At 47.2% G+C, this 71,168-nt stretch overlaps 4 protein-coding genes and 1 pseudogene across 5 annotated transcripts; 3 read left to right on the top strand and 2 right to left on the bottom strand.

Moving 5' to 3' along the window:
• Nucleotides 1–10,658: 10,658 nt before the first annotated feature.
• Nucleotides 10,659–13,050, top strand: LOC136493948 (protein YABBY 5-like). The gene is made up of 7 exons (XM_066490075.1): nucleotides 10,659–10,971; nucleotides 11,121–11,294; nucleotides 11,400–11,607; nucleotides 12,120–12,168; nucleotides 12,269–12,344; nucleotides 12,451–12,525; nucleotides 12,627–13,050. The coding sequence occupies exons 1-7, from the start codon at nucleotides 10,846–10,848 to the stop codon at nucleotides 12,738–12,740; spliced, it is 822 nt and encodes a 273-aa protein (XP_066346172.1). The 5' UTR covers nucleotides 10,659–10,845; the 3' UTR covers nucleotides 12,741–13,050.
• Nucleotides 13,051–24,732: 11,682 nt separating this feature from the next.
• On the bottom strand, nucleotides 24,733–30,412 carry LOC136491214 (beta-fructofuranosidase 1-like). 2 transcript variants are annotated; one of them, XM_066487454.1, is made up of 7 exons: nucleotides 29,644–30,412; nucleotides 29,489–29,497; nucleotides 28,414–29,300; nucleotides 26,519–26,683; nucleotides 26,173–26,408; nucleotides 25,961–26,048; nucleotides 24,733–25,814 (listed from the first exon to the last, which is right to left on the bottom strand). In XM_066487454.1, the coding sequence occupies exons 1-7, from the start codon at nucleotides 30,074–30,076 to the stop codon at nucleotides 25,611–25,613; spliced, it is 2,022 nt and encodes a 673-aa protein (XP_066343551.1). In that variant the 5' UTR covers nucleotides 30,077–30,412; the 3' UTR covers nucleotides 24,733–25,610. The 2 variants fall into 2 exon arrangements, with proteins under 2 accessions (XP_066343551.1, XP_066343552.1); XM_066487455.1 differs by lacking the exon at nucleotides 29,489–29,497 and having other exon boundaries at nucleotides 29,644–30,411.
• Nucleotides 30,413–34,137: 3,725 nt separating this feature from the next.
• Nucleotides 34,138–55,978, bottom strand: LOC136492207 (uncharacterized; annotated as a pseudogene).
• A 1,863-nt stretch (nucleotides 55,979–57,841) lies between these two features.
• Nucleotides 57,842–61,501, top strand: LOC136492206 (bifunctional adenosine 5'-phosphosulfate phosphorylase/adenylylsulfatase HINT4-like). Its single transcript, XM_066488305.1, has 7 exons — nucleotides 57,842–57,869; nucleotides 58,851–59,044; nucleotides 59,145–59,191; nucleotides 60,657–60,733; nucleotides 60,857–60,923; nucleotides 61,030–61,107; nucleotides 61,182–61,501. Exons 1-7 carry the CDS (start codon nucleotides 57,842–57,844, stop codon nucleotides 61,282–61,284), a joined length of 594 nt encoding a protein of 197 aa, XP_066344402.1. The 3' UTR covers nucleotides 61,285–61,501.
• A 5,320-nt stretch (nucleotides 61,502–66,821) lies between these two features.
• LOC136494103 (probable aspartyl protease At4g16563) lies at nucleotides 66,822–68,728 on the top strand. The gene has a single exon (XM_066490248.1). It carries the CDS (start codon nucleotides 67,011–67,013, stop codon nucleotides 68,544–68,546), a length of 1,536 nt encoding a protein of 511 aa, XP_066346345.1. The 5' UTR covers nucleotides 66,822–67,010; the 3' UTR covers nucleotides 68,547–68,728.
• Nucleotides 68,729–71,168: the final 2,440 nt, after the last annotated feature.

Raw genomic sequence — 71,168 nt, 5'->3', positions numbered from 1 at the left:
GACGAACACAACGTGGGAAGTCAGAATTGGGTTCCTGTGACCTCGGGACCAGCGAACTGACCGAGTTCCGCCTCGCCCGAGACTCTCGATAGGGCCTCAGGCGAGCTGGCCATGCTCCGCCTCGTCCGAGGCTGGGCTCGTCCCGCAACCTCGTCGCCTCCGCCCCAAAAGTCGCTCTGGCAAGCTGTCGCATCCAATCAATGCGTCCAGCTGCACCCACTACGTAAGCCACGATCGGCAATGCACCACGACAGGAGCGACGGGACAACGGTCAAATCACCTTTTTACCATCCCTTGCTGACAATATAGGGTATCATATCCTGTAGACGCACGTTCCGCACTGATTTCGCCTAAATCAACTACGACGATGGCCGCCAAGACCCGGCATTGCCATCTGCAAAGGCCTCGGCACAGCGGGTCTCGGCCTCAGCATAGCAGGTCCCAGCACAACCGACCGCAGCAGTCCCCAGGCCTCGGCACTTCACCAAGTCAACAAATGTACAGGAGCGCAGCAGGTCGCCTGCCTGGAGACCATACCGACTAGACACCGACGAGAACTCCCACGACGCCGCGCTGCTCCGGGGAGCAGAACACGTCAGCAAATAGTAAACTTCTCATGTACTTCTGGCTTCCTCCTTGTAGCTATAAAAGGGGTAGCCGGTGCCATTTCTGGGGAACAAGGGAAAAAAGGACGAACACACCGATAGAACTACACACTTCCACGCTGCTTGGGAACAACGTCTCAAGCAGTCCGCACCACCCTCGCCGAGACCTGAGGCTAGCTCCCTCTCTCGCCTAGCTTGTAACCCCTACTACGAGCACTCAGGTGCAAGGAATACAAGATCGATCTCTCAGACTGGACGTAGGGCCTCGATTGCCTGAACCAGTATAAACCTTGTGTCTCTTTGCATCACCATCCGGGATCAGGGGCACGCAGCACAAATACACTCGTTGGTTGAGGAACCCCCGGTTCCAAAACAGCGACAGAGTTCATGTTGAGTATTTAATCTATAATAAGTCCTCATACACCGTCCGAAGTTAGAAAATTTTGACTTGGTATACAGTACTCCCTTTGTCCCATAAAGGTTGACGTTGTAGAATTGGACACGTAGATCAATGTGGAGGATAAATACCTGCATGGCTGCATCACCCCTATGCACCTGCTACATTTCTGATTTGACATGACTAAAGCACGGCGTGCAAGTCAGAAGCCGGCCTATGGAAGGCAAGATTTCCAAAGAAAGACAGGGAAATTGCGGATGCGTGGTGTTCCATTTTAGCTAAGGTAATGTGAATGTATTGCAAAATTGTATTTGAAATATTCGGCTTACATAGCCAAAATTAATATAATCTAGGTGGGGGATTCTCCAACCCTCCACCTCTGTCGACTTATAAAAAAACATGATTAAAGCACCACCACTCGTCTCTCTGTTTTTTCACTTCCTGGTGACGGAAAGAGTACAAGAGCATGTGATGAATGGATTGATGGGACATCAAGCTTAGACCAGCATACATGTAGAGTGGCTATAACGTCTTCCTTTATGAGACAAATTTTAAACGCTACAACGTCCACCATTCTGGGACGGATGGAGTATTTAAGTTTTCTTTGGCACGGCTCATCCAAAATGGCTTCACCGGTGAAGCCAAAGCCGGTGAAGCCAGAAAAAACTGGCTTTTTTCTGCTTCTAGTTCATTTTAACTCCGGCTTACAAAACGGCTTTACGCTACAGTGCCTCGATTTGCGCAAAATAGATGAAGCCGAAGCCGGCATAAGCTGTGCCAAAGAGGCCCTTAGTTTTGTGGATGCAAGTTTTTGCATGCAAAAGTGTCCTAAGTCCTTTTTCGAATGAAAAACACGAGGAAGCTAAGTTGACCTTGGTGCTGAGGATGAGCAGAGCCCAGACAAGTCAAAGTTGCGATTAGCCTAGCTGCGACGCTGGTACTGTGCAAAACTGTGAAACAGGCAGGGCAGCTAGCCCTGCATTCATCCATCAAGGCCCGTAGGCCAGGCCTCGATGGGAGCGGCTACTATACAACGTGCTTGCTTGTTCGCTTTCTCGCGAAACGTGAAAAAAGAACAGTAGCATGCAGAATGTGTACACGCTTTTACACGACAGAGAATTCCTGCCTACGTACGCTCGCTTCCTGCAGGATCCAGCAGCCTAGCGCAAAGGTCTTGTTTAGTTCCAAAATTTTTTCTCAAAAGGTGCTACAGTAGCCATCATATCGAATCTTGCGATACGTGCATAAAGCATTAAAGGTAGACGAAAAAAAACTAATTGCACAGTTTGGTTGAAAATCACGAGATGAACGTTTTGAGTCTAATTAGTCTATAATTGAATACTAATTGCTAAATAAAAATGAAAGTGCTACCGTAGCCAAATTCCTAAATTTCACCCGACTAAACCAGCCGTAAACGAGGAAAGAAACACGTGACGTGACGTGACGTGACGAGCTCATGTGTGAAGGTCTTTTTGATTGCTGTGCTCGGCGTACGTACGCCTTCGCCTGTTAGATCCATCCATAATAAATGAAGTTTTGTTAGAACAAAAAAAAAAAAGTGTTCCTGAAGTGTGCCCACTGCAACTTCCGCAAGAGTGAGCGCGGACACGACCAAAGACCAGGCCATGACGACGACGCGGCTGTTTGCAGCTTGGATCGCGATTCCACCGCGGTCCACCTCCTCGGTTGTGGACGTCGATCTAGCAGGCCACAGGGTAATGCATGCGGAGCTGTCTTTCGTTTGCAATGCAGACTTAGCCGGCGGCCCCGGTCGGCTGCCCAGCGCAGCGCACACAGGCGGCCCGGAATATTCCGGGATGGCGTGGCGTGGCGGCATGCACTGCACCGGAGGAGGCCGGAGCCAAGGCAGGCAGCCTTTCGTGCCGCGCCTGCCCGCGCCTCCCAAGCGGAAAGCGACGAAACGAAAGTGCACAGGCCGGCCGGTCCCAGCAGCGACTGTAATCGTCGTAGCTACCTCTGCCGCGCGCGCCTAACCTGCTTTTGTCTCCATTTAAGTCATTTTCCCCGGGCACCAATTACGGCACAGTTCCTATAGCTAGTTAAGGGGACCATGCTCCATGCACGCATGCATGCTGTGCTCGTTTTAGTCATATTCATCAGATCGGGATGTATAGTAGTAGAATAGGTGTTCGGGATTTACAGAGAGACAGAGAGAAAGGGGGTGATAGGTAGCAGACCATCAAAAGCCGTAGTGGTCGAAGCACCAGCCGGGGTCTCGTCGGCGGACGCCATCTGCGCGCCGGCAGCGACGTTCGGTGGAGAGGGAGGAGTCGGAGCTGTGGCGTCCTCGGCGGCGGCGTGTGCGTCGGGGTGGCGTTGCCGGCGCCGGTGGTGCTTCCCGTCGCTGGCAGCGCCCCTTCTCAAGATCGGGTTTAGGGTTAGGATGTCGGTGGGGTGACTGGCGGCGCGGTGAACCTCGTACTGCGAGCCCCGGCCCCCACCTTTTCTTTATAGCGCTGTGCGACGGGGGCCCACCAACCATTTAGGGTTGGGCGCCCCCGATCAGGGCGCGAGAACAAGGCCCAAAGGCCGTTGGGCCTAACTGGTGGGAGATCAAACCTAACATTCTCCCCCTTATCTCTCATCTATTCTTCGTTCTTTAATTTCATACTCAAAACTTTCAATTCATATTTTTCTTGCTTCCATCCTATTTCATCACAGATTAGTGCATAGAATTGTCCCATCGTCACATCAATTAGTGTCGTTAGACTAACAGCCACAATACACTTCTCCGTTTTGAAATGTAAATTTTCTTTGGGCCCTTCGTATGTTCGGGAATCATAGGCTTTCCCTTAAACCCATGCCGGCTACGTGTTCTCTGAACACGTTGGGTGGTAAGCCCTTTGTGAGCGGATCCGCGAGCATTTTCTCTGTACTTATATGCTCAAGATTTATTATATGATTCTGAACTTTATCTTTCACAACATAGTACTTTATGTCAATGTGTTTGGTAGCACCACTTGACCTATTGTTGTGAGCGTACTGTACCGCTGGATTGTTATCACAATACAATCTCAGTGGTTCATTTATATCATCAATCACTTTCAATCCGGGTATGAATTTCTTCAGCCAATTCACCTGCCCCGTTGCCTCATAGCATGCAACAAACTCGGCATACATTGTCGAGGATATAGTCACGGTTTGTTTGGAGCTTTTCCACGATATAGCCCCTCCTGCGAGAGTAAATACATATCCTGACGTGGATTTTCTTTCATCTCCCGCATAATCAGAATCTGAATACCCCTCTATCTGCGGGGAATCAGATCTTCTATATGTAAGCATGAGGCCTTTCGTACCCTGCAAATAACGCAGGACTTTCTTCACTAATTTCCAATGTTCAATTCCTGGATTCTTTTGATATCTGCCAAGTAACCCGGTAACAAAAGCTAAGTCAGGGCGTGTACACACTTGAGCATATTGTAAACTTCCAACAGCTGAAGCATACGGTACTACTTTCATTCGGTCAATTTCATATTGGTTCTTGGGACACTGATGTTCCCCAAACCTATCGCCCTTGACTATAGGAGCAGGTGAAGGACTGTACGCATGCATACTAAATTTTTTCAGGACCTTTTCTATGTATGCCTTTTGCGATAATCCTAGAACCCCTTTTCTCCTGTCTCGGTGAATCTCTATTCCCAAAACGAACGAGGCCTCACCGAGATCTTTCATATCAAAGTTTGAGGACAAGAATTCCTTCGTTTCCATTAGTAGATTGATATCACTACTAGCAAGCAAGATATCATCCACATACAAAATTAGGAATATGTACTTTCCATTCTTGAACTTTGCATAAACGCAATTGTCCTCAACATTTTCTTCAAACCCAAAACCTTTTATCGTTCTATCAAACTTCAAATACCACTGTCTTGAAGCTTGCTTCAATCCGTAGATTGATTTCTTCAGGCGGCATCCCATATTTTCCTTTCCTTTTACGACAAAACCTTTCGGTTGTGCCATATAGACATTTTCTTCCAAATCCCCGTTTAGGAAAGCCGTCTTTACAACCATTTGATGTAACTCCAAATCATAGTGGGCTACAAGTGTCATTATAATTCTGAAGGAATCTTTATATGAGACTGGAGAAAACGTCTCATTGTAATAAATCCCTTCTCTTTGCGTGAAGCCTTTCGCCACAAGTCGCGCTTTAAATCTTTCTATATTCCCTTGGGAGTCATATTTTGTTTTGTAGACCCATTTACAACCTACTATTTTGGCTCCTTTAGGAATATTTTCTAAGTCCCAAACTTTATTGGTACTCATTGATTTCAATTCATCTTCCATGGCCTTAAGCCACTTTGATGAGTGGTCGCTTCTCATGGCTTCTTCAAATGAGGTGGGATCATCCCCCATCTGACATTTTTTTGTTTCATAAACTTCATAGTCATCAGTAATAGCTGATCTTCTTATTCTTTGAGACCTTCTAGGTGCCTCCAGCACTTGTTCCACATTTGGCTGTTGTTGTTCTTCCTTATGTGCAACATTTGGTTCTATAGGTTCCTCAAGGATATGTTCCTCAAGGACATGTTTCTTATGTTCATTCATTGTCACCACGGGAGAACTTGCAACAGGTGTTGGCACTACAGTGTCCTGCATTGTCGGTGCAACAGCAGCAGGTAGCGTGAAGAATGGTTCTTCAACCATCGGAGTGGGTACATGTACCCGCTTCTCCTGTAGGCTGATTTCTCGTGCTACCATGCTCCCCCTGATCATGTTATCCTCCAAGAACACAGTGTGTCTTGTTTCTAAAATCTTCGTATGTCTGTCAGGACAATAGAAGCGATATCCTTTCGATCTTTCTGGATAGCCAATAAAATGGCAGCTGACTGTCTTGGAGTCTAACTTTCCTATGTTTGGGTTAAACACTTTTGCCTCAGCTGGACAGCCCCACACACGCAAATGGTTCCCTTCCTGTCCATAATTCATACGGTGTTTTAGGCACCGATTTACTTGGTACTCGATTAAGTATGTGAATGACAGTTTTCAGTGCCTCCATCCATAAACTAATCGGTAATGTGGAGTAACTCATCATGCTTCTTACCATATCTATTAAGGTACGGTTACGTCTTTCAGCCACTCCATTCTGCTGAGGCTCCCCCGGTGTGGAGTACTGAGCAACTATGCCATTTTCCTGTAGGAACCTTGCAAATGGTCCAGGAATTTGGCCATATGGGGTATGTCGCCCATAGTACTCTCCACCTCGGTCTGATCGTACTATCTTGATTTTCTTATTGTGCTGATTTTCAACTTCAGCTTTAAATATTTTGAATTTATCCAATGCTTCCAATCTTTCTTTAATTGGATAAATATTGCCATAACGAGAGTAGTCGTCTGTGAATGTTATAAACGAGTCATAACCATCCATACTTTTCACAGAAAAAGGACCACATATGTCTGTGTGGATTATTTATAAATTCATGTGCTTCGTTTGGCATCTTTCTTAATTTTCTTGACATACTTTCCTTTGATGCAATCAATACATTGTTCTAGATCTGAAAATTCTAAGTGCGGGAGAATTAATTCCTTAACCAATCGTTCAATTCTCCCCCTCGAAATATGGCGCAAGTGATAATGCCATAATTTCGAAGAGACAGTATCAATTCTCTTCCGCTTCTTAGTTACATCCGCAGATAGGGAATCATTCACATTCTCATCGCATACACTGTTCGCATTCTCAGTAAGAGATAATAAATAAATCTTGTCTTGTCAGAAGGCAAGACCAACACATTTATTATTAACCAGTATCTTACATTTGCCATCACCAAAATGGCAATTAATTCCATCATCATCAAGTTTCGAAACACTTATTAAATTTCTACGCAAAGAGGGAACATAAAGTACTTCTTTAAGTCTAAGTACAAAACCATTATTCAATTCTAAAGAAAAAAAACTCCAATGGCTTCAACATTGGCTTGCACTCCATTTGCAACTTTAATCGTTCTTTCTCCTCTTTGCAAGGTTCTCGTCCCACTTAACCCCTGTAAGGAATTTGCAACATGAGTAGTTGCTCCTGAATCTACCCACTAAGTGGATTTATCATAACATAACTATAGGGATTCATCTACAAATGTAATAAATTCATCACCTTTCTTTAGCAGAGATTTCAGAAAGTCTGGACAATCCCTCTTGTAGATGATTGGTTCCATTGAGTATCGGAATGTTGGCAATGTTCACAATGCATTTGCCTCCTGAAATCACACCAGAGTAAGTAAGAACATTTATACATAAAATTTCATGCTTTAACTCAACGTTGGTCAAATTAAAACTTATAATTCATCCATGCAAACATTTTACACCACCGTTGGGCAGAAGTAAAATTAATGCACAATTTCTCATGGATCAAAAATAATAATATTGTTATTAACAACGTTGGTCAGAAAATAACAATATCATAATCGCATCAAAATTATCAGAAATTCATTTCTCTTAAAATTAAATTATCCCGTTGGTTCAAATTTAATCAAAGAGAACAATAATTATCATGCACAGCGGAAAACATTAATAATCTTTTCATATTATTATTTTCCAGAAGCACTAAAAAAATTCACTGTTTTATGAGCAAAATATCGTTGGATAAAATTTGCACAGAAAATTGTATCAAAATCATTCAAATTCATCAAAAAATATGCATTAAAATTGCTCCTGGAAAATAATAAGAAAATTTTCTTCTTCTTTCATTTCAGCCCAGCGCGGTCCAGCTCGCCCAGCAGCGCGGCCCGGCCAGCAGCGCGCGCTGCAGCGGCCCAAGACGGCCCAGCGTCCGCGCGCTCGCGCTGTCCCGCGCGCTCCCCCGCGCCCAGGCCGCAACCTGGGCCTGGGCCGGACATTCGGCCTTGCCTGCTCTCCCGCCTGGGCCGCGACGCTGGCCCGCGCATCTGGCGCCATTCCTCCCCATCGGACGGTCGTCTGTTTCCATCGCTCGGATAAAAACCCCGACGCCGCGCGGGGCCTGAAACCCTAGCTCATTCGGCTCCTGCCCTTTCTCTCTCTTCGCTCTTTCTCTCTTCTCAGCCGCAGCGATGACAGCAGCCACCGAGCAGCCGCGAGCGAGGACGACAGAGCGGGCAGCCATGGCGAGCCTTGGCGCCATCGCCGGCCCCCTCGCCGGCGCGTGTGCTCCCCAACGGGTGAGCACGCCGCCATCGAGCGGCCTGGCCGCGGCGCTTCCTTGGCCGAGCCCGGCGAGCCAGCGCCCCCGGCTCGGCTTCTTCTCCCGCGCCGGCGAAGGTTCATCCGACGCACCCTAACCCTAACCCCACTTTCCCCTTTCTGATTTGAGTTGTTCTTTTCGGGTTTATCCGAATGGGAAACTAGGGTTAGGGTTAGGGTTCGTTCTTGCCGATTCGGTTTTCTTTGCTTTCGATTTCTTTCTTTTCGTTCATCCGAATGGAAAACTGGGGTTAGGGTTAGGGTTTCGACCCTTCTTTCTTTCTTCTTCCCCTTCTTCCCTCTTTCGGATTTGGGTCTAGGGTTTTCTCTTATCCGAAAGGATTTAGGTCTAGGGTTCGGAATCCGACCCTCCCCTTTTCCCTTCTCTGATTTGATTTTGGGGAATTAGGGTTAGGTCTTAGGGTTCGGCTTTCAATTTTCTTTCCCGATCCAGTTTCTTCTCGGAACCTAGCTCCGGTACCATTGTTGGATTTCGTTTTAGTCATATTCATCAGATCGGGATGTATAGTAGTAGAATAGATGTTCGGGATTTACAGAGAGACAGAGAGAAAGGGGTGATAGGTAGCAGACCATCAAAAGCCGTAGTGGTCGAAGCACCAGCCGGGGTCTCGTTGGCGGACGCCATCTGCGCGCCGGCAGCGACGTTCGGTGGAGAGGGAGGAGTCGGAGCTGTGGCGTCCTCGGCGGCGGCGTGTGCGTCGGGGTGGCGTTGCCGGCGTCGGTGGTGCTTCCCGTCGCTGGCAGCGCCCCTTCTCAAGATCGGGTTTAGGGTTAGGATGTCGGTGGGGTGACTGGCGGCGCGGTGAACCTCGTACTGCGAGCCCCGGCCCCCACCTTTCCTTTATAGCGCTGTGCGACGGGGGCCCACCAACCATGTAGGGTTGGGCGCCCCCGATCAGGGCGCGAGAACAAGACCCAAAAGACCGTTGGGCCTAACTGGTGGGAGATCAAACCTAACAGAGCTAAGTAGCCTAGGTGGTGTGTGCTAGCTGATGGGCCGCAGGGCACGCCGTGGCATCGACGCAGGGCTACGAGCTCTCGTAGGCGTACATGCATGCAGATGCAGCTTGCATTGCAGCCCAGGCGGCCAGGCAATGGCAAGGACGACGGGGCGGATTAGATTTCTGTATTAGTAGTAGTCGCGTTGGGGCAATCAATTCTCGCGCAGGCAGCTGCCTACCCCTGCAGATCCTGCTTTGGCATCCTGTAATCGCCTCGCCTGCCCGGCCGGCCGTCTGGCGCCGCGCGCGGCCGGTGGCCTCAGGCAGGCAGGTCCTCGATCGGCCGGCGTCGGCAGACGGCCGGGGCGAGTGGCAACAAACAGCAAAGCTGAACCTGACCGCTGAGGTACTAGTAGCTAAGCTACCTAGCTACCTCGCGTGGTACTCCCTATCAAGTATCAACAGGACCGACCCTGTCCTCTTCTGATATAGGGCCGCTTTGTGTGAGGCCGCATGGAACAGCATATATAGAGGAGCTTTGCTTTGTACAAATCATATATGCACGGCCAACGCACACCTGCTGGAACTGGATTGGAAGTAAGATGCATGCCCGAACTCGACTGTCCATATGACAGTTCGGTTGCTCGATATGACGGTGACTGCATCCATAGCCACAAGAAAATCTACTACGAGCGATAGAGGTTTACAGCGATGTGGCTGGGCAGTCAATAAATCGGTGCCCGAAAATACTCTACGTGGCACTGTGTAACTAACCACCCCTGCACCGAACGTGTCGAAATCGCGACCACACCGGGACAGGACCAGACGGCATCAGGCCGGCCGCGGCCGGTGATCGATCGGAGAGGCGGGCGGGCCGGGGCAGTGGCCCACTGGCGGCTCTGTCCCGCGCCACCGCCTGTGCCACGATCCCCCACCACTCATTCCGCTTTTCAGACAAACAGTCGCTAGCGGCTACTGCTGCTCGCACAGTCCGGCAGAGAGGCCAGAGGGTGAGAGGGAGAGATGGTGGCTTTGGTGCCTGAGCCTGGCGCCTGGCCTCGGCCTACCCCCTGATGCCTTTCCCAATTTGCCCCCGCGGTGTGGCCTGGCCATTCACCCACCCCCGAGCTGAACGAACAGCGATCAGGGCAGGCAGCCTCGCGCCGTTTGTCTCTGCTGCCCTCCCTCTCCTCCCGAGAGCATCATCATTCAAATCGGCGGGCGGAGGCAAAGGCAACAACAGATCCGATGCTTTCTCGAATTGGGCAGGTCCATCAATCAAATCCGTCAGGGGACGAGGCAGCCGCTCCCCACCCCACGTAGTACCCCTACACGTCAAATCCAACGCCGATCGATCCGTCGGCTCGTCGTCGTCCATCACATCGAGATACCACATCGATGATCGATCCCGCGCCAGGGGGGTCCTGCTGGGACCGAACCGAGCCGAGCCGGCCGGCCGACCGCCCGCCACGCCCCTATATAAACCTCCCTCCTCCCCTCGACCCCTCCCCACACTCCCGTGCACACCCATCCATCCATAACTCGACCAAGCCCTTCCTGCCCCTCGCTAGCTGCTTCACACGCTCCAGCGCATCATCATCCACTCCAGTACTCCACCAAGAACGCGTGCGCTGGTTGTTGCCGCCGTTGCTGTGAGCTGCACAAGAAGAAGAAGCACCATCGTCCGCGGATCTTTGCTTCTTTTGGCGCCATGATGTCGTCGGTGCCGGAGACGTTCACCCTGGACCAGCAGCACCTCGTGCAGCAGCAGCCTCCGCCAGCGGAGCAGGAGCAGATCTGCTACGTGCACTGCAGCTACTGCGACACCATCCTCGCGGTACGTACGTAGATACGGCACAGGGCATAATACACACGGCGTGCCCTTGCCTTACGTGCCGCGTCGCCTGCCTGATCACTTTCCTCCGGCGGCCGTTTCTTCATTCCACGAAGAGAAAGGAAGACTCATCTCTGTATGTACTACTGCAGGTGGGCGTGCCGTGCAGCAGCTTGTTCCAGACGGTCACCGTGCGGTGCGGCCACTGCTCCAACCTGCTCTACGTCAACCTCCGCGCCCTCCTGCTGCCGCCGGCGGCCGCCGCCAACCAGCTACCACCCTTCGGCCAGGCTCTCCTCTCCCCAACCTCCCCGCACGGTCTACTTGTACGTATATATTGCCTGTTGCTTACTACTACCATACAATATTTCATGCTGCATGTCTGCGTTCTTTTTCGCCGTATATTATCCATGGACTATATATATGCGTAGGATGCTGAGACGATGTCGTTCCAAGCACCGAGTCTGCAGCCGAGAGCTGAACCACCGAGCGCCTGCGTGAGCACCATCACGAGCATCAACAACAGCTGCGGTGGTGGCAACAACGCGTCGGCCATGTCGTCGATGGCGCCGCCGCCACCGGCCAAACCTGCACTGCAGGAGCCGCAGCTGCCCAGGAGCGCAGCGTCAGGCAACAAAAGTGAGTTTTCTTATTTCCAATTACTTCATCGTTTCATTTGGTGCTGCACTAGCAACACACGGCTCGATCCTCTTGATGAGACATTGGGCAGTTTTTTTTAATGAAAAAGAAATACCAGTTTTCCATCACAAACGATTCTTTTTAAATTAGTGGTCAAAAGTAGGACGGTGTGAATAGTTTGCACGTCAGCTCAATAGTGCCTTCTGTCCGTGTATGATCCTTTTCAGTACGTTCACGGTAGGGCTAGCTCTTCCAAAATCCCGACATTAAAACACGCACAGTGAGAACTAAATTAAAGTAGAAAATAAATTAAGTGTTTAAAGATGCTAGTGCGAAGCAAAGGAGATCCAACAGTGATCTCCACGGGACCAATGAGAACAACACACAAGGTTGCCCTTGCACATGTCTGACACTATTTGATCGATATAGTTTTTATCAGTGTTAGCGACTAGCTAGTACGTTGTTCATCAGTTCTGCTAATAACTCGATCGGTTTGGTTGTGTTTCCCGCAGCTTCAGAGAAGCGGCAGAGAGTTCCTTCCGCATACAACCGTTTCATCAAGTGAGTTCATCGTTGGTTTCAAGCATAAGTTTTTCCCTTTAATTAGCATGCATGCGGCATCTATTATACTTATTGACGAGCTTGCTACTCATGTGTATAGAGATGAGATCCAGCGCATCAAGGCCAGCAATCCGGACATCACTCACAGGGAAGCTTTCAGCGCGGCTGCGAAGAATGTAACTCCTCTCTCTTTCTCATCAAATAGTGTTCATATTGCTTCTTACTGTCATAAATCAGATCTGTATATACTGACTTCTATTTTCCCCTCTGTCTACACATCAGTGGGCCCATTTCCCACACATCCATTTTGGTCTCATGCCCGATCAGGGCCTGAAGAAGAACCCTATGCAAAATCAGGTAAGATCCTACGGAGAATAAACCCTAGTCGGAACTCTCAGAGCCAACACGTACAGATATGCTGCCTGAGCAACACTTATTTTTCCTGTTGTGCTTTGTAGGAGGGAGCTGAATGCATGCTTTTCAAGGACGGTCTCTACGCAGCAGCAGCAGCCGCGGCCGCGGCCGCCGCCGCTGCCACAGCTGCCTCCAGCATGGGCATTTCTCCATTCTGACTTCACCCCACACCGCGTAATGATCTATATCGTTCTGCCTTTGTGCTTAGCCGCTTAGGGTTCTGTCTCGATCGGCCCCTCAGTATCCCGGTTGCTTGAGAGATGTAGCTTTAATAATGTGTATCCGATCCCGAGAATCTCGAAATGTCTCTCAGTAACCGTATATCTATATGTGTCCTCTCGGTCTACTTACTTAGGTTCCAGTTTCTTATTTTGTTAATTTATTATTATGTAACCTAGAGAGGTTGTTATGTGTATGATGCTCCTCTTATCTTATATGGACATAATTCGAGCTTCAGCTGAGTATCTACTACTTCAACTTTTCCAAAGTTTTCGTCGCAAAAATACATATTGTGAACAAAAGATATAAAATTTAGGCTATGCGTGTGCTTTCAAAAAATTTAAACTATATGGTTGCCTATTTATATCCGTAATGTTAACATGAAAAATCATATATAATATAATATATAATTAAGTTTATTAGTCTAACAACTAAATACATTTCTAGTAAAAATGTATTTTTGGCGTTTCGTACTCATTAAACTCTGGAACTATGTAATTTCGTTACACCCGTAATGAAATTCGACTTTGGCCGTTGTGGAAATATGGTAATTGTATTTTGAGATCTTGTCAACGCCGTGTTCTTTTTAGCTATTCATGTAACATTCTATCTTAATGTGAAAATCGGTGCCTCGACATGAAAACTGCCCTTTAGAAAATGGTAACATCACTTTACTTTCGTGGTGACCTGGCTCTGGCATGGAGTGTACCTTTACTACATTATGGGGTTTATTAAATAATTTTAAAGATATAAAAGTTGGTACTGCGTATGGTACCAAAACAGTATGTACAAACCTTAGTATTCATATCTATCAGTTTTTTGACCAAAATTGATCGAGTAATACTTCTAGTTTATTTAGTGGTTTATAATGTTCAACCCATTTCTAAAAATACTAACACTTGGAAACTAAAGTGACTTCATTGTAGCAATAACATATGGCCTTGAAATCAAACATTTCAAAATATATAGGACTTGGCATTGTGCATGCTGGTAAAATGGAACATTTAAACTATATATAACATGCATATATGTCGAATTCAGTAGAATTTGGAGTCCAAATGCTAATTGATTTAGGGCTTGTTTGGGAATGCTCTTTGTGTTTTTCAACTCCGCTCTACATTTTCAGTCAAACAAGTGCAGCTCCATGCTCATCTGCTCCAGAAAAAAATGTAATAAGAGATCACCTAAAAAGATGCTCCATAAACTCCAAGTTTTTTATAGAGATGCTACTCGGTGAAGTTTGTGGAGCACTTCTAAACAGGCCCGACGGGAGAAAATATAATCAGGAAGGACTTCTTGCCCCGCCTGAGAACTAGCGACTAGTTGTTTATTCGGCTATAATCAGATCAGATTACATGCCTATCCATCTAAGACGTGTATGCCAAACAGATGATAACCCTAGATTGAACCCGTCGGAGACAAATTGGCCCGACCTACCCCCATCTGGGGGGTGCAGTTATGGCCTTGGTGAGGATAATCGTGACACAGATCAGGTGCAGTAGTAGCTACTACTGCAACTAAGCAGTTGAAGCATCTGAGCCATCTATGGGAGAAGCAACGGTTTAGATGATAGCCCTCCTTTCTCCTTATTTTCTGTCTCATTTTCAGTTCTCTGCTGTCAGCTACTCGTGCCACTGCTCTCCGTCCAACTGCGCGCAGTGGAGCCGCCGCCGTGAGGCAGCTGCGAAGTTCGGCTCCTCTCCTCGAGAAAATTTTGTATTCGGCCCTAAAAATAATGCTCCTTTCTTATTTGATATCGAAACTGAAAATCTTTTCTATATGTCCCGATCTCGAGTTTTTCTTTCCTATTTGACACTTCCGTCAGTTTGGGTTGTTAACGGTGTCAAGTCCTATGTGAAAAGTCCGTTTTACCCCCAGAGTTTTTTACTAGTCCTGGCATTCCATGGTTAATATTGCTATCTTTCCTAATGTTTCAGTTTAAGATAAAAACATTCATAAAAGATAGCAATATTAACCATGGAATGCCAGGACTAATAAAAAAACTCTAGGGGTAAAACGGACTTTTCACATAGGACTTGACACCGTTAACAACCCAAACTGACGGAAGTGTCAAATAGGAAAGAAAAACTCGAGTTCAGGACATATAGGAAAGATTTTTCAGTTTCGATGTCAAATAAGTAAAAGGAGCATTATTTTTAGGCCAAATACAAAATTTTCTCCCTCTCCTTCCCCTGCCGCGGACTGGGACGACATGGCCTGCGACTGCTAGCCGCAAGGCGGCGCTGCTGCTCATGATCCGCGGCCGCGGACTAGGACGACATGGCCTGCGACGCTGCCAGCCGCACGGCGGCGCTGCTGCTCATGGGCCGTGGCCGCGGACTAGGACGACATGGCCTGCGATGCTGCCAGCCGCACGTCGGCGCTGCTGCTCATTGGCCCATAGTGCGCGTAGAGGATGAGCTTGCCGCCGGCGTTGTCGGCGTTGGGGACGCGCGGGAACGTGCAGTTGGCGACGACGACGGTGTAGAAGCGGCCGCAGCCCCAGACCCCAGTCCAGGGCTCCAACTCGCAGCGGAACCAGGGCTTGCCGTAGACATGCGTGGGCTTGGACGCGAGCCCGACGACAGCGACGGTGTAGGCTCGCGGTACGCGCCCATCTGCACGAACAGCATCGCCGAAGAGTCTGTCGACCACCATGACGCAGTGAGCCCTGACGTGAACGGTCAACGTCCACAGCACCTTGCCGAAGCGCACCCGCACGGGCACGGTGGCCTCCAGAGTGGCACTGGCACCGCCTGTCGCCGCATGCTCCGCCGCGCCTGATGATGCACCTGCACCACCGCCTCCTTCGTCGTCTCTTCCTCGGTCCTTTCCTAGCAACTCGATGCCGCCATGCGCGCGGACAACTGCCGCAACGGGAAGGTAGTCGTCGAGTACAGCGGTGCCGGCAAGCCAGCAACGCCGCGGTGTCCTACTCCGGCGCACGCTCGTCGTGGGGCCACGGTCAGCGTTCGGCCAGCAGCCAATGAATGTGATGGTGTTCGCAGTGGCCATGACGGGCCAGGGCGTGTGGCTCACGAACGACCTGGCCAGGCGCTTTGTGCTTGCCGCGGAGCAGGTGGCCAGCGCCGTGCCGTTGGCCGTGGAGGCCACCGTGCTTTGTTCGTTGAACAGGACAGACAAGCAGCAGGGGAGGAAGAAGACAAGAAGTATCGCTTGGTTCGCTTGGACCGTTGGATGGTCTTTGGAAGGCTGAAAAGGTTCGACTGCATAAGTTGCAGTAACAATAGCAACTGCACTGGATCCCAGTCTGGATAATCGAGGGCCATGAACTTGTCAGGTGGCCGTGGTCTTGAGTCTTGTCCCACCCATCTAGTGATAGTCATTGTCTACTGATTACATGGCAAAAGCATGCCTCGTCAACTTACATCGCTAATATGGCAGATTTGTCAAGCCATTGCATATGGCCCTGCAACTTTATCTTGTCATGCCACTTGAATTGGCATGAGTACAGGTTAGATTAAAAAATAGAATAAATTGTTTTTAAAACAGGTTAATATGTATTTGAAGTTATGATATCATTTTCTATAATTTTAGCCAAAGTTAGGGCCCGTTTGGTTGGTGACTAAAACGTGCCACGCCAAAGAATCAGCTTGCCACAGTTTGTTCAGCAGCTGTTTTGTTCACTGCCACAGCTATGGCACGCCGCACTTTCTTAGCACCCCGCCCCACATGTCATAGACTCATTTTCGTGCTAAACCTTGCCACAAGTGTGGCTTCGATTTTGCTCGCCTTTCTGGCATGGTAAGTTTTGGTCACCAACCAAACATGCCCTTAATATTTGATTTACATGCCACTTAAATTGGCATGAGTAGCTTGTATTTCCAGCGTCCAAAAACCTAGTACTCCCTCTGTCCATAAATGTCTACTGTTTTCGTTTTTCGAGAAATAACTTTGACTATATATATATTAAAAAATATTAATATTTATGATACATAGTTAATATTATTGGATAGATATTTGAATCTAATTTTTTAATAAATTTATTTAGAAATAAAAAATTACACGTGTTTTTTATAAATTAAGTCAAAATTATCGATATACGTAAATCATGACGACGTACCGAGAGAGTATCTGTCTACTGGTGAATCGCCTTGATGACTGATGAGTGCCTATCCCCACAGAAAAGTACGCGCATACCCCGCGACGACAAGAAGACAGTTGCTCTACAGATGCATACAACGGCTCCATGCGGTTGTAGTAGCAAGGTAGCATCTCGTTGCGCGTGCATGGAGGCGCGCGGCCGGGGCAGCATCCGGCGCTAGCTGACGATAAGAACCGAGGCTCAGGCCACGCAGGCGCGGACGCGGCAGGCAACAGGCGCAGGGACAGAGCACTGGCAGGCTGCGGCTGCCAAAGCCTGTGCGCGGTCCAGACAGAAGGAGTCAGTCAAGGGCGCGGGCCGCCGGGCCGCGTGAGGTGACAGTTTGGGGAGCCGAGCCGCGAGCACAAGCAGGCATGGCTGGGTGCTGCTGCTGCCGCCTACTGTATGGCGCAATTACAAGGGCGGGGACTGGGGCACTGAGGGAGGGCTGAGGCCCTGGGGGAGGAGCTGCCGAGCTGAGTAGTGAGGATTGGTGGAAAGAGAAGATAGCTAGCGAGTAGCGGCCTTTTCGTCGCCCGTCGTTCGCTCACAGAACGATGCCGCAAGCCATTGGCTTCACGCGTTTCCGCTCGACGAAACCGGGATCCAGGACCACCACCCGACTGGAGCTCCGCCGCAGTCGACTACCGAGAGCTCCGGCCACATCCTCCCGCGCTCACAGCCCAGTACGTGTTATACATTTAAACTACGTACGACGACCATATGACTTACGAGTACGAGTACTGCGTGGGCGTGCCCTCGGCCGATCCAGCCGCCGCTGCCGCCAGCGCCAGCACAGACGAGCAGCGCCGGATCGCGAGCCGAGGTCAACATGACCGCGAAGTACCACGATTGTATGGTCTGGTAGAGTCGCTGGCCGGCGTCCTGGGCGACCTCCACACAGACGAGTGGACGACGATTCCACGACCCGGAGCTTGCAGAAGCGCGAAATGCATCTTACGTGCCCGACGACGCCTGCCGCGCGCGGTGCCGAGCAGGATGCTGACGAGCGTGTCCTTGATCTGCTCCACGAGCCACGAGGAGCTGCAGCGGCGACAGCTAGCCCTGGTGCTCTTGGCAAGCTCGTTGGCGGGGCCATGCGCCATCGTCTACAGGGATATAACGGTGCGACCATTTCCATATGTCTAGAGCTAGGCTGCCCGTAGAGCACTGCTGCGACCTAACCCTCGCCCCTAGGCCCTGCTGCTCTCTTTTCCTTTCCCCGCTCTGTCGCGAGCTGCTCCTCTCATCTGTCCACTCGCCGGCGTCCGACAGTCCTAAGTCAGGTTTACGGTACTTATAAGTCATATTTTTTTAGTCAATAAATATTATTTTTTTTATAATAAATCAGTCAACAATAATTTCAGCCATAAATAGCAAACAGGAACTCGTCCCCGTCCCCGGGAGTACGACTGGCTCCTCCCTCCGTCCGCCCGGTTACATGCATGCATCGAACGAATCGACGCGACGATCGATTTGATCGTGGTCTGGTTTCCCTCCCATGGGTCAATGATTGCTGTTTTTCGGCTGCCATGTTGCAAGCAAAGCACAGGCACAGTTGCGGCATCATCGGAACTGTCATGTCATGTCGTCGTCGCCGTGTGGACGACACGACGCGCGAGCCGCCGGAACGGCCACTGTTTCTATCGGTCGACCGGCAGGCTTTTTGGCGCTCCAGCGCGCGCCCGTGACGAGCAAATTATCTCGCTCGTGCCCAAATACGTTACTGTGCACGCACGGTGGATAAATAATGGATGAGGGAAAACATTATGGGAAAGTCATTGTGCTGCTGTGAGAATGGTTTTGTAGACTAGAGCATCCTGATCAGGCCATGTAACTGAAATCGATATGACAGTTTAACTTAGACAGGGATAGGGGCGGCATGGTACATATTGGCATGTCAGTTCTGGCTATATCGCTAAATGAACATTTATGCATTTTAATAGCCTTTTTTAGGAAAATGGAAAAAGCCTAGCCACTATAGAACCGCAGACATAAGTTTTACAATTTACTGGCAAAAAATAAAGGGGATAAGAAAAAAAATGTAGAAAAAAATCATATGCAAAGTCTACTATAAATATTTCGCCAACAATTATTGGTAAAGGCATTCAAGATGACCTCACCCGGATATTTTCATGCTTTTTTTTGGATTCCATAGCCAAGGTTCCATACGGTCAAACTATTCTGGTAATACACACAATTTAGATCTTGTTTGGATGCAAAGTATTTTTAGAGTTTTATAATAATACCACAGTTTTGTAAAATGTATTGGTTTTAAATTCCCATGAAGTGTTTGGATGGAACAAATTTTATAGTTTTGAAAACGATAGTATTACTAAAACTGTATATTTTTTCAGGAGTTTTTCGAACTCCTCCACTATAAACTTCTTTTGTCTGAACTATGGTTTTACATGTCCTTGCTTTCTAAACTAAAGTTTCTTAATACGAGAGGTTTTTAAAACGACAACATCAAAAGATGGGAGGAATTATTTAGATCGCATGTAGACTTTTTAGAACACATTTAGATTTTTTTTTTGAGGGGATAGAGCGCATTTAGATGGACTCTCAAACTGCGACGGGGCCGTTAGCCAATCGATGGGCCACGTTTATGGGCCATCAAAGTTTTTGCAGCTTAGGCCCTTTGTATGTAAAGAAGATCTCCAGGGCTACAAGTCCCCATCAAGAAAAGTTACCACGACTACGACTACGAGGCCCACCACTCTTCACCTCAAAACAATTAAGTTTTGCTAAAAAAAACAATTAAGTTGGGTGGAAATCTCAATTTTACCGAGTATTTGACCAACACGTTATCGTAGTTTACATATTCCAACTACTACTGACGACACATCTGACTGTTAGATCTTAATCTAATGATTACAATTATTGTCCGAAGAATACCGTATTTTGGGCACCTGAATATAATTATAATTAGTCGGTACACTAGTAGAAACAATAGTACATATACTTTTGCGCATCGTTCATTTAATAAACGATGGTCCCAAAAATTACATTCTGCCTCTTATCTTCTTTTGTTTTTTTTAAACTACCAAAAACACTGACATATCATGTAAGAATTCTAAGTGGATATTTGCGCCTACCACGCGTTCTAACACGTATGAGGCCACACAAGCTTGTTCCCCTATGGGGCTTCATTCCGCTACTTGTGTATCGTATAGTTACACAAAAAAGGATAAGAAAAGGCAGAAAACAAATTAAAAAATCACTACTCTACAAATGACTTCGTCATGGAAGCATGCAATCACTACTGGAAACAGCAACATTGCCGAGGGCAAAAGACTTTGCCGAGGGCCTTATTTCGGGCACTCGGCAAATCCTTTCTTTGCCGAGGGCCGCCCTCGGCGAAGCTTAGCCCTCGGCAACGGCTCGTTCGCCGAGGGCCGGACCCTCGGCAATCAACGACCCACGGCAAAGGCCCACCTTTGCCGAGGGTCGGGCCGTCGGCACAGTACCGCCTCTCGGCGACCTTGGCCGAGCGTGACGGCGGCACCGGCCGTCAGCCTTTGCCGAGGGCTCGGCGTTAGGCCCTCGGCAAAGAATTTGGAAATAAAAAAATAAAACTCTTTGCCGAGGGCCCGTTGTACAGGCCCTCGGCAAATATTTTGAACGGGATGGCGCCGGCGGAAATAAAAAGAAAACATCTTTGCCGAGGGCCTTGGATGTTGGCCCTCGGCAAAGAAATTAAATAAAAAAATAAAAAACTCTTTGCCGAGGGCTCTGGATCTAGGCCCTCGGCAAAGAGGGGACCCCATATAAAAAAGGGAACGGCCTTATCCCAAGCCGCGCCCGCCCGAGCCGCTGGTCAGCCGCCGCCGCCGCCGCGCACGCCACCGCGCACGCCGCCGCGCGCTCGGCCGCCGCGAGGACGCCGCCGCGCGCGGACGCCGCCGCCCGCGCAGGCCGACCCGCTCGCATCGCCCGCCGACGCAGCGCAGGCCGCCGCGCGCTCGCCCGCCGACGCCGCGCAGGCCGCCGCCGCCGCTCCCCCGTCGCCCCCCGTTTCCTCCTCTCCTGTCAGTCTTGACCTGAAGGTTCGGTGCCGTTATCATTTCATTCAGTGGTAGACCATGATGTTTACGGTTAATCCACCACAATGTCAGTCTTTCGGAAATACTTACAGGATATAACGGTTGTGCATCAGTATGTATATCTATACAAGTACGTGTCTATGTTTGTATCATGTTTTGAAATTATAAAAAAAAACTGCACCTTAATTAGTTGTAACAGTACAACTCTATATATATGCATGATTAATCTAGCTAACCGTTACAAGTAGGTGTTTGATTATTGGCATGATAATTAACGAAATGAAAGTACGCTGATGAACACATTGCACATGTGGCCAGTCTTGCATGCCAGGCAGCCCCGGAACCGTGCATGTGATGTGAGCCCTCTGCTCCGAGCTAGCTAGCAGGTCGCCCCCTTGCAATGATTCCACCGTTAGGGCTACTGACAGTTAGTCGTCGTGGACCCACCACTGACTAATCATTAAGCTACTAAGTACATACTGATTATTAATCAGCATCGATCTAGTAGAGCGTGTAAATTTAGGATTTACTGGTTCAGTACTTTTCTGCAGTTGCACTTGTTTTATTCATTGTCTAAGCGGGTCATGTTTTGAAGCAATTACTTGGGCATGCAATGCAGGTGGTTCTGGATAACGGCCTCGTCTGGACGACCTTGCCGTCACCTTCACTTCCCCGTCCCTCGGTCGAGTAGAAGGTAAAACCATGGGTTGTCGGCCATCGCGCCGTTTTTTGATGTGGATGGCCTTCGTGCCTCCCATTGTTGATGTGTCGGCCTTTGTGCCGTGAATGTGGGTGTTGGCCATCGAGCCGATTTTTTTTTGCAGGTTTTGGAAACCTCCCCGTACAGGGGAGGTTCTGCCGAAATTTTTAACTTATACCCTTTTTTTTTGCAGAGCAAAGGACGTCAAAGGAGCTTCAGAGTAGTCGATTGTCCTCGTCGGCGCTGCGACTCTCCACTGCCCCGACTCGCCACTGCCCCGCTACCCTGTCTCCACCGCCACCTTAGGTATAAACAACCTCTCCTCCTGTATCTTTGTCGTAGACTGCGTAAACCAGTTAGGCGTCTCCCGTCCGAAAGAGATACGGTTGGAGGCATGCAGATCACTGTGTGTATCTGACCGTATCTGTTTCGGATTGTCCACGTTTTATGGACAGCCCGCGTATGCGTAGATGAGGTCAGTTTCCATGCTCCGCTCCGATCCGAGCCAGAATTTCGGCAGCACCTCCCCATTGTTCTCCGAATACACAAACTTCTTTGCAGGACGTGTATTGGGAGAACATCGGAGAGGTGCTGCCGAAATTCTGTCTCGGATAGGAGCGGAGCATGGAAACTGACCTCATCTACGCATACGCGGGTGGGATTAGGATCTATCCTCACCTATTAGACAGTAGGAACACCGGCTAGGTGCAGTTGACAGTGATGACGAGACCTATAATCCCAATCATGAAGATTATTCGTAATACATGTAATACTATGTCTTGTTTATTTATTTTCATTTATATTTTGTTTATTTATTTTCAGTCTCTAATATGTGTACTAACAAGTCTTGTTCATTCTTCGTGCGTGCAGGTGATTGATCAAAGATGGCGAGTAGCCGGCCACGACGTGACACACCCTCGGCTTACGCGAGGAGGCCGCCGGAGGAGGGGGAGGCAGGCGAGGGACAGTTGCAGGAGGCAGCGGGAGGACGAGGGACAACGGCAAGAGGCCGCGGGAGGAGGGGGAGGCAGATGACAGGAGGCAGTGGTAGGAGGCAGCGGACTCAGCCCCCTGAGCCCGTGCCACCGACGGAGGAGGAGGAGGAGGTCGAGGAGGAGCAGGGTGCGGCGCCCGAGGACGAGGGAGGCGAGGCGTCGGGTGTCTACCAGCGAGGCCCAGCGACGCTCCCTTCGTTTCCGCTTCCTCAGAACCGTCTAGTGCTTCGCCCTGTGCCGCCCAAGTAAGTAAATATAAATGATATCACAACTACTTCATATGATATGTTTGAAATCGAAAGAGAAACTGATAAATTTTCTTCTTACTTGTGCAGGGCTTGGGAGGTGTTGTCAGGTACTCCTCTGCGCTCTCCCGCGACCGTCTTGGGTGTGTTGTGTCGGAAGTGGTTCCCCGGCATTGTGGAGTTGCCGTCGGAGGCCCGAGAGCCAGCCTACACGTGGGAGAGGTACGCCCTGGGCGAGGACGACCAGTACCGCAACAAGCAGGAGCGGATACTTGCTGAGTTTTGGGTAAGTTCCTCTCGCACAACATTAATCAATCCTTCACATTGAATTCTATTTTTTTCAAATAACGATTGGATATATCATCTTTTATGCAGAGGTTTTTCAGGGCCGAAGAAGGAACCGAGGGCCTCGCTGATCGTGTGGCGCATGCAGCCTGTAGGAAGTATGTCACCGACATGTTTCACGAGGCGCGCGTCCAGGCCCACATAGACTACTACGCGTCGGCTCGTAGAATGACAGTCACCAAGAGGGAGGCTCGACAGATGACGCTGACCCAGGAGCAGTACCTTGAGGTACATGAATAACATTGATATTGTTTTGTTTTTGAATTAAATATGTTCAATTTCATCTTCATATATGTCAAACACTCGTTGACATGTAGGTGATTCCCTGGTGGTGCCGAGCGCATGCCGACGCCTGGACAATGATCGTGGCTAGGTGGTTCACGCCGGCCTACATAGAGAAGCACGAGTCTCAGCGGGCACTGCGTATGCTCAGGCCAGCTGCCACTCACCATCAAGGCAGCAGGAGTCTCCCCGGATTCAAATCGGCATATGTAAGTGATTTTTCTTCTATTTAGTTTCACGCTTAACGTATGCCTGATTGCTCACCACCTGCCGCCTTTCTCGCAGGAGGCTGCGCACCCGGACGAGGATGTCTCGATGTTCACGGCGTGGGCTATGTCCCACCAGACCAGGGTGGCCGGCGACGTCACCTGGGACCCGGCTGCCCCTCGCGAGGCATACTCCGACCCTAACGTGTACACTAAAGTCCAGGAGTACACGTCGGCGGTACAGCAGCGGCACGGGCCAGAGTACGACGTCCGCACCGAGCCCATTGATGCCGAGGCCATCATGAGGCTCGGTGGCGGCAGGAAGCACGGCCGGACGTGGATTGCGAACGCCGCCATCGACCCCACCACTGTTCCCACTCTGAGCCAGCTCCGAGCACAGAGCACGAGTTCCAGCCAGCCCATACGCTCACGGCCTACTCCGACACTGCAGCGGGTCGATGCGCTCGAGGTAATTCTTGTTTTACTCGTCGTAAATTAATATTCTCACACTTGAGTTAGTTTTGTATTACTGAAATATTGGAGTGCAATATGGCAGGCCCAGAACAACGAGAAGACGGCGCAGATCACGGCCCTCACTGCTCGGCTGGAGGCTGAGCAGGCCGCTCGGGAGGCCCAGGAGGTCAGGATTGCAGAAATGATGCGAATCATGCAAGCTCTTGGGCAGAAGACGGGTGTGCCTGTGCAGATGTCAGCTCCTCCGCCTCAGGTGCCGCACGCGTTTGCAGCTACTCCTGTAAGCGTTAAAGTTCACTTCTCGCTTGTGTGACATAGAAACCCAGAGAACACTAGCTACTGATTTGCTTGTATGACATAGAAACCCAGACAACACTAGCTATAAAAAATTTGATAGGTTTCTGTCTAAATACTAAAACTGTAGTCCTAGAATAATTACTGCAATCTCACATAAGCATATAATTGTTTGTGCAGCCTCAGTCGGCGGGTTCCAATAACCCCCCTCGTGCGTCACCTGATTATGGAGGCTTCGTTACACCACCCTCGACGCAGAGGCCAGACGGTTGGGAAGGTTGGTGACGCAGAGGCCAGACGGTTGGAGAGGTTGGCCAGCCTCAGTCGGATTTGAACTTGTGGACTTGACACTTGAGTTAGATTGTGGACTTATGGAATTGTTGAATTTGGACTTGTGATGATACATGTGATATCTGTGAGATATATGTGATATTTGTGAGATATATGTGATGATTGTGATATTTGTGGGATATTTCTGCTGTTGAATATATATATATATATTTTTTTTGTCTGCATGGAAAGCAAGAAACAGGTGGAATGTTGAAAATTTTCACTGGTCTTTGCCGAGGGCCTTGACCATAGCCCTCGGCAAAGAAAATCCCAGGAAAAATTAAAAACAGGTCTTTGCCGAGGGCCTTAACCATAGCCCTCGGCAAAGAAATTCCCAAGAAAAATTAAAAAGTAGGTCTTTGCCGAGGGTTTTGAACACAGCCCTCGGTAAAGAAATTCCGAGACAAAAATAAAAACGTAGGTCTTTGCCGAGGGCCTTCGATATAGCTCTCGGCAAAGAAATTCCGAGAAAAAAAAAGAAAATAGCTCTTTGCCGAGGGCCTCTATGTCAGCCCTCGGCAAAGACGCCGTGGAAAATAACCGTGAACCTAACGACTACTTTACTTTGCCGAGGGCCGCCGTTAGCCCTCGGCAAACACTATGCCGAGTGCCCGAAAAAAGGCCCTCGGCAAAGAGTCCTTCGCCGACGTTTTTTTTCCCGAGGGTTCTTCACCGAGGGCTGTCCTCAGCAAATCCTTCGCCGACGGCTGAAGAGCTTTTGCCGAGGGCTTCAGGCCCTCGGCAAAGACCCTGCGTCCAGTAGTGAATTGTTTGCCTGTCACTTCACTCATAGAGAACTCGCGGGATACGGCCGGATGTAGGCGGAGTTGAGCTGCCAGATCTTGACGGATTTTGCTTTGACGTGCACATTTGTGGCATTGTTGAAGAGGAACACGCGGGCGGAGTCGTAGATGGCTCGTGTAGGGTACACGCGCGACGTGATGCACGTCCTTCCGCCTTGAGCAAAGCTCTCCACGATGGAGTGATCAACCTGTGTGTGTGCATCAGAAGCAATGAGCATGCAGTGCGAAGAACGATGAGCTAGTTAGAAGTACACCTGTGGCCAACACATAGTAATACCGGAACACATAGATATATACATTGGCTTAACATTTATATAGCACTGTAAAAACTTACCAGTATTCTGACCGAAAGATTCTCCCCATCGAGCACAGGGACCAAGCTTCCGTATACTCTCTTAACCAGATCGTTCGCTTTGGATGCCCTAGTAGAAATAGGAAATTAACAAAGTACGGTAAGCATCTGTCAAGTAATTTGCCCAAGAAGCTTCACACAACCTAGCTTAAAAATGTGCATGCATGGTGATAACATGCACAGTAAATATATACCTGAGCTCGTCTTGGCAGAAGAAAGTTTGGAGGCTGCCGTCCGTTCCCTTGACCAGGTAGAAGTACACGGCGGTCTGCTCGGACAAGTCTTCGTCCGCCAGCACGAGAAGGCCGAACGGGCCGAGCAGGCCCCGCCCCGCCGCGCCGGCGCTGGTGCTGCAGTTGAACGTCACGTCGGCCTCCGTCACGCCCTCCGCGTCCGACGCGTCCACCTCGAACACGGCCTCGATGTCCAACTGCACGCACGCACACGATACACACGATCGATCGATTAGCTACAAAAAAATAAGTCTGCATGCAACGCGCGCGCTATCGAGTTCGTTCGCTGCGGCTGCGGCTGCGTCACCTGTGTCGCCTTGCCGCCGACGTCGAGGGGCACGACAGATCCGCGGTCCAGCGCGATGCCGCCGAAGCTCCTGCCGCTCATCCGGAGGTTCTCCACCTCCACCACCGGCCACTGGAGCAGGTTGCTGCCCGTCTTCGTGTCCAGGAGGATCGTCCTCGGGATTGACTGCACGTGCACGGCATGGAAAAAATTAAATAGGTGAATGTGCTCGGTACTCTAATTAGCAAGAAGCCGGGTGCCCCGGTCATAATTCACGGCTCGCAGACAACTAAACGCTCAGAAAAGAGACCGTTAACCAGAATCTGTAAACGTGACAACTGACCAACAACTCCAAGAAGAGAGCATTATTATTACTAAACAAAGCAATAATATAAGTAGAATTATTAGACTCACTAATCCCCGTTTCCAAGACAGATATAGCCGCACTGTGTCCATCGATTTTTTTAGATCAATTATATTAGTTGTATTCTATCATATCGCAACTGGTCAACGCAGGACAGTGCCAGTTGAACAACATGAACCGATCCTAATTAAGCTCCGCATTATATTGCAGATGTCAATGCGCCCTCCACGTCTTCAGTTGGGCCCTATGCAAGGCAAGCTAAAGACATCATCGGAGGCAAGGCAAGAACCAGCAGCAGCTCTCCGGTCCGTTTCCTCATTGTCGTTGGACGGCTTTGACTACGGTGTATTATAGACAAGACGCTGGGGCAACAAGCCAATTCGCCATGCATCTCTCGCCCTCAGCCAATCGGAGACGAGTCGCGGTCGCACGCCAGGAAATAATTTCGATGATCCGCTTACGGTTACGGCATCGCGTTCGTGTTCTCGCGTGTCCTATTGGGAGGCCAGGACGAGATCTTCGTTGGGCCCTGATTTGTCTGGGCGGTTGCTTGCGAGACGGTTGGAAGAAGGATTCAACAATTCGGATCGTGCAACTCGTTTTTTTCGGATAACATGGCCGTGCGAGGGCCCGGCCCCGCGCGTGCAAAGTGTTGTGCTTGGACCGTGCGCTCCTCTCGTTTTCCCTCCTCTACTAGCTCTAGTTGTAGACGCAAAGCAGCGTGCCTCACGTGCTGCCGTGCTGGAGCTCAGCTGGCTGCTGGCGTGGAGGGGACGGGACGGGATCACGGGAGACCATGAAGGCGCGTACAGGGACATGTACAGGTTTGATGATCGGAGCCTCTGTGCTTGAACACTTTTCAGATCAGATTCATTTGGACGGTATATGCATAGGAACAGCACAGCTTGCAGAGTCCTAGCTAGTGTTTGCATGGATCAAGCCACGCTCGTCTAGATGGTTCTTTGTGCTAAGGGAGGAAGCTAGGAAAAAATTTAGGAGGGGCTAAACAACGGCAATTAGCAAGAAAAGAGGTTCAGCAAATTTCAGCCCCTCCTACCTATACATCTACAGCTAAAATTTCAGACGGCGGCTCTACGGGGCTTCGCTTGCTCGCGAGCGGTAGGGGGGCTGCCGCTAGCTCCGTGCCTGTTTGTGCTTTACGTGGTTTTCCAGGTTTCTTGGATGATCAAATTTCCTTATTTTTTGTTGTGATTTTCTTCTTATCTTAAAAAACAAAGAAAAAAGACAAGTTGATGAACCCCTACCGGCTACCCCTACCGTTGTCTCCTTCAATCGGCTGCCAGAATTAATGGTAGTAGAACTGTCGTTTATACGCAACCCCCATTGCCCATCATAAACCAGCCTAGCTACATTACTATCGAGTTACGGTACGTGACACCATCGCCCATCACAAAAAAACGACCCAGATTATCAAGTTATATTATCTTTTTTTTAGGAAAATCAAGTTATATTATCTGATCATTAATGATCCGGATGTCAAATCCAAATGTTGCCAGCCCAGCCCAGCCTCAAAAGGAACGAACGAACGTACCTGCACGGATGACCAGCCCTTGAGGATGTCCGCGCGCTCGCTGTCGGTCTCGCCGACCCACCCCCAGAGCACCCGCCGGCGAAGCACGGGGTCGTAGAAGGTCTTGGACGCGTAGTACTTGCCGTAGTCGTACCGCAGGCCGATCCCGACGTCGTTCTCCGCGTCGTCGGGGGTCCACGTGTCCGTCGCCGGGTCGTACGTCCCGATGGCGTAGTAGTCGTGCTTGTCGTCGTCGAGGCTGGCCTTGACCACGTGCTTCACGCCAGGCCCGGGCGCCGCCGACGTCTCCAGCCCGTCCCCGTTGGCCGCCGCGGCGCTGCCGCTCGCGGCCACCGGGTAGAAGTCGACGCACTCCCACATGCCGGTGCCCGGGACGACGTGCATCAGCGCGGGCGCCGGGTCGTACCGCACGAAGTCCTCCGTCCGGTACACCAGCGCCAGCCCCGCGTGGTCCCGGTCCTTGGACCCGATGGCGACCCGCCACGCCGTCGTGTCGTTGGGCGCCCGCCACGCCGTCGTCGGGTCGCGGAAGTCCGTCGCCCCGATGCCCGGCGGCGGCACCAGCACCGGGTTGGCGTCCGACTTGACCCACTCCCGCAGCAGCGGGTCGGAAGGGTCGGCGGGCTCCGCGAGGTTCTGCACCTGCACCGACTCCGCCGTGGAGCCCGTGTAGAGCATGACGATCCGGCCGTCCGGGAGCCGCGTGGCGGACCCGGACCACACGCCGTTGGCGTCGTACGGGTGATCCGGCACCATGGCGAGCGGTAGGTGCAGCCAGTGGAGGAGGTCGCGCGACACGGCGTGGCCCCAGGTGATGTTGCCCCACACCGCGGAGTCCGGGTTCCACTGGTAGAAGAGGTGGTACCAGCCCTTGTGATACAGAGGACCTGCGTGCATGCAAAAATGTCACGCTTCATCACGACATTAATACGCGAAAGCTTGCTAGCTGATGGGATAATATCTCTGCGCCGATACGATTGTATCGTGCATTAATGCGACCCGTGGAATGCTAGGAGACACGCAGAAAAGCATGCCGAGTTCACATGTGATCGATCGATTGGAGCCAACAACTTACCGTTCGGATCTGGAGAAGCCGGTTGAGGAAGATGGCGGATCGGGCATCGCCATGTGCACGACGCGTCCGTGACAGAAACGCGGAACGAAGTCAGAGCCAGATCGAGAAAAAAACGATCGCGTGATCAGCGATAGATGGCGACGGGTCTAACTAACCGTTCATCCAGTTCTTGGGGGGCTGGAAATGGAACGCCGTGCGCTGCCACGCCAGCATCGCGTTGGTCCAGGAGAAGTCCTCGACCGCGCCGAGGAGCGGGGCCGTGGACTTCTCCGACACGCCGTCGGCCACGCCACGGGAGGCGGCCACCTCCACGACGGCATGGCCGCCGCCGCCCGCGGGAACGACGGCGACGCCGCCCCCACCCTGCCCGTCGTCGACGTGCTGCGACGCGAGGACGGTGACCGCAACGAGGACCAGCAGGAGCACGGCGGAGACGACGGCGGGGAGAACGGTCGTCGTCGCCGCCGGCGGCGGCCGCTTCTTCCCTGCACCGGCGGGGGCAGCACGCCCGCGAGGGTCCGTCTCCGGGAGCAACGGCGTGCGCGCGCCCCCGTCCAACATCGCCGGATCAGCAACGGCCGGGATCATGGCTGTCTGCCACCGGAAACACCAGGCTTTCTTGCTATCTAGGGTACGAGTAATGGTAGACGAGATCGAGGCATATGCACTCGGTGGCACAGCAGTTTTATGCTGTGGCTGCCATGGCCGCGTTCATACGGAAGGGAAGTATGAAACGAGAGAGGTGAACGTTGGAGCAGCGGAGCAGGCGCCAAGCGAGCAGTATTTATAGCCAAGCAGCTTTATTTGGAAGGACAGATCAGAAGGAGTTTGGCAATCATCTTTCGCCTATTGTTTGGAAGCCAAGTGCGGCTACCGGACGAATCGGGCAAGGAGAAAAAAGAAAAGCAACCGCGCGGGACCCTTTTGCTTCGGAGCAGCGGGTTTGTGGTGTGGGGGGGAATGCCATTGGCCGTCCAAGTGGATAGGAGGCCGAGTCAGCAAGACGGCAAGACCACGCCCCGATTCATGTGGGCCATACTAGAATCAATGAAACCCCCATAGAAAATTGGCGCCCTTGTAGTGAGAATTCAAAACATAGTGCCCAAAGTCTATATCAAATTTCAAGAGAGACATTCACCAAGCCAATCAGTTTTGCACAAGAGACGTCCCAAGTTCAGCAATCATATATATAAGAAATACGTTCGTAGCCAGAATTTTTTTTTGTTGCTGTTCAGCCGACATTTAATTTATTATTGTCTAGCTATAAAAAATTTTGTAAATTATCTCATGTGAGTTGTCCTTTTAATTGTACTACTTAATTGTGTAAGATTTGTTGCCTAAGATTTTTAAAAATTTAGGCATCTTAAATATAGCAATTTTCTTATATTTTACTCATGGACAATACACAAAATTCATTTTCACCAATAGTATACACATAAATTAAAGTGAATGTGTAGGCGAACTCATCAGTGTGGAGAAAAAAACATTTATTGGTATCCCACACACAACATTTTTTACAAATGCTACCTATGCGAACGCCGATTAATTAGTGAGGAAAAAAAATAAATTGTGACACAAAGTGATAAGCGATTACCACGCAACGATATTAGGATATTGTATAATGCTTTGAGATTTACCCTTAACCTTAGGTTCCACAACTGGCAAGAAAGAGAGGCATTACCATGATACAAGGGCGGTGGTTTTCTGCAACCAAGTACCAGATGTGAAACCATATAAGAGTTTGTTTAGCTGCAATTCAATCCACCTTGGTCAATATGTATCGGACTAGAAAATTAATTAGTTTTTCACCCCAATCCATCCCGATACATGTGAAGTTCACGAAGAATGGTTTAGCTTATATTTTGTTAGGACAGTTGAAAAGGATATTTTATGAAGCCACCACAATGAGTGTGCCACGTACTACTAACTGACTACGTAGGTGGTAAATTGTCATTACAAGCAACTAAGATGTCTGCGAGCTATTAACAGAAGTAGCACATGGAGATTACTACGATGGAATAGGACACGTTAGTGAACAACAAGCAGATCCAACCACGGAGCGGATCCCACAACTTCACCTGTCATTTAATTCTCCACACAACTTATACGTAAACTTTCAATAAGGGGTCTACACTAGTTTTAAAATATTTCTTAACCCCCACCCCCACGCGCCCGTCCATCCAACCCACTCCACCCAACAAAAAGGTACATCATTCACTACTGGAAACCGACACTTTGTCGAATGCCGGAAGCTTTGCCGAGTGTATTTTATCGGGCACTCGGCAAAGACGGCTTTGCCGAGTGTTTTTTTCGGCACTCGGTAAAGATGGCTTTGCCGAGTGTTTTTTTTCGGCACTCGGCAAAGATGTATTTTGCCGAGTGCCATTTTTCGGCACTCGGCAAAATGCGTCTTTGCCGAGTGCCTTTTTTTGGCACTCGGCAAAGAGGCATTTTGCCGTGTGCATTTTTTTTGGCCCTCGGCAAATCAATTTTTCAAAGCAATTTTTGAGGCTCTAAATGAATTCAAATGAAAAACTTTTCAACTACAAAGTTGTATAACTTCTCAAGATCTACAAGGTTTATTTTGGTCATTTCTTCATTTGACAAAGCGACAATAACGTTGTTCATAAAATCTACATCTCTCATATTAGTTTCATGAAAATAGAAGAGAGATATATAAGATTTGTGAATAATGTTACTACCACTATGTCGGATGAACAATGACCAAAATAAACTTTGTAGATCTTGAGAAGTTATGAAATTTTGTAGTTTGCAACATTTTGATCTGAAATCATCTTGTCATGCAAAAACGACGTTTGAATTTGAAAATTTTAAAATTTGAATTCTTCAAAAGACCTCGGATGGAAAAACTTCCTAAATGAAAATTGTAAATCTTCAAAAGTTATGAAACTATGTAGTTGACAACTTTTTGATTTGAAATCATCTTATCATGCAAAACTACGTTTGAATCTCTCAAATTTGAAATTTGAATTTTTCAAACGACCTCGGATGGAAAAACTTCCTAAACAAAAATTGTAGATCTCGAAAAATTATGAAACTTTGTAGTTGACCACTTTTTAATTTGAATTCGTTTAGGGCCTCAAACAAGCAATTTACTCCCGGTTTAGTATAATATATGAGGATAGATAACGGAATCTAGACACAAGTGACAGCGTAGTGCAGTGGTAGAGCAGCAGACACACGAGGTAGAGGTCGTGAGTTCGAATCCCGCCGGCCGCGTTAGCTGTGAATTTTGCGCAAAAAATGCAGCTACTTCGATGGCCGGTGGCGCTGGACGGGCGCTGGCCGATGGCGGCCTCCCCCGAAAAAAAAATTTGCTATTATTTTTGGGTTTTTTTATTTTTATTTTACCGAGTGTAAATCTTTGCCGAGTGCTTTTCCGGCACTCGGCAAAGGCTTTGCCGAGTGCCCGACAAAAAGCACTCGGCAAAGGCTTCTTTGCCGATTAATTTTTTGCCGAGTGCCCTTTGTCGAGTGCGGCACTCGGCAAAGCCTTTGCCGAGTGTATTTCGGACTTTGCCGAGTGCCGCAGGCACTCGGCAAAGTGCCGATTTCCAGTAGTGATTGCTGAACAATGGGCACATTTGGCAGCGCTTGGGTGGAGCCATTTTTTTACGCTCCGGGCCCGGGCGCCAAAACAGCTCCGGCTACGCACATCCTAGTGAAGAAGCGCTCCTCCGTGTGTCCTCGTTTGGTAGGGCTCTGCCCGCTCTGGTTCCAGAGCCGCACACGGAGCCGGTGCGGGAGCCGCACCAAACGAGGTCTAAGTCTTTTTTACTTCAATAGACACATAGAAATTCAAGTTTGAGAATTTAACTTTCATCTTACAAAACTTAACCACGTAGGACAAAATTTCAACAGGTAAATTAGAATTTCTATGGGGATCTTGCGTTTGTACCCTTATTTTGTATCGACATTGTGATTTTGCCCCTGTTTTTTTACTTTGTGAATTTACCCCTATGATTTCAAAATGAAGCACCAGTTTGCCCCTGCTCCGTCATCCACCCCTAACGATGTTAAACTTTGTACAAAAGGACATGAATGCCCATGCGATTTTGTCCCTGTTTGTTATGCCTAATTGTGATTTTACCCTGATCTGGAAATAGACTTTTTATTGTATGCTGACAATTGATTAAATTTGGTCAAACATATTTGGCACAACTTGCAATTATTTGAACTCAGATTTAATATTGATAAATATTCAAAATTTTAGGACCAAAAGGTTCATAATGATGACAAATGTAACGCCATAAGAAATATTTCGATATAATCTTTTGTGTGGGACTAAAAATCTTCAATGTATAAGAATGCATTTAGAACATCGGTTAACAAACTGTATAAGTAGATGCATGCACTGATAACCTTAGTACCTTACCACATAGAAATGTCATACAGTACATGTTTTTCCAGCAAAAGTAACCGCCATACAAGTTGGTTCATGTAACACTACAAGCACTAAAACTACACCATGCATTTACTAACCAAATTGGAAAAGAGAATGACATGAATAAAAAGACAGTTGTGAATCATCATGATCGACCATAGCAGCATTTACTACAAAAACAATAAGTCATAAGTTCTGAAATAATGAGTGGTAACAGACTAACAATAAAGAATGGTCCTGGCCTCTAAACTGACATGATACATTTCTAAAAATTGGGTGATTGAGCATCGGAGAATATACAATGCTCTCGATTGATGGAGCCAACATTTCCATTGTAACTTAAGGGTGCTGACTAAAAGGTCCTAATACGGCTAGAGGGGGGGTGAATAGCCTAGTTAAAAATCTACAAATCAACTAGAGCAATTTGATTAGTATGACAAATAGCGTAATGCAAACTTGCTCTAGCTCTACAAGGGTTGCAAGCCACCTATCCAATAATTCTAGTTGCAACGATTACTTAGGCACACAAATTTACTATGTAACTACTCACCAAGAGCTCTCAAACTTGCTACTCTAAAGAGCTCAACTAGATGAATGTAAATAATAAAGCAAGCTCTCAATTCTAATTACACTAAAGAGCTTGTATCAACTAGTTTGCAAAAATGTAAATAAGTGAGTAAGGTGATTATACCGCCGTGTCGGGGATGAACCAATCACAAGATGAATATATAGCCAATCACCAGGAGAATGCCAAAGACAAGAGACAATCGATTTTCTCCTGAGGTTCACGTGCTTGCCAACACGCTAGTCCCTGTTGTGTCGACCAACACTTGGTGGTTCAGCGGCTAAGAGGTGTTTCACAAACCTCGTCCACATGATAGGACACCGCAAGAACCTACCCACAAGTGAGGTAACTCAATGACACGAGCAATTTACTAGAGTTACCTTTCGGTGCTGCGCCGGGGAAGGTACAAGTCCCCTCACAATCACCGGAGACGGCCACGAACAATCACCAACTCGTGCCGATCCTCCACCGCTGCTCCAACCGTCTAGGTGGTGGCAACCACCAAGAGAAACAAGCAAAACCCGTAGCGCAACACGAATGCCAAGTGCCTCTAAATGCAATCACTCAAGCTATGCACTTGGATTCTCTCACAATCTCACAAAGATGATGAATCAATGATGGAGATGAGTGGGAGGGCTTTGGCTAAGCTCACCAGGTTGCTATGTCAATGAAAATGTGTAAGAGACTGAGCTTGAACCGACCATCGGGCTTAAATAGAAGCCCCCCATGAAATAGAGCCGTTGTACCCCTTTACTAGGCAAAACACGCTCTGACCGGATGCTCCGGTCATACTGACCGGACTCTGGACACAGCGTTCGGTCCACAGATGTAAGTCACGTGTCATTCTGAGTCAAACTTGAGCCGCCAGATCACAATGGCTATTAACTGATCGGATGCTCCGGTAAAACTGACCGGACGCTGAACCACCAGCATCCGGTCGTTTACAGTAAGGGTCCAAATCCGGTTTTCTTCGATCGGACGCATCCGGTCCACCTTGACCGGACACAGACCAGCGTCCAGTGCTAAACCCTAGTCACTGTGTCGCCATGTCAGTTTGACCGGACGTAGAATCCAGCGTCCGGTGCATCTTAGGTCCAGCGTCCGGTGCAACACCGAAACTGGCGACCTCTCTGCCACGCCTGACCAGACGCACCGGTCCACCCAAGATCAGCGTCTAGTCACAATGAAAATAGTGAGACTGAGTTCCTTTCTTCTCTATCTTCTTCACCCTTGATCAAATGTGCTGGCCACCAAGTGTATCACCTTGTGCACAAGTGTTAGCATATTTTCACAAACATATTCAAGGGTGTTAGTGATCCACTAGATCCTAAATGCATATGCAATGAGTTAGAATCATCTAGTGGCACTTTGACAACCGCATTTCGATACGAGCTTTACCCCTCTTAATAGTACGGCTATCAATCCTAAATGTGATCACACTCACTAAGTGTCTTGATCACTAAAACAAAATGGCTCCTATCAAATATACCTTTGCCTTGAGCCTTTTGTTTTTCTCTTTCTTCTTTTCTAAGTTTTGAGCATTTGATCATCACCAATCCATCAACATTGTCATGATCTTCATCATTGCTTCATCACTTGGAGTTGTGCTACCTATCTCATAATCACTTAGATAAACTAGGTTAGCACTTAGGGTTTCATCAATTAACCAAAACCAAACTAGAGCTTTCAATGTCCCCCTTTTTGGTAATTGATGACAACCCTTATACAAAGATATGAATTAAAGTTCATTTGAATCCATGTTGCTTGCCCAAGCATATTTACTATGTGTAAAGGAATATAGATAAGTTTCATGAACTCCATATGGTAGTAATTGCTCCCCCTATATATGTGCTAAGAGTTTGGATTGAAGCTTTGCACATATGCCTAGATAGGAAATATAGGAGACAATTTCTACCAAATGATGCTAAGGCATAAGAGATGGACCTTTGAAGCGTGATACCAATCGGAGTGCACCATTATACCATCCTTAGCACCATTAGTGACTAGTCATACACAAAAACTAGAATACCCCATGAGATCAACATTAGAAGCAAGGGTCTAGTTTTCATAAGATGACCATAAGTCTAGTTACTTTAGCTCAATACTTCTTGTAAAAAACATTAGATACCCTATGCATGCTAGATTTTTATTCCATCATTCAAATCTATAGCTAGCATACACCACACAAGCATAGATATTGAACTCTAGAACTTGTGTCATGCAAGCAGACAAATGTTTGTGCACATCCAAATGCATCATGTAAGTTTATGAGCTTGCCCCCCTACTTGTATGCTTAAAATTTTAATTGATCCCCTTCCTTTGTCATATATTTCTCTCCCCTTTGTCTTTTGTCTTTTCACCGTCTTTGTTTTTCTCCCCCTATCTTACTATCTTTGAGTACTCTCTCCCCCTTTGTCATCAATGACCACAAAGGTTTAACATAAAGATAGGTTAGGATTGTCAATGTCAATAACTAGCACAAAGGTGAGCTCAAATTATAGATAAGTTGGGGATGAAACCATGTGAAATGAGGATCATTTTTCAATTTGGTTCAATCTAGAGTACTTGCAAAAGATATTTAACTCGGTCTGATCCAAGGACAAGCTTCTTCACACCTCTAATTAAGGGTTATCTTGTACCATGTTGAGTTAAACACTTATAGCTCATTTTCTAGATAAAACACTAGGTTTACAAGCCCACAAACATGTCATATGCTACCACTAGATTATTTCAAGCATACAAGCAATAGTGGTACCATATGATCATCAAATTCATTTGGTTTTCATGAATGAGCCTATATGAATGTGAATTATGACTAGATGCACTAAACATGTCCTTAGCAAGGATGTATGCCATGCCAATCAATTTATACCTTGAATTGCTTGAAGGAGACGCATGTCATATAATGTGGGTGCATCAACACATATTTGAGAAGTCAAGTATGTTCAATTCATTCCTTAGCTTACAAAACCTCTTCTCATCAAGTGGCTTGGTGAATATGTCGGCAAGTTGATCTTCGGTGCCCACACTCTCTATGCAAATGTCTCCTTTTTGTTGGTGATCTCTTATGAAATGATGGCAGGCATCAATATGTTTTGTTCTTGAGTGTTGAACCGGGTTGTAGGTGAGCTTGACGGCACTTTCATTGTCACATAGCAATGGCACTTGCTTAAATTTGATTCCAAAATCATTCAAAGTAGCCTTCATCCAAAGTAATTGAGCACAACAACTACCGGCCGAAATGTACTCTGCTTCGGCGGTTGAAAGTGCTACATTATTTTACTTCTTTGATGACCAAGACACAAGTGATCTTCCCAATAGTTAACATGTGCCCGATGTGCTCTTTCTCTCAACTTTGCATCCCGCATAATTGGAGTCCGAATATCCAATCAACTCAAATCTTGCTCTTTTGGAATACCATAATCCAACATGTTGTGTATGCTTCAAGTACCTCAATATTCTCTTTGTTGCCTTCAAATGACTTTCTCTTGGTGAGGCTTGAAATCTAGCACACATGCATACACTAAACATCACATCTGGCCTTGATGCGGTCACATAGAGTAAGCTCCTCCTTGGTGTACTCCTCATCATCATCACTCCTACAAGAATCATTTTCATATTTATCATCACTCTCATCATATTTTATCTTAGTAGGCTTTGCCATGAGGCATGTCGATGGAATGTCAAAGATGGAGGGCTTGTTGTTGATGGTGATGCTTGCTAGTGCTTTCTTGATTGATTTCTTGCCATCATCACTAGAGTCATCACTATCCCATATGACCACATAGCCTCCACCTTTCTTCTTCTTTTGGAAGGTCATCCTCTTCTCCTTCTTCTCCTTCTTTTCTTTCTTATCCTCCTTGTGCTTCTTTTTCTCATCCTCATCATTGTCACTATTATATGGACAATTTGCTACTACATGATCGGGGCTCTTGCAATTGTAGCATCTTCTCACATACTTTTTCTTCTTGGTGTGATCTTTTCTCTTTCTTGCACCATAGCCCTTCTTCTTTATGAACTTGCCCATCTTGCGCATAAAGAGAGCCATAGCCTCATCATCAATATCACTAAGGTCTTCATCATCACTTGATTCTTTCTTGGACTTGCCCTTGTTCTTGTATGATAATGAGCTAGCCTTGAATGCCATGCTTTTCTTCTTCTTGTCTTCTTCTTCCTTGTCATCCCCTTCCCTTTCCACATGGTATGTCTCTTGGGTCATGACATCACCTAGTACTTGGTTAGGTGTGATCTCCTTCAATCCTCCTCTTATGATTAGCAATCTCAACATCTCAAATCTTGGAGGTAGGCACATCAAGAACCGATGAGAGACATCATCATCCTTAATCTTCTCTCCCAATGCCTTTAAGTCATTGACAATCACTTGCAATCGATGGAACATCTCCAGAATGCTCTCATCTTCCTTCATCTTGAAGCTAGTCAATTTGTCCTTGAGAATGTACAACTTGGCACTCTTCACCGCCGGTGTGCCCTCATATGTTTCCTCCACTCTTATCCACACCTCATTTGCTCTTTCACAATCCTTGATTTGCTCAAACACCTTGGAATCAATGGCATTGTATATGGTGTTGAGAGCCATTGTGTTGCATTGCTTGTTGGTATTGTCTTGGTTGGTGGGATTGTCGGGATCAATGATAGCATAATCATTCTCGGTCACTTCCCATACTTGATCATTGATTGAACTAAGATACATTCTCATTTTACTCTTCCAATAATCATAGCATGTGCCATCAAAGAACGGTGGTTTGCCCCTCACATGGTTGAATACAACTTGAGCCATAATTTGACACCGAGGTTGTTAAGCCTTCAATCAAACGGTGACCACGGCTCTGATACCACTTGAAAGGTCCTAATATGGCTAGAGGGGGGTGAATAGCCTATTTAAAAATCTACAAATCAACTAGAGCAATTTGATTAGTATGACAAATAACGTAATGCAAACTTGCTCTAGCTCTACAAGGGTTGCAAGCCACCTATCCAACAATTCTAGTTGCAATGATTACTTAGGCACACAAATTTGCTATGTAACTACTCATCAAGAGCTCTCAAACTTGCTACTCTAAAGAGCTCAACTAGATGAATGTAAATAATAAAGCAAGCTCTCAATTCTAATTACACTAAAGAGCTTGTATCAACTAATTTGCAAGAATGTAAATAAGTGAGTAGGGTGATTATTCCGCCGTGTAGGGGATGAACCAATCACAAGATGAATATATAGCCAATCACCGGGAGAATGCCAAAGACAAGAGACAATCAATTTTCTCCCGATGTTCACGTGCTTGCCAACACGCTAGTCCCCGTTGTATCAACTAACACTTGGTGGTTCGACGGCTAAGAGGTGTTTCACAAACCTTGTCCACACGATAAGACACCGCAAGAACCTACCCACAAGTGAGGTAACTCAATGACGAGCAATTTACTAGAGTTACCTTTCGGCGCTCCGCCGGGAAAGGTACAAGTCCCTTCACAATCACCGGAGATGGCCACGTACAATCACCAACTCATGCCGATCCTCCACCACTGCTCCAACCGTCTAGGTGGTAGCAACCACCAAGAGAAACAAGCAAAACCCACAGCGCAACACGAATGCCAAGTGCCTCTAGATGCAATCACTCAAGCTATGCACTTGGATTCTCTCCCAATCTCACAAAGATGATGAATCAATGATGGAGATGAGTGGGAGGGCTTTGGCTAAGCTCACCAGGTTGCTATGTCAATGAAAATGTGTAAGAGACTGAGCTTGAACCGACCATGGGGCTTAAATAGAAGCCCCCCATGAAATAGAGCCGTTGTACCCCTTCACTAGGCAAAACACGCTCTGACCGGACGCTCCGGTCATACTGACCGGACTCTGGACACAGCATCTGGTCCACAGATGTAAGCCACGTGTCATTCTGAGTCAAACTTGAGCCGCCAGATCACAATGGCTATTAACTGACCGGATGCTCCAGTAAAACTGACCGGACGCTGAACCACTAGTATCCGGTCGTTTACAGTAAGGGTCCAAATCCGGTTTTCTTCGATCGGACGTGTCCGGTCCACCTTGACCAGACACAGACCAGCGTCCAGTGCTAAACCCTAGTCACTGTGTCGCCATGTCAGTTTGACCGGACGTAGAATCCAGCGTCTGGTGCATCTTAGGTCCAGCGTTCGATGCAACACCGAAACTGGCGACCTCTCTGCCACGCCTGACCGGACGCACCGGTCCACCCAAGATCAGCGTCCAGTCACAGTGAAAACAGTGAGACTGAGTTCCTTTCTTCTCTATCTTCTTCACCCTTGATCAAATGTGCTAGCCACCAAGTGTATCACCTTGTGCACAAGTGTTAGCATATTTTCACAAACATATTCAAGGGTGTTACTGATCCACTAGATCCTAAATGCATATGCAATGAGTTAGAATCATCTAGTGGTACTTTGACAACCGCATGTCGATACGAGCTTTACCCCTCTTAATAGTACGGCTATCAATCCTAAATGTGATCACACTCACTAAGTGTCTTGATCACTAAAACAATAGCTCCTATCAAATATACCTTTGCCTTGAGCCTTTTGTTTTTCTCTTTCTTCTTTTCCAAGTTTTGAGCATTTGATCATCACCAATCCATCAACATTGTCATGATCTTCGTCATTGCTTCATCACTTGGAGTTGTGCTACCTATCTCATAATCACTTAGATAAACTAGGTTAGCACTTAGGGTTTCATCAATTAACCAAAACCAAACTAGAGCTTTCAATCTCCCCCTTTTTGGTAATTGATGACAACCCTTATACAAAGATATGAATTAAAGTTCATTTGAATCCATGTTGCTTGCCCAAGCATATTTACTATGTGTAAAGGAATATAGATAAGTTTCATGAACTCCATATGGTAGCAATTGCTCCCCCTATATATGTGCTAAGAGTTTGGATTGAAGCTTTGCACATATGCCTAGATAGAAAATATAGAAGACAATTTCTACCAAATGATGCTAAGGTATAAGAGATGGACCTTTGAAGCGTGATACCAATCGGAGTGCACCATTATACCATCCTTAGCACCATTAGTGACTAGTCATACACAAAAACTAGAATACCCCATGAGATCAACATTAGAAGCAAGGGTCTAGTTTTCATAAGATGACCATAAGTCTAGTTACTTTAGCTCAATACTTCTTGTAAAAAACATTAGATACCCTATGCATGCTAGATTTTCATTCCATCATTCAAATCTATAGCTAGCATACACCACACAAGCATGGATATTGAACTTTAGAACTTGTGTCATGCAAGCAGACAAATGTTTGTGCACATCCAAATGCATCATGTAAGTTTATGAGCTTGCCCCCCCTACTTGTATGCTCAAAATTTTAATTGATCCCCTTCCTTTGTCATATATTTCTCTCCCCCTTTGTCTTTTATCTTTTCACCATCTTTGTTTTTCTGCCCCTATCTTACTATCTTTGAGTACTCTCTCCCCCTTTGTCATCAATGACCACAAAGGTTTAACATAAAGATAGGTTAGGATTGTCAATGTCAATAACTAGCACAAAGGTGAGCTCAAATTATAGATAAGTTGGGGATGAAACCATGTGAAATGAGGATCATTTTTCAATTTGGTTCAATCTAGAGTACTTGCAAAAGATATTTAACTCGGTCTGGTCCAAGGACAAGCTTCTTCACACCTCTAATTAAGGGTTATCTTGTACCATGTTGAGTTAAACACTTATAGCTCGTTTTCTAGATAAAACACTAGGTTTACAAGCCCACAAACATGTCATATGCTACCACTAGATCATTTCAAGCATACAAGCAATAGTGGTACCATATGATCATCAAATTCATTTGGTTTTCATGAATGAGCCTATATGAATATGAATTATGACTAGATGCACTAAACATGTCCTTAGCAAGGATGTATGCTATGCCAATCAATTTATAACTTGAATTGCTCGAAGGAGAGGCATGTCATATAATGTGGGTGCATCAACACATATTTGAGAAGTCAAGTATGTTCAATTCATTCCTTAGCTTACAAAACCTCTTCTCATCAAGTGGCTTGGTGAATATGTCGGCAAGTTGATCTTCGGTGCCCACACTCTCTATGCAAATGTCTCCTTTTTGTTGGTGATCTCTTATGAAATGATGGCAGGCATCAATATGTTTTGTTCTTGAGTGTTGAACCGGGTTGTTGGTGAGCTTGATGGCACTTTCATTGTCACATAGCAATGGCACTTGCTTGAATTTGATTCCAAAATCATTCAAAGTAGCCTTCATCCAAAGTAATTGAGCACAACAACTACCGGCCGAAATGTACTCCGCTTCGGCGGTTGAAAGTGCTACACTATTTTGCTTCTTTGATGACCAAGACATAAGTGATCTTCCCAATAGTTAACATGTGCCCGATGTGCTCTTTCTCTCAACTTTGCATCCTGCATAATTGGAGTCCGAATATCCAATCGACTCAAATCTTGCTCCTTTGGAATACCATAATCCAATATGTTGTGTATGCTTCAAGTACCTCAATATTCTCTTTGTTGCCTTCAAATGACTTTCTCTTGGTGAGGCTTGAAATCTAGCACACATGCATACACTAAACATCACATCCGGCCTTGATGCGGTCACATAGAGTAAGCTTCTAATCATATACCAATACATCTTTTGATCCACCATGTTGCCACTTGCATCACTATCCAAGCTTCCACTTGTCCCCATTGGTATACTAATAGCTTTAACATCATCCATTCCAAATTTCTTGATCATGTCCTTGATGTACTTGCCTTGGCTCACAAATGTTCCATTCTTCATTTGCTTGATTTGAATACCAAGGAAGTAGCTAAGCTCTCCAATCATGGACATTTCAAACTCATTTGCCATCATTTTCCTAAACTCTTCACAAAATTCTTGATTTGTTGATCCAAAGATGATATCATCAACATAGATTTGCATCACAAACAAGTCATGTCCAAGCTTCTTGGTGAAGAGAGTGGTGTCAACATTTTCCATCTTGAATCCCTTAGAGAGTAGGAAATTCCTCAATCTCTCATACCATGCTCTAGGTGCTTGTTTCAATCCATACAAAGCCTTTCTCAACTTGTAGACATGGTTAGGTTTCTTGTCATCTTCAAATCTGGGAGGTTGCTCAACATACACAAGCTCATTGATGTACCCATTTAGAAATTGTAACACCCCAGTGTTACGATCTTACTTAGCACCACGATTTAGGCCTAAGTAAAATCTTCGAAATAAGTTCCGCGGAATTTTTTTATTTTAAAACGTACTTGATTGCGATAAGCGAATCATGTGTGACTTAGTTTCGTGGACTCGAATAAACGCTCAAGTTCAATTTCGCAGTGCGTAGAAATAATTGGGGTGTCAAACGACGATGCTAGCGGACGGTTTGTTCTATTAGATTAAGAATGAAAAGCAACTTTTAAAAATAAAAATAGAATCCATTAATAAATAGAACGATATATATATATATATATCTTTTGAATCGAATTTAAATTTGAGCTTTGCTAAAATTTTTCTATGCCTAGACGTTACGTAAAGTAGTAAACCGTTATACATATATATATATATATATATATATATATATATATATATATATATATATATATATATATATATATATCGAAACATGTATGTCGCAGAGGAGCAGGTCAACTAGCACAGTTACACGCTCTTTAATTTAGAGTTATTGTCGAAACATGTATATATATATATATACATACATATGTATATAGGTCAACTAGCACAATTACACGTTCTTTAATTTAGAGTTATTGTCGAAACATGTATATATATATACACACACACACATATACATATATATATACATATGTATATATACATATATATATATATGTATATATATACATATGTATATATATATACATATGTATATGTATATATACATATACACATGTATATATATATATACATGTTTCGACAATAACTCTAAATTAAAGAATGTGTAACTGTGCTAGTTGATCTGCTCCTCTGCGACCTTGTCTACACCTGTATGGTCTTTGTCTTATCTCTGCTCCTCGTGTTTAGAAACACAGCAGACCCACAGTTTCTCTGTGTCTGCTGCTGCTGCTGCTGCCGTATATTGATTTGTGGGGCATGGCCATGGTCCCTTCGAGGGCAACTGGCCAAGGTACAGGGGCCACCCCTGAAATAGGATACTGGAGGCAGGTGAGGTGGGGCACCACTGCAATCGCTTCTGTAGTCTGCCCTCTGCACCGCAGCGGTTTTGCTTTGTAGCGAAGGAGCGAGCGGAGGGCCAGCCGGAGGGAGAATGAGCATTTATGACAGCAGTATTTCGCTGCTTTTCTGCTGCCCCCAGGCCCTCTTCCATGCAAGGCACATGGTGCACTGCGTTATCGTTCATCGCTCATCTGGTAAAAAGAGGGGAAAAAGCACCACTGTTCCTGTCACGTCACTCATATAGCACCATGGTAAATATACGTACGTTTACCCGCTGCTGGCTCATTTCTTTTCCTTTGTTCGCCCTGGCAGCCCATGCCCTGCCCTCGTGCGCCTGTTTGCCTCTGTCGCTGTCTCGTCTGTCTGACTCTGTCTCCATTGCTTTTCCAAGCCGAGCTGCTACCGCCGCTGCTTGCTTTTATTTCTTTTCCTCTGCTTGCTGCTCGTGCATGCTCCATGCCATGCCGCTCCTTCCCTTCCCCGCTAGCCCCCCATGCGTCCCGTGCTGGACTGTAGCCGCAGCAACCAAAGCGCCCGCTGGGGCCACGTCGAGCTAGTGCCGTCCTTTCCTCTGCGCGCATCCCTTCGCTTTGGTCCGCGCCGGAGCCGCCCTGCCACGCCCGAGCCGTCGTTGCCACGCCACCGCCCCAGGGTCCGTGCCGCATCTTCGCATGCCACACCACCGCAATGCCCGAGCCTCCCACCCACAGCAGCGCCGTCCCGTACCATTCTCCCATGCTCCCGGCCATAGCACCCCGCCGCGTCTTCCCCGCCACGTGCCGCTGCCGACGAGCCACCCTCACCGGTCCGCGCGCCTTCCATCCACGGTGCTCTGCCATCACTGGCGGATGGCTGCCGCAACCACACGCCACCGGGCCCGCCCGCTATCGAGGAACCGACTGCCAGCGTCGTGCCGCCCGTCGTCGTCCACGCTGAAGCCGCTCGCGTTCGCGATGTGTTTGTCCCGTGGCTCCTCTGTTTTGAAGAAGGGTCGAAGGGTATGCATCCAAGCCATAACGTTATACGGGGTCATTACTGCAAAATATGCGACTCACTTAATAGTGATGTGTCCCGCGGGTTAATTTTGTGAAAACGCAGGGTCCTTTAAGCAAATCGCTAGTCCGGTTTGAAGCAGGCCGCGTGTGGGCCAACTTGTGTCCGCACGTTGGGCCGGCCTTGGGCCACCGCGTCTGGGCCGCGTGCGCCCCGCCCGCCTTGGGCTGCATTGCCGTTGGCCAGCGCTCGCCGGGCCATTGGGCCGCGGTCTGGGCCGTTGGCCGAGCGGCCTGTCCCCGCGTCGTTGGGCCGGCTGATGGCCGTTGGCCTTTTTATTTCTAAAATAATTAGCTTAGTTAGCTCGGGAACAAATTTGTAAAATCAATATAAAATTATGTAGCTATCCAAAAATAGTGAAACTAGTTTTGTTAGTCTCCTAAAATCATGCTCTATCTGTTAGTGTATTTTGTTCATAAAGTTTGGCAATATTTTTGGGAGCTATATAATTATTTTAAAATGCTTAATATTGTTAAAATGTGAACTTGTAGGAATTTTTGGGATAAATCGGTAATAGTGTTGACTCTAAAAATTTGACAGTAAACTACTAATATTATTATCTACTCACTGTACTTTTTGTAGCTCAATAATAATTAGTTTGCTAGGTAGATAATGATGCTCTAATTTGAATAACAATTAAATCGATAGAATGAAATAAAGAAACAACTTGCGTTGGTATAACTAAAATAATTATTGGGAAATAACGTTTTATTCGATAACATGGATATGTAGCCTATGTACGGTCGTCGTTAGAACTAGCTCGTTAGCTTGAGAGGCGTATGTCGTATTTTATGAGTCACGGTTGCAGTCGATTAATTATGTCTTTGCATTGCATCACATTGCATATCATATAGGGACATCGGTGGATCACGAAGTCATCGGGAGTTGCTGGAGAAATGGTGTTTTTGGAGATCATGTCGCCATGATAGAAAGCTAACTTCTGATTATATTTTACCCAGGCAAGCCCCGGTGCATAACCCCTACTTTTTGTAGTTTAAATTATAATTGTGCATTGTGCATTAAGTTTTAAGGAGTTGAATAAAACCCATTTGCATATATATCTTTATCCTATGAGTCTTACTAGTATGACAGGATCGTGTAGAATGCTATGCTACAGGTTCCGATAGAAGTCGAGTGATTGCCTGTCACTCGTGAGAGATAGGAAATATATTACTGTATTATGATCACTTGGAAAATATAAATGGTGGAAAGGTAAACTAGTGACCGGGCAGGGATATAGTTTGTGTATTGGTGGGTGTAAGAGGTTGTGTCACCGTGGACGCGGGGCATAGCTTGGTTACACCGTTTTTCCTTGTCTGGTCGGTTAAGGACCGATCATTGCATAAGCCATCGAGGCAAGTCACAGACTTATTATCCTGAGCACATACTTGGGTATAGGCGCTTGGAAGACTTGTTGCTCTCTTGTTATGGATTCGGCTCTTTCCGGACTGACTGTTAGGGTTTTATTTTGGTGGAGGAGGTCCTTGCACCGCACTGAGTTCGGGACTCAGGGGCGGGGGCTTGGAGTCCTAGTTTGGACGGGGACCTGGACACCCGGGACAGGAGAGTGATGGGTTGGTCCTGCTAGTGCCTTGGGTACAAGCAGGGCGTGTGTTTTCGGGGTACCCAGCTAGGGGCATTGATTACTGAATCGCCGAGCGATCCGGTATGGCTTGTTTCGTGTCTAGCATCGTAGTAAGAACTAAAAGATGAAAGATGGAAAGAAAAGGAAATCCGATTGCTTATCACCTGCTTGAAAATAGTACAGGTGCTTACATAGAATGGTTAGTTAATGAACCAATGCACTGCTAAGAAAAATCAAATATAAGGACATACATTTAGTAATGCTTCCTGCAGAGGTAATAAACCCCCAAGCCAGATAGCCTTACATATCCTTGGAGTCTTTTCTTTTCTCCTGTCGGGTAAGTCTTGCTGAGTATAATTGAGTACTCAGGGTTTTATTCCCCTTGTTGCAGGTGATAGGTGGATGCTAAAGCTGACCTTTGTGTGTGTGGATTCCTCCTGGTGGGCTCAGCGAGGATTTCCTTTACGCTGTGATCGTAGCTTTTATTTATAACTCTTACCAAATGTTTTTATAAATGAAAGTTTATAACATGTTGTCATAATGTACATATCAATACTTCATCATGTCATTAATAGATGATTGTTTTCGCTGTAACTCTGTTCACATGTTTATATTCTGCTGTTCAATTAAATTATTCATAACTCTGATAATATGATTACATTTCGCTACTATAATAATAAATGTTATACTCTGATGTACATGTAAAGTGATGTAAGAAATTGTTAAATAATGTAAGCTTTATTCTCTCATTTGTGATCCTGATGGCAAAAATGTGGATTTTTGAGTTCTCCCCTAGGGTGTGCTCGATAGAACCGAGTAACTTAGTGTTCTCCCTCGAGTGCTTAGTGTCTAATGGAAGACAAGCACTCATGTGAGGCATTAGATTAGGCGGTTCTACCACAGAAATGCACTCTTCACATCCATTTGGTACAACTTGATATTGTGGGCACAAGCATAGGCAAGCAAGATCCTAATTGCTTCCAATCTTACAACCAGGGCATATGTTTCTCCAAAGTCAAGACCTTCAACTTGAGTGTAACCTTGAGCCACTAATCTTGCTTTGTTCCTTATTACTATCCCATCTTGATCTTGCTTGTTCAGAAAGACCCACTTGGTTCCAATTACATTATGATCGTTAGGCCTCTCAACTAACTCCCATACATGGTTTCTTATGAAGTTGTTTAGCTCTTCAGGCATAGCATTGACCCAATCAACATCATTCAAAGCTTCATCTATCTTCTTAGGTTCAATGGATGACACAAATAAGAAGTGCTCACAAAATGATGCCAATCTTGATCTAGTTTACACTCCCCTTGAAATATCACCAATGATAGTGTCCAATGGATGATCTCTCACAACATTGGTTGGTTGAAGCACTTGCACTTGATTGCTAGCATTTGATTGATCACTTTGTTGAGATGATGAACTAGCCATTTATTGATCTTGCACATTGCCATCACTAGTGCTTGCTTGGATTTGATCATGAGAACCACTAGCTTGCACATTTGAGTTAGAGAGCACTTGATTCTTGTCATCTTCAACATCAATCACCTCTCTAGACCTTATCTTACCAATGTCCATGTTTTTCATTGCCTTGACCAATTGATTGCCTTTTACATTATCTAGGTTCTCATCTTCCTCTTGGGAACCATTTGTTTCATCAAACTCCACATCATGAACCTACTCAAGAGTACCACTAGCCAAATTCTAAACTCTATAAGCCTTGCTAGTAGTGGAGTAACCAATCAAGAAGCCACCATCACATTTCTTTTCAAACTTGCTCAATTTAGTGCCTTTCTTCAATATGTAGCATTTGCAACCAAAGACCCGAAAGTATGCTATGTTGGCTTTCTTCCATTCAATAGCTCATAGGGTGTCTTCTCCATCATGGGGTGACAATAGAGTCGGTTGCTATAGTAGCAAGCCGTGTTGATTGCTTCGACCCAAAAAGAATGACTCACATTATACTCACTCAACATTAATCTTGCCATGTCAATCAAAGTTCTATTCTTTCTTTCAACTAAGCCATTTGATTGAGGAGTATACTTGGCCAAGAATTGATGTCTAATTCCAAATTCATCACACAACTCATCAATTCTAGTGTTCTTGAATTCACTACCATTGTCACTTCTAACTTTCTTGATTGTTGTTTCAAACTCATTGTGAATGCTCTTGACAAAAGATTTGAAAGTTGCAAACACATCACTCTTGTCAACAAGAAAGAATACCCATGTGTATCTAGTGAAATCATCCACAATGACAAATCCATATTTATTTCCACCAATGCTAGTATATGTGGTTGGTCCAAATAAGTCCATGTGCATTAACTCAAATGCCTTAGATGTAGTCATCATGCTCTTCTTAGGATGTGTGTTACCAACTTGTTTTCTAGCTTGACATGCACTACATAGCTTATCCTTCTCAAAAGTGACATCTTTTAAGCCTCTAACTAAGTCATGCTTAATCAACTTGTTCAATTATTTCATTCCAACATGACCAAGCCTTCTATGCTATAACCAACCCATGCTAGACTTAGTGATCAAACATGTTGACAATTGAGCTTCTCTAGCATTGAAATCAACTAAGTATAGATTCTCATATCTAAATCCTTTGAATATCAAGTTAGAGCCATCTACACTTATGATCTCTACATCATTCACACCAAATATGCACTTGAAACCAAGATCACACAATTGAGCTAACGACAATAGGTTGAAGTTCAAGCTCTCTACTAGTAGCATATTGGAAATACTCAAATCATTGGATATTGCAATCTTACCAAGTCCTTTGACCTTGCCTTTGCCATTGTCACCAAATATGATACCATCAATCCTATTGCTTTTGTTTTCATTGATTGAATTGAACATTCTTGAATCACCGGTCATGTGTTGTGTGCATCCACTATCAAGCACCCAATGCCTTCCTCCGGCTTTATAATTTACCTACAAAAGAAGATCAATTCTTTTTAGATACCCAAACTTGCTTGGGTCCTTGTAGGTTAGTTACCAAGGTCTTTGGTATCCAAATGGCCTTCTTCTTTGGGCCCACAATTGGTGTACCAATGAACTTAGCCTTCACACCATTGGCACCCTTATAAAGCATATAACAAGAATCAAATTTGATTGAGGATACATTAGGAAGCTTGTTCTTGTTAATCTTGCAATATTGCTCTATATGCCCAACTTGCTTGCATCTATTGCAAAACCGACCATTGCCCTTCACAAAGCTAGCTTTGGGAGTGACAAAGGCCGCATTGCCTTTTTTGGGGGTATAGCCTAATCCCTCTTTGTTGAGAGAAAATCTTTGGCTATCCAAGCACTTTAGCAAGTGGGCTTCTCCACCATAGGCATTGCCTAAGGCACGAGTGAGCTCATTCACCTCCTTCTTGAGGTTCTTATTTTCCACCACTAGTGATGCATCATTCATAGGTGGAGTAGAAGTGGTAGTGCTACAAGAAGTGTTAGTGGGAGCAATAGCAATAGGCTCATAAGTAGATTCATCGATAAGATCATATGTTAGTCCCACATCATATGTAACTATCACTTGCTCCTTCTTGGCTTCCTCCTTCTTGACTTGCTCAATGAGAGAGGAGTGAGCTTTTTCAAGCTTTGAGTAAGCTTTGCCAAGCTTCTCATGGGCATCCATTAGCCCCTCATGAGTGGCATTGAGCTCATCAAAGGATTGCTCAAGAAATTTAACTCTCTTGCGCAATTCTTTGCACTATTTTCTCTTCATCTCATTGCAAGCGTTCACTTGCTCACACATGTCCAAGAGCTCCTCCTTGGTGTACTCCTCCTCCTCATCATCACTCCTACAAGAATCATTTTCACATTCATCATCACTCTTATCATATTTTACCTTGGTAGGCTTTGCCATGAGGCATGTCGATGGAGTGTCGAAGATTGAGGGCTTGTTGTTGATGGTGATGCTTGCTAGTGCTTTCTTGATTGATTTCTTGCCATCATCACTAGAGTCATCACTATCCCATATGACCACATATCCTCCACCTTTCTTCTTCTTTTGGAAGGTCATCCTCTTCTCCTTCTTCTCATTCTTTTCTTTCTTATCCTCCTTGTGCTTCTTCTTCTCATCCTCATCATTGTCACTATTATATGGATAATTTGCTACTACATGATCGGGGCTCTTGCAATTGTAGCATCTTCTCACATACTCTTTCTTCTTGGTGTGATCTCTTCTCTTTCTTGCACCATAGCCCTTCTTCTTCATGAACTTGCCCATCTTGCGCATAAAGAGAGCCATAGCCTCATTATCAATATCACTAAGGTCTTCATCATCACTTGATTCTTTCTTGGACTTGCCCTTGTTCTTGTATGATGATGAGCTAGCCTTGAATGCCATGTTTTTCTTCTTCTTGTCTTCTTCCTTGTCATCCCCTTCCCTTTCCACACGGTATGTCTCTTGGGTCATGACATCACCTAGTACTTGGTTAGGGGTGATCTCCTTCAATCCTCCTCTTATGATTAGCAATCTCAACATCTCAAATCTTGGAGGTAGGCACATCAAGAACCGATGAGAGACATCATCATCCTTAATCTTCTCTCCCAATGCCTTCAAGTCATTGATAATCACTTGCAATCGATGGAACATCTCTGGAATGCTCTCATCTTCCTTCATCTTGAAGCTTGTTAATTTGTCCTTGAGAATGTACAACTTGGCACTCTTCACCACCGGTGTGCCCTCATATGTTTCCTCCAATCTTGTCCACACCTCATTTGCTCTTTCACAATCCTTGATTTGCTCAAACACCTTAGAATCAATGGCATTGTATATGGTGTTGAGAGCCATTGTGTTGCATTGCTTGTTGGTCTTGTCTTGGTTGGTGGGATTGTCGGGATCAATGATAGCATAATCATTCTCGGTCACTTCCCATACTTGATCATTGATTGAACCAAGATACATTCTTATTTTTCTCTTCCAATAATCATAGCATGTGCCATCAAAGAACGGTGGTTTGCCCCCCACATGGTTGAACACAACTTGAGCCATAATTTGACACCGAGGTTGTTAAGCCTTCAATCAAACGGTGACCACGGCTCTGATACCACTTGAAAGGTCCTAATATGGCTAGAGGGGGGGTGAATAGCCTATTTAAAAATCTACAAATCAACTAGAGCAATTTGATTAGTATGACAAATAGCATAATGCAAACTTACTCTAGCTCTATAAGGGTTGCAAGCCACCTATCCAATAATTCTAGTTGCAATGATTACTTAGGCACACAAATTTGCTATGTAACTACTCACCAAGAGCTCTCAAACTTGCTACTCTAAAGAGCTCAACTAGATGAATGTAAATAATAAAGCAAGCTCTCAATTCTAATTACACTAAAGAGCTTGTATCAACTAGTTTGCAAAAATGTAAATAAGTGAGTAAGGTGATTATACCGTCGTGTAGGGGATGAACCAATCACAATATGAATATATAGCCAATCACCAGGAGAATGCCAAAGACAAGAGACAATCGATTTTCTCCTGAGGTTCACGTGCTTGCCAACACGCTAGTCCCCGTTGTGTCGACCAACACTTGGTGGTTCGGCGGCTAAGAGGTGTTTCACAAACCTCGTCCACATGATAGGACATCGCAAGAACCTACCCACAAGTGAGGTAACTTAATGACACGAGCAATTTACTAGAGTTACCTTTCGGTGCTGCGCTGGGGAAGGTACAAGTCCCCTCACAATCACCGGAGACGGCCATGAACAATCACCAACTCATGCCGATCCTCCACCGCTGCTCCAACCGTCTAGGTGGTGGCAACCACCAAGAGAAACAAGCAAAACCCGTAGCGCAACACGAATGCCAAGTGCCTCTAGATGCAATCACTCAAGCTATGCACTTGGATTCTCTCCCAATCTCACAAAGATGATGAATCAATGATGGAGATGAGTGGGAGGGCTTTGGCTAAGCTCACCAAGTTGCTATGTCAATGAAAATGTGCAAGAGACTGAGCTTGAACCGGCCATGGGGCTTAAATAGAAGCCCCCACGAAATAGAGCCGTTGTACCCCTTCACTGGGCAAAACACGCTCTGACCGGACGCTCCGGTCATACTGACCGGACCCTGGACACAGCATCCAGTCCACAGATGTAAGCCACGTGTCATTCTAAGTTAAACTTGAGCCACCAGATCACAATGGCTATTAACTGACCGGACGCTCTGGCAAAACTGACCGGACACTGAACCACCAGCGTCCGGTCGTTTACAGTAATGGTCTAAATCCGGTTTTCTTCGATTGGACGCGTCCGGTCCACCTTGACCGGACACAGACTAGCGTCCAGTGCTAAACCCTAGTCACTATGTCGCCATGTCAGTTTGATCGGACGCAGAATCCAGTGTCCGGTGCATCTTAGGTCCAGCGTCCAGTGCAACACCAAAACTGGCGACCTCTCTGCCACACTTGACCGGACGCACCGGTCCACCCAAGATCAGCGTCCGGTCACAGTGAAAACAGTGAGACTGAGTTCCTTTCTTCTCTATCTTCTTCACCCTTGATCAAATGTGCTAGCCACCAAGTGTATCACCTTGTGCACAAGTGTTAGCATATTTTCACAAACATATTCAAGGGTGTTAGTGATCCACTAGATCCTAAATGCATATGCAATGAGTTAGAATCATCTAGTGGCACTTTGACAACCGCATTTCAATACGAGCTTTACCCCTCTTAATAGTATGGCTATCAATCCTAAATGTGATCACACTCACTAAGTGTCTTGATCACTAAAACAAAATGGCTCCTATCAAATATACCTTTGTCTTGAGCCTTTTGCTTTTCTCTTTCTTCTTTTCCAAGTTTTGAGCATTTGATCATCACCAATCCATCAACATTGTCATGATCTTCGTCATTGCTTCATCACTTAGAGTTGTGCTACCTATCTCATAATCACTTAGATAAACTAGGTTAGCACTTAGGGTTTCATCAATTAATCAAAACTAAACTAGAGCTTTCACTGACACACCAGAGTAGTTGCTACATTGGGAGATTGAAGTGCTCATGTCATTTGTAAGGGCAGAAATCAGCTTTTGCAGCAAAGGTACGGGCAATTTTCCTGAAGGTGAATCATGTGTATAGTCAATCCTGTCCGACATGCCAAGCTCATTGATTTTTGCTTTCAGCAGCCTGCTAAATTCACCTTTCTCAGAAGTAGACATAACAATGGTGAAGCTTCCATATATCTTTTTTCAGGAGCCGGCACCTGTGTCCTTGAGTTGTATCAGGTGCTAATCTACTTGGGGATCCACTCTTCGATATATTGCTCCGCAATGAAGCTCTGGCCACTGGCTTTGTAGATGATCTAGAAGTAAAGGCAACTACATTTTTGTCCTCCCTATGACTGATTGCCCTATCATTCCCCACCTTCCTCCCTGATCCCATTTTAAGCGTAGATCCATTGTTTGAAATCCTACTCGTGGATGGTAATCCATTTTGGCTGTTCAAATCCCTGCGGGTCATGCTCCCTTGTCCAGTGATCGATCCCACGAACTTTCTTCTTGGACCAGAACCACTGTGTGCAACCTTCCTAGTGGCAGAGCGTGTCCAACTAGGCGCATCGAATCAGCCAAGCCCCAGACCATGTAATCCCATAAACCTCTGGCTGAGTAGGTGTTGCCCGTTTGCTCAACAACCTCTCATCTCCAGTTTGAACGGCAGCACCGCTTGATCTAACCCTGGCATAAGTGCGCATTACCTCATTTCTTACTCTACTCTCCTTGTGCTTGGCTTCCATATCAGAGCCCCATTTGCTCCTGTTTTCATCACCAAAATCCATTATAGGCAACACTACCGTGCTGGTACTGATCGCTGCATCGGCATTGCCGGTGGAACAATGGCCGTCCCTACGCGAGACAGCGGCGGTGTCACAATCTGTATCCGCAAGAAGACCAGGATGCTGTACCTATAGCCGTGCGGAACGCTCCAAGGGCAAGCTGTCAGAGCAAGACAGGAAGTCGTCGGCCATTCCCGACGAGCCATGAAGCAAGGCGCCGGAGCGGCCATCCTTGCGGTGCTTTGGGGAAGAGCAAGCGTATGCGAGTGCCAGTCTGGCGCCTACGCGCGCGCCCGGGTCCAGCAGCTTGGCCGCGAGCGCGTGCACGAGCCGGCAGGTCGGCCCCGTGTTGGGTCCTCGCCATCGGCGCGTGCTCCGGGTCGTAGGCAGTACCAGCACGATCATCAAGTCGGCGGCGCCGTCTGAACGCGATGCCTCCACCTTCCTCTGCTTCTACGGTCTGGGCGGCGCGGCGGTGGCAGTGGCGGGACATGACTCTAGGCCCATGAGGCGCACGACGACGCCCGGGGCGGCCCATCGGTAGTCGGGTGCGTCGTTGTCAGCGGGGCAGCAGGAGGCGGGCACAGAAGCTTATGTGGGGAGGAGGAGCGGAGGAAGGAGGGGAGGAGGCGGCGCGGAGACCCGCTGCCAGGCGCCACCGGGAGCCGTGGCCAGGCGCCGCTGGGAGCCGTCCGCCCCTGCGCACCGGCCCCCGCGTCCCAGCCACGCACCGCCGCTGCCCGCCCTGATGCCGCGACGCCCGCCCCCGCGTCCCGGGCCGCTCCGCGCCCATGTCGCCCCGATGCCGCACATGCTCCGCCCGCCCTGATGCCGACGCTGCTTTGAGCCGCCGCACGCTCCGCCGCCTGGAACCGCGTCGCCCGCTCCATCCCTCTCCGATGCGGTCGATGTCTCGGTGGAGTCGAGAAACAGCCAGAAAGGGATAAGGGGCAGTGTGGGCATTTGGACTTTTCTTTTTAGTTTGGAATTTTTTTAATTCATCTATTCAATGGGCATCTGACGGACATCCAAAGCAGGGACAGGCCGACAGTTCAGTTCAAAATAACAAGGACAAAAACACAAAGTTAAAAAATTGGGGGAAAACATAATTGGAGTACTGGACAAGGGCAAGAACGCAATTTTCCTAATTTCTATTTAGCTCATGGTCACAACGTTGCACACGCAAATAATCATGCGCACCGCCGTACCCTTATGTAGCTAAGGCAAAGATATAGCTACTATATCATGCAAGAGAAACTATGAGGTATATCAATCTAATTAATTAGATGGACGACTAGCAACTCTCTGAATTTCTATCTAAGCATATATGGGGAAAACTCTTTTTTCTGAAAGCTACCTCTTACCAAGCATGTGCTCCCTGTTTCGTTTATTGATCTTAATTGTAGCTCTATAGCTCCACATGTTGCGCACGATGACTATATTTACACAATTAAATAGCAAGCTGCGCGTGACAAACCATTGAAAACGATCGATTGCTAGCTGCATTATTTGACTAAAAATGATCCATCATTTCTGAAGACAATTGGAGTGTGTCTTCTGCTGAAGGTTTCTTTCCGTAGTATATACTGTATTAAACGGGCCCGATACTTTTTAAAAATATACATATAAATCGGTATTACCAGTTGTGTCCTTCATCTGGCAAGCGCGCATACATCGTGCTTCCTACATACTACCATCTCGTCGAGTTTGTGCTCCATTCCAAAGCAAAATAAAATAAAATAAAAGAGACGTCGTTTATGTGCCCGTTTGGCGGTGCGGATCAAGCAACTCGAGAACCTGCTGTAGATCCGTTTACGACTTTTTAGGGCTATACGTACGTACACGATTGTGCATGCTTGTGCAGTTGTGCTTGCTGGCTAATGCTTACTGCGTACAATTTGCTGATAAATCTAAACATACGGATACTTGCTTGTGTAAAGAGCTGGCGTAGAAGATTGCACAGCCATTCAGCCGTGCGGTCGTCGATCGTGTCGTGGGATGGAACGACAATTCTGCGAGTGTTCATTTAATTTGTTAGAGTTCTTCGTCAGCGCTGGAGATTTCAATGAAGAAGCTTAGAAGACTAACCAGATCATTAAAAAAAGATCAGCCGGTCGATCGGGAGTCTGGATCATCGAACTAGCGTACGTGATCGATCGATCAAGCCGCGGCCGCGACCGGATCAGTCTAGCTGGAGAACCAATTAATTTGGTATGGCCAAGTGTATTTCTTGCTACGTGGAGAGCTTCCCGGCCAAGCGCTCGAAACGAACAGGAAATTTAATACGTCGACAGGGACATGATGGCGTGATGGACTGATGGATGGATAGGATGATGTGTAGTCGAGTACAGCAAAGACATGATCCAACATTTTCAATACAATGCGTACGTGGGCCGGCCGCCCCCGGTCTCCTCCGATCCGGGCGTCCGGCGACGCGACCACCCTGCCGGTGGGCGGTGGTCTCGGCCGGGTGGCCGGTGGCCACCGAACTTTCTGCAAGCCGCGCGCCCGGCCGATGACGCTGTTTCCCTCGACTCGATGGATCCGTGCGCACCAGGCCGCCACTGTACGTTTGTGTTGACAAAACGCTGTGATTTATATGTGGCCGGTGGATTTTTAGATCAACCGACGAAGGTTCGTGCGCCGATGACAACGTTATGGAGTATGTAGACAAGTTAACTTTGTGTATTTGTGCTCGACGACCTAGCTAGGAGCTTTTCTTTTACGATTAAACGGTACTGTACGTACTCGCCATGGTCATTCTGAATTGTCTGCGCAAATGTACTGTATTTTATACATGATCCCAAGAATTCAAACATTTTGGTGCTCCACAGGCGTGCGCAAGAAATCTACGTGGCCATGCACGAACAAGCTAAGCTCAAGAAGGAACCGTGGTCTCTGTACGTGAATACCATCTCCAATCAACCGCCGCCCATGGCGACGCGTGGACGTCTGCAACCTCGGTCAAGTCTGCAGGTTATGATCGAGTTGCACGAGGCGGAAAGTCAACAAGGTCGTGGACATGCATGTCACATGTCCCAACTCCCAAAAGTTCAAGGATAGGCACTGGACAATATATAGAAAAGTGAGATAAAACCTTGATCGTCCTGCGTGGGCAACCATCACACGAAAAGTGATCCGAAGCCAAGCAACGAGGTCAGGAGGTACTAATTAATCCACCGTTTCTGGCGTGCACATCTTTGGTTTTCCATATTATAGTGTGTGTGTGTATGCATGACGTCGGCATTTCCTGTGTGGCTGAGTCGGTCGTAAGTATGGACCGACAAGGAGCCGTGTAGTACAGACCTCCTCACGTTCCACGCCGGACGTTCAAACCTGCCGGTCTCGTCAAGTTCTTGACAACTCGTGGTGGCTCACGGTTGCTGAAACTCCCGCGCCATGGAACCTTACCTTGTTAAGTTTCGTTGCGTGTCAAGTGGTACAGTCCTGTTCAATCCTCCTTAGATACAAGTGAAAATTAAATTTGCTAGTACATCCTACGTAATGCTGGGAAGACTCCTCACTCCATCCTTAGCATTTACTCCGTATATATTCATCAACATTCAACAGTTATATACAGTTTATGTTTATGCGGTTGACCAATACATTATATTATTATACTAGTACCACAAAATGAGAAGGAAAATCCCTACTTACTGTTGCAGAGCCTCGGAGGGCCTCAAGAGGCTGCTCATTGAGCCCAGCCCAGTACCATTAAGTGGGCCTACGGACGCCCATATCTAACCGCCGAACCGGCCTCAGTTCCTGGGCCATGGAAGCCTAAACTAGCCTTCGACTCCGACGACCGACACGGCGGCGGCATCCCGGACCCCGAGCCGGCCGCCGCGTCCGGGAGCGTCGCTGTTGAATCGGTCAAGTCCACCCCGCGTCGGGCGGAGTCCCACTCCCACCAGCCGCGCCCCCACCTCCACCACCGCTCTCCTCTACTCCGTTCCGTACCGCTGTCCCCATGTACCACCTCCGATCTAGTGCTGCTTTCGCTGCAGAAAATGTAAATCCCCTTTGTTTTTTGTTTGTTTTTCTCCCTGTGCGCAGGATGACAAGGTCGTGGCGTTCCGCGACATCAACCCGTCGGCGTTCAGGTACATGCTGAGGAGTTGTTGTTCGTTTGTATAGCTCTCTGTTGCTTGGATAGGTCTAGATGTCGTGTTACGAGTCAGTCGGATGAAGTAAGGCGTAGGTTCATTTCGTCGAACATCTGGCGAGCATTGCAAGCAATGCGTTTTTTTTTTGTAGGGAATGGTGGAAGTATTCGATTGGAGCTTATTTTTCTGTGTGCTAGGCTGCTACGTTCTCTGTGTGACTGTAATCGTTCACTTAATTCATTGCCTTAAGCCCTCCCAAGCTTGTCATTTCTTCTAACTTCAAAGTATCTATGTGATCCTGAAGCAGTGAAGCTATTCATGGTTGTCCTCAGAACTTTACCTTTGTTATAGATTATGTCTCCATTGTTTTCGTTCACTTTCACAGACACATCAGCTGGCATTTTTTCTGACCATCTATACCAGTCTCACCTTAATTGTTACTTATATGAGTTTGGGTATCCTGTCAAACACTAACTCATAAGTGCTCCTTTGGACATTGGAGGGCTACTAGTAGTAGTGTTGAGGTGCTATACGCAGGCTCATGTTCATCTATATGAACTTCTGCATTCATATGAGCAGAAGCATCACACTTCCTTGCAATAAGTTGTCAGGAAAGGAATATTTGCACAAGAAAGTATCATAAATTTTACTATGTATCTGGGACAACATACTATATATCTTATAATTGGGTCATTGGGTGTTCTAGTTTCATGTAGTACGTATCTAGGACAACATACTGTATATCTTTATAATTGAGTGTTCTAGTTTCATGTAGCAATGACATAGTTGGTTTACAATTGAAACATAATAATTTGTGAGAAGTACATGATTCATGATGGTGATGCAAACAGCATGATACGTTGAAGTCTTCTTGTGGTTCTTGCTGGTTTTGTGTTTGATAAGCGTTAGACATGCTAGATCGAATTTTCACATGATTTACTCATAGGGCTAAACATGAGCTCGGTTCTCCTATTCACAGCCAGAAGAAATTATTGATTCATTATTACTACTTTTACGCCTTGTTTAGTTCACCCCCAAATTCCAAAAAGTTGCTACAGTACCTGTCACATCGAACGTTTGCGGTCCGTGCATGGAGCATTAAATGTAGACGAAAAGAAAAACTAATTGCACAGTTTGGTGGGAAATTGCGAGACGAACGTTTTAAGCCTAATTAGTCAATGTTTGGACACTATTTGCCAAATAAAAACGAAGGTGCTACAGTAGCCCCAAATTCCAAATTTCGCGAACTAAACCAGGGCTTAGTACCTCATTCTGCTTTGTTCATCCTCTTTTTTTTTTTTTGTTCTTGTTCAGCTTCATCTCCAGCCTACCCCAACTTGCTTGGGACTATAAGCCTTCGTTGTTATATTATTTTTTCTGAGAGCTTGTACTTCTGCGTTGTAAATGCCCAATTTATTTGCCTGAATATTTGTTTTGTGATTATGCTGTGCGATATTTGTAGGCACTATCTTGTCATACCCATTGATCATATACCAACTGTAAATAGCCTCCACAAAACCAAAGATGATCACCAGTTAGGTGGGTACTCTCTGGCTTCTTTCATCATATGAACGCTGCTTGATGTTGCATTTCACTATGCATCGTAGTGCAAGCCAGACTTGAAGAGTGAGCTGTTGCATTTCTTTTATTGTTGTCTTTCAGTCAGCCACATGGTGAAGGTGGGGAAAGACTTGCTCAATCAAGATGCTCCCAATTCTGAGGAACACAGGTATTTCAAAAGCCCATATGGAACAGGGGGAGTATATCTCAAGAGTCAAGATACTTATTCAATATTTTTACTGTCATTTCTCTTACATATGTAGTCTGCATTGTAGGTTTGGGTTCCATCAGCCCCCATTTAATAGTGTTGATCACCTTCATCTTCATTGCCTGGCACTGCCATTTATCCCCAGGTAAAGTAAGATTGATCCTTTGAATCAGAGCTTTAATTGCCATCTAAAATTATTTGTGCCGCTTTATATGACAGTTGGAGGCAAGTAAAATATACCCCTCTGGGACCTTTAGGGGGGTTTATAGAAGCTGAAAAGCTATTGGAAAGAATAAAACCAGAAGCAGAAGTATACAGTTAGCATTGATATTTTACTGATACCTGCTATCCCTGCTTATTTGCATTATTTTGTGTTCTTATTATGGGTCAATCACTATTTGTACATTATGTGAATATTTACTCTCTTCCCTCTTTTGTAATCATCAGTTGGCGCGTGTTGTGTATTGTAGTAACTGTTTGGACTTCTAAAAGACTAGATCTGATAATGTTGAACTAAATGAAACTAACCACTCTAGAAGTTACACTGAGCTTTCTTTCCTGTCTATGTATTCAAATTTAAATAAGCGTCCATCGCCTCAACATGCACGGGGAACTACCTGATTACTTTAGTTAAGAAATCATACCCTATCCTTTGTGCTTTAAGAACTGTAACTCAGTCAAATAGAATATAGATGCTAATGAGCAGCATATAAATGCGTGGTAGAACTTTGTTGTTAAATTACGAAGTTACTCCCTCTGTCCCAAATTATCTGTCACTTTTGGTTTTCACGCCGCAAGTTTGACTCGATTTGTAAAAAATACGTGCAACATTTGTATCGCCAAATAAATTTATTAAAAAACTAGATTCAAAGATCTTTCTAATGGTATCAATTATGTACCATAAATATTAATATTTTTTAATAAATAATTTGTCAAAGTTGTTTTTCGGAAAACGAAAACGATAGATATTTTGGGACGGAGGAAGTAAGTAGTACTTATGAAGAATGTGATAAAGAACTACTCCCTTCGTCCTTAAATATCTATCGTTTTGTTTTTTGAGAAACAACTTTGACTATATATATATAATATTAATATTTATGATACATAATTAATATTATTATATAGATATTTGAATCTAATTTTTAATAAATTTATTTAGAGATACAAATGTTGCATGTATTTTCTACAAATCGAGTTAAACTTTCGGCACGAAAACCAACGGTGAGAGTTAATTGAGGATAGGAGTAAGATACAGACGTGCTATGAGCCTATGGTTGCACTGGTGTTAACTGTTATAACTGGAGGTCTCTTTGATCAGCTCGCATATGGCTGAACCTGAACTGCAGTTTCTTTTTGGGTCTGACAGCCTCTATAAAAAGGAACGCAACCTACATTTGGATTTGGTTCATGGCATGTTGCTGCGTCATCATAGTTATGCAGGTCGGGTTATTATCATATGATTGCTCCCAGTTAGCCATCACTATTGTCACATGATTCTTTACAGTTAGGCTGTGTTTAGGTGTAGGAATTTAGATTTTGGGGCTACTGTAGCACGTTCGTTTTTATTTGGCAAATAGTGTTCAAACATGGACTAATTAGGCTCAAAACGTTCGTCTCACAATTTTCCACCAAACTGTGTAATTAGTTTTTTCTTTTCGTCTACATTTAATGCTCTATGCATGTGCCGTAAACATTCGATGTGACAGGTAGTGTAGCAACTTTTTGAAAGTTGAGGTGGAACTAAACGAGGGCTTAGACATCTCTGCCCTTGTTTAGTTGAAGGCCAAAATCCAAAAAGTTGCTACAGTACCTGTCACATCGAATGTTTGCGGCCCGTGCATGGAGCATTAAATGTAGACGAAAAGAAAAACTAATTGCACAGTTTGGTGGGAAATTGCGAGACGAACGTTTTAAGCCTAATTAGTCAATGTTTGGACACTATTTGCCAAATAAAAACGAACGTACTGCAGTAGCCCCAAAATCCTAATTTCACGAACTAAACAAGGGCTCTGTTTCAAGGCCTTGTAAATAAATGCAGCCTGTGCACTTCGGCCCCCATCTGAATGCATTATTGGAAGTACCGGAGATAGGCACTTGTTGCCATGGTGATAGGCACGGAAACCTGCACTCCTGCAGCGATATTTGGCGAACACTAATAGTTGTTTGCCCCATTTTAAGATATCTTTTTATTACTGCATAATTGCCATCGTCCCTCTGCTGTTGTTCCACAGTGTCTACACTACCTGCTACGGCTTGTTGTGTTGCCCGGCTGCCAGAGTTGTGTATTATTGCGGCTTGATGCCGTATGATTACTGCTTAATATACTGTCTACTAGACTACTACAAACCATCTCGTTAGAAAAAATAAATAATATGTCATGTGCCAATTCTTTCCCAGAAAATATTGTGGCCGCCTGTACCAGCTTCCACCACCACCAGCAGGCAAGCGGAAAACCAGGTGATGATGATACTTTTGTATGGTAAAGTGATAGAACAATGGTTGATCCCTATATGATTGCAAGCAAACAAATACAAAATGATGGAGTGCCTCTTGCCTTCGCTTTGTTCCAAAGCAAAATGCGTGCTTTCAAAAAGCGTGCTGTTTTGCAAATTTTGCTTCTGTCGCACTTCAAAGTGTCCAGTAGGCAGTAGCACATAGTACTCCAGCGAAATACCCAAGATTTTTCAACTCCCTCAGTTGTAAGAGTGCAGTGCAGGTTCGGGTTTCTTATCAATTATCATGGAAAATGCCATATCTACAGCAGGCTTCATGTCCCATGCATGAGCCAAATCATGATACGATCTAAAGATGATGGCCCGTATTGTGTGTTCTGCACTTCGGTTGCATTCGTTCGTTGTTTTCGTGCACGCAAAGTCGGACAATCTTTGAAGTGTCACGTCTGTTTGCCTTTGCTATTTTCTTTACTCGTCATGTTCAATGGCTCCTTAGTGGGTTGATCCTCCCCGTTTGGGGAAAAAAAAATTGGGTGCAATCTCCTTGCACCGGCACATCCGTGTAGGCCCACTCGGATGGAAGCTACGTGTTCCAATAAAATCCATCGCACGGCCAGACGTGGTGCAGCTCCTTCGATGGCCGAGGGTTCAAAAACTTTGACGGTTAGCAAGTAACTGAAAACTCTACCCATGGCCACGTGATGGACATCCTCGGATGCGTGGCATCCATCCAAGTGGGTTTGTGCGGAGACGTCGGTGTAGGGAGACTGCACGCAATTGTTTTCCCCGTTTGGTAGTGCTTGAGGTGGCTTCGGCTTTTCCCTGCACTATGTCCAGTCATTTTCTCTCACATCTCAAAATTAATTAGAAGTCTTTGAAGCCATAATTTTTGGCTTCATCGGCTTCGGTTCATCCGCGCACTCAAAGCCATGCCGAACAAGGTCTTAGGTAATATTTTAAGTTGTAATTTACGTGCCAGTATGGTCGAGTTCGTAGCAAAGCAAACCACCAATCGGTACACTAGACGATGATGGCAGGGGCGGATCCAGCATCGGATTAGCCGAGACTCGAGCCCTTACTATCGCCGCCGGATGTATGGAGCTCTCCTAAGCTCTCGTTATAAGTTTGTAGTCATTTGAAGTGAAAAATAAAAAGGGATTCTCCCCCTTATTTTTTGCATTGTGCCTCTCCTAACAAATATTTTTGGATCTGCCAATGGACGGTGGCTATGTTAACTTGGCCCAGATAACAGCCAGATGTCTTTCAAAAAACCAATAACGTCCGTGTTACCTTGTGACGGCAGAGAGGACATGCAAAGCATGAGTGCATGAATCGTGAACAGCAGGGCAACTGTCTCGGCTTAAGACGCTTGCGTTCTTGAATCGTGAACAGCAGGGCAACTTCTTTCTGTAGGGTTTCCCAGCTTTGCATTCGCGGCTGTGGAGTGTGGACCAACAAGGCAACAAACCAGAGCGTAGTACCAGGCTCTAGCCTCTTGGCAAGCGTCCATCGGCCGGGGCCCTCGAGCACGGACCACGCGGCCCACGCCATACGACAGCACCCAGCTTGGCCAGCTATCCACAGCTGTTATCCCCGGCCGGCGTACGGTCCCGTACCTGTCCATCATCACGTCATATTGATCAGGCAGGGGCAGCCAAAGCCAATGCAGACTCGCAGCGCAGAGACGCAGAGCCGCTCGTTGCATTCATGTCCGGATGTCCAGAACAGTTTCGCTGCCGCGGTGGCGGTGCCGCCCGCCGTATGCGAGTCCTTGTCGTTGTGGCAATGGCATTGGAATCCGAGACAGGCTACGCGACGGCGGAGGAGGAAGGTGACAACGGCCTCGCTGTCTCTGTCTCTGGCCTCGCCCTCTCCGTCCCCGTACATCAGCTAGTTGCACGAACGCTCGTCTTCTTCTGCCGCAATTCGACGAATCGAATCGAATCGAATCGGCTCGGTGTTTCGCAGAGCCAGTGAACGTGATTTCAAATTCGAATCCCTAATCCGTACTATTTGGGATCTCAGAAGTCAGAAGGCGAGTCTGAGAGAGCAGTTGTTAGCTTCCGAGGCAAGGAAAGGATGCAACGGCCCTGCATTAACCTCTCGTCTTGTATAGTTTACGTTACAAGTTGTTGTAACGCTACAAGGATGTCCGTAATGTACCTTGCGGAATGCGTATTTCAAATGGGACGCGTATACATTGCTACAGTGAGGAGCGCGCCAGAACAGGGACAGACGCTGCTGCCCAATCAAACGCGGCAAAAAGAACTGTTTTTGCATGTACGCCTTCACAACATGTAGAAATGCAAAAACCTTGCGCGATACTTATTTGGTTGGCGCACCGGTTCCAGCTAACTGTGCTCACGATAACGCTGCCATGATGGCGCCTAATAATTCACGGGAACTGACACTATTCTGAGGCGAAAGATCAGTCGAACTAATCCACTTCGGTGGGTTCCTGATTATCCTATTGAGGGCCTTTCGGCTCTTGTATATCTATTTTGTTTGGCTTGCTGCTTTGCATCGTCTACGGTAGCCCCAACGTATTTTCCTACACGAAAGAGGAGACCGGAAAAGCGAAGAAAGTACGGGGTTCACCTAAAAGCACGGGTAATCTAATCACTCTCTCTATCCAATGCACTGCATGCGTCCTCCTGAAATTTATCAGGACGCCTTTAGTTTGTTGTAGTACGTATGTTGCAACAGCTTTCTCTACTTCAATCAAATGCATAGCTGTCCTTGCTACGAACTCAGGAGCTAAATCTTCCAAACAAAAAAAAAAAACGGATCAGCTTTCTCAACTCAAGTGAAAAAGAGAGAGAGAGAAAGAAAGACATGCATGCAGGTTTTCTGGAACTCATCATGCATGCAAGTACGCCTAGTACAGCATTCGAGGCCCCGGATGTGAAAATTTTTGGCTTCACTTTCGTTTGTATTTGGCAAAAATTGTCCAATTATGGACTATTTAGGCTTAAAAGATTCGTCTCGCCAATTACAGGCAAACTGTGCAATTAGTTATTCTTTTTAGCTACATTTAATGCTCCATGTATGTACCGCAAAATTTGATGTGATGGAAAATCTTGAAAATTTTTGGATTTTGGGTAGCATCTAAATGGGGCCTAAACCATCGTCATTTCCCCTCGAGTCGAGAATTGCGTCACAGACGGTCGCCCACGAGATGACGAATCGATGCCCCCGTGTCGCGGAGGTCAACCAGCCGGTGGCTGGCAGTGCAACTCCCCGGCATCAGCTCGCTGCTGCCTCGCTTCACTCTTCTCCCTCCCTGCCGGCCAACCCGACTGCTGCACAGCCACGCCCGCGAGGTCGCGACCGTGATCCACCTTTGTTCACACACGTCAAAACCAAGCGGCGGCCGCGCCTGCGTGGCCTCCATGCACCGTCCCCGGCCGGACGGACTGCGCCAGTCCCAGTCCCACCGACCACCGTGGCGCGCGATAAGATTCGCCAACCGGCCCCAGTCCCTCCCGCTGCACCGTCTCCACGCTTCAAAAGCCCCCGCTAAACCTTAACCTCCCGAGTCCACCGTCGCCACGCCCAAAAAACCGAGGATTTTCACACCCAAACCGCCGCAGCCATGCGTCTCCTCTGCTGCTTGGCCGCTCTCCTCGTCCTCGCTCTCCAACACCAATGCCACGGCCTACTACTCCTCCCGCTCACCAACACGCTGCTCTCCTCGCTTCGCGGGGCCAATGACACCGCCACGCCCGTGCACCACCTCCTCCGCTCCTCGTCGCTCCGCTCGGCCGCGCGCCACGGCCGGCACCGCGCGCGCAGGAGCCCGCCGCCGCCTCACGGCGGACGCCACCGCCAGCTCTCGCTCCCGCTCTCCCCGGGCAGCGACTACACGTTGTCCCTGTCCGTGGGGCCGGCGTCCGCCGCTGCGCCGGTGTCGCTCTTCCTCGACACCGGCAGCGACCTCGTGTGGTTCCCCTGCGCCCCCTTCACCTGCATGCTCTGCGAGGGCAAGGCCACGCCGTCGCCGGGCCACTCGAGGCCGCCGCTGCCGCTGCCGCCGCCGCCGGACTCCCGCCGCGTCCCCTGCGCGTCGCCGCTCTGCTCCGCGGCGCACGCCTCGGCGCCGCCGTCGGACCTCTGCGCCGCGGCGGGGTGCCCGCTGGAGGACATCGAGACGGGCTCGTGCCGCGGCGCGTCCCACGCGTGCCCGCCGCTGTACTACGCGTACGGGGACGGCAGCCTCGTGGCGCACCTGAGGCGCGGCCGCGTCGGGCTGGGCGCGCGCGCGTCCAGCGTGGCCGTCGACAACTTCACCTTCGCCTGCGCGCACACGGCGCTGGGCGAGCCTGTCGGGGTGGCGGGGTTCGGCCGCGGCCCGCTCTCGCTGCCGGGCCAGCTCGCTCCGCAGCTCTCCGGCAGGTTCTCGTACTGCCTCGTGTCCCACTCCTTCCGCGCCGACCGGCTCATCCGGCCTAGCCCCCTCATCCTGGGCCGCAGCCCAGACGCCGCCGCCGCCGGCCTCGGCGCCGCAGCCGAGGCGGACGGCTTCGTGTACACGCCGCTGCTCCACAACCCGAAGCACCCGTACTTCTACTCGGTGGCGCTGGAGGCTGTCTCGGTAGGCGCGACGAGGATCCAGGCCCGGCCGGAGCTCGCGCGCGTGGACCGCGCCGGGAACGGCGGGATGGTGGTGGACTCGGGAACCACCTTCACCATGCTGCCCAACGAGACGTACGCGCGGGTGGCCGAGGCGTTCGCCCGCGCGATGGCCGCGGCGGGGTTCGGGCGCGCCGAGCGCGCCGAGGAACAGACGGGGCTCACGCTCTGCTATCACTACGCCGCCGCGTCGGACCGCGGCGTGCCGCCGCTGGCGCTGCACTTCCGGGGCAATGCCACGGTGGCGCTGCCCCGGAGGAACTACTTCATGGGGTTCAAGAGCGAGGAGGCGGCAGGGGCCGAGAGGAAGGACGACGTGGGGTGCCTCATGCTGATGAACGGCGGGGACGCGTCCGGTGAGGAGGGTGATGGGCCCGCCGGCACGCTGGGCAACTTCCAGCAGCAGGGGTTCGAGGTGGTGTACGACGTGGACGCCGGCCGCGTCGGGTTCGCACGCCGCCGGTGTACGGACCTGTGGGATTCGCTGTCTCGCCGGTGATGCTTCCACTCTCCACTTGTATTGTATCATCACCCACTCACCCAGACGTAGCTTAGCATTTGCTGGTTGTGCTTGTACAGAGCCAGAGCCACTGCCGCCGCGTATGTTGTAATAACTTGTACTAGTATCTTCTTCGGTCTAATCATGTCGTTCTTGTTGTAAATGAAATGAAATCTTTAATAGCCCGGTATTTTCAATTTGTCTGTCAAGCGCTGTGGGAACCTGTGTTGTTGCCGAGGGCCTTGTTTAGATCACCTTTAAATCCTAAGTTTTTTCACTCTCTTTTTATCATATTAATTTTTTGACACATGCATGGAGCATTAAATGTAGGTAAAAAATAACTAATTGCACAGTTTGGTTGTAAATCACCTGACAAATTTTTTGAGCCTAATTAATCTATGATCGGACAAAATTTGTTAAATACAAACGAAATATGCTACAGTGTTCAGATAAAAAAAATTGCAATCTAAACAAGTCCAAGATCGAGAAGGACTCCACGGGTTGCTAGCAACAGGGAGACAGCAGTAAACAGACACGAAGCTTTGGCACATTTGATGAATCATTGTCCTGCTGATGCTGTTGCTGGTTCCGTTTCCAAATTCCGAGATCTGCGGCCCGTCCCACGCTGGAGAGCAATGGCATTCGAAATCGCACAACACCTTGGCACCTTGCTGCAGGTTAGGCCCTGTTTACATTTCAAAAATTTTCACCTAAAGTATCACATCGAATCTCGTGACACATACATAGAGTACTAAATATAGACGAAAAACAAAGCTAATTGCATAGTTGGGGGAGAAATCGTGAGACAAAACTTTCAAACCTAATTAGTCCATAATTAGACACTAATTGCCAAATACAAACGAAAATGGTACAGTAACCAAAACCAAAAAATTTTGGCAACTAAACGCGCCCTTACTCTCTCTGTCTGTCTAGAAAAAAAAAACGAACCTGAACACGAATGGACGGAAAGAGTAAACAAAAACACCATGATGCAGGTCTAAACAAAAAAAACACCTTGATTGCTGTTGCACACTTGAACTTGCACGGGAAGCCAGTGGATTTTGTCAAAAAAAAAAGGATAGAAAAAGAGGACGGAGAGTACAGTGGCAGGCAGGTTTTGCAGGCGAGCAAGGCTGCAAAGCTGAGAAAATGAATGGATGTACGTACGGACCACGGGAGTGGCTGCGCACGTGTGGAGTGGTGAGCCGAGCATGAGCTGGCGGCCTTTGTCTCCAGCTGGAAAGGCAGGGCGAGGTTCATAAGTTGCATGGTCCACGTGCGTCAGAAACGACCGTAGTCCGTCCTAAAATAAGTGCTCATAACGTGTTTGACTAAATATATACCAAAAAAAAAAAGTAATAATGCTTATGGAACAAAATATAGTCTGTTCGTTTCATCGTAAACGATCGTGAATTATTTACTGTCGGCTGATTTGGTTGGTTTGGTGTGAGAGAAAAATACTGTTCCAGCTTATAATCCACGATCGTATACGATCGTATAAGCCCAGCCGAACACGCTGACATATTCTTAGATTAATCACAACATATATTTTCATAATAAATCTATTTATAGAGATATAAATATTGATATTATTTGTCGGGTACCATAAAAATGAGTCCTCTGAGTAAGAACTGAAAAAATCGCTTAGACATTGTAAATATCGAAGCCAAGAGACAACCACCGACAAACCCCCACCTTATCCGAGGCCCGGCTGGACCACCCGGCCCACCTCGAACAATATCCGGGCTCACCCGAAACGGGCTCGGCCCAGAACAAAACCACAAGGCCTCAGACGAGGTACCGGTTTTCTGACTCGCCCGAGGCCCCGCGCTATAAGACCTCGGACGAGGTACCGATTCTCCGACTCGTCCGAGGCCCCACGCCACGAGGCCTCGGACGAGCGCCCAGTTATCGACTCGCTCGAAGCTGGCTCGGCATCAACCCCGTCACCGCCGCCTTGACCGACTTCTCTGATGGGACGTCACGTCCAACTAATGCGTCCAACCACTTCCGCGACGTCAGCCGAACGACGGCACGATACATCGGAGTGGCCGACGAGACGGGAGCCACATCGACGCCATGCCGTCCGGGACAGGACGGGACAGGGGTTACAGGCCGCTATGCTCGGCACTGTGCCCACGGCTGACACCCGTGCTGCACTGTGCTGCCTAACCCCTGCTCCAAGGACAGCACGGCGTGGAAAATCAAGTCCGGGTCCCTGTAGCCTCGAAATCAACGTACAAGACCAACTGCACCCTCCGAGCCTCGGCTATCCGCTCCCAGGCTCCTATAGCCTCGGGACTCGCGCCCACCGAGCCTCCCACAATGGTTCAGTCTCTGCACCAACTAGGCCTCGGCTCTCTACGTTGTCAGCACTCTAGGACCGGCACGTCGTCCGCAGTACGCGCCATGCCCTGCGTCAAGCTGCAGGAGCTCCCACGTCATGCACAGGGCCGAGCTCCTGTAGCCTTGGAATCAGCGCACCCACGCCGTCGCATCTACCCAGCCTCGGCTCTCCGCGCCGGTCAAACATACAGTGACCAGCACGCCTCCAACAGAAGAAGGCGCGCATGCCACCACAGGAGCTCCCACGTCGCACAGAATCAGGCGTGACCCGCGCGT

Source organism: Miscanthus floridulus, chromosome 11 (assembly GCF_019320115.1).
Source record: "Miscanthus floridulus cultivar M001 chromosome 11, ASM1932011v1, whole genome shotgun sequence".
Taxonomy (NCBI): domain Eukaryota; kingdom Viridiplantae; phylum Streptophyta; class Magnoliopsida; order Poales; family Poaceae; genus Miscanthus; species Miscanthus floridulus.
This window is presented reverse-complemented; position numbering and strand designations above follow the sequence as displayed.

Coding starts and splice junctions, on each gene's coding strand:
- LOC136492206 (XM_066488305.1), top strand. CDS start 57,842: ATGGTCATTCTGAATTGTCTGCGCAAAT. Junction 59,045..59,144: donor GCTCTCCTCTACTCCGTTCC/GTACCGCTGTCC, acceptor CCCTGTGCGCAG/GATGACAAGGTCGTGGCGTT. Junction 61,108..61,181: donor GCACTGCCATTTATCCCCAG/GTAAAGTAAGAT, acceptor TTTATATGACAG/TTGGAGGCAAGTAAAATATA.
- LOC136491214 (XM_066487454.1), bottom strand. CDS start 30,076: ATGATCCCGGCCGTTGCTGATCCGGCGATGTTGGACGGGGGCGCGCGC. Junction 26,409..26,518: donor TCGGCGGCAAGGCGACACAG/GTGACGCAGCCG, acceptor GCGTGCGTGCAG/TTGGACATCGAGGCCGTGTT. Junction 26,049..26,172: donor TTCTGCCAAGACGAGCTCAG/GTATATATTTAC, acceptor TATTTCTACTAG/GGCATCCAAAGCGAACGATC.
- LOC136493948 (XM_066490075.1), top strand. CDS start 10,846: ATGATGTCGTCGGTGCCGGAGACGTTCACCCTGGACCAGCAGCACCTC. Junction 11,608..12,119: donor CGCAGCGTCAGGCAACAAAA/GTGAGTTTTCTT, acceptor TGTTTCCCGCAG/CTTCAGAGAAGCGGCAGAGA. Junction 12,345..12,450: donor TCAGCGCGGCTGCGAAGAAT/GTAACTCCTCTC, acceptor TCTACACATCAG/TGGGCCCATTTCCCACACAT.
- LOC136494103 (XM_066490248.1), top strand. CDS start 67,011: ATGCGTCTCCTCTGCTGCTTGGCCGCTCTCCTCGTCCTCGCTCTCCAA.